This window comes from Manis javanica, chromosome 3 (genome assembly GCF_040802235.1).
Source record: "Manis javanica isolate MJ-LG chromosome 3, MJ_LKY, whole genome shotgun sequence".
Taxonomy (NCBI): Eukaryota; Metazoa; Chordata; class Mammalia; order Pholidota; family Manidae; genus Manis; species Manis javanica.
In genome coordinates, this window is record NC_133158.1 from 137897797 (window position 1) to 137969885 (window position 72089).

Consider the following 72089-nt stretch of genomic DNA (forward strand, 5'->3'; position numbering starts at 1 on the left):
AAGAAGTTAAACTGTCACTATATGCAGATGACATGATATTGTACTTAAAAAACCCTAAGACTCCACCCCAAAACTACGAGAACTGATATCAGAATACAGCAAAGTTACAGGATACAAAATTAACACACAGAAATCTGTGGCATTCCTATACACTAACAATGAACCAACAGAAAGAGAAATCAGGAAAACAACTCCATTCACAATTGCATCAAAAAGAATAAAATACCTAGGAATAAACATAACCAAAGAAGTGAAAGACTTATACTCTGAAAACTACAAGTCACTCTTAAGAGAAATTAAAGGGGACACTAACAAACGGAAACTCATCCCATGCTCGTGGCTAGGAAGATTTAATATCGTCAAAATGGCCATCCTGCCCAAAGCAATATACAGATTTGATGCAATTCCTATCAAACTACCAGCAACATTCTTCAATGAACTGGAACAAATAGTTCAAAAATTCATATGGAAACACCAAAGACCCCGAATAGCCAAAGCAATCCTGAGAAAGAAGAATGAAGTAGGGGAGATCTCACTCCCCAACTTCAAGCTCTACTACCAAGCCATAGTAATCAAGACAATTTGGTACTGGCACAAGAACAGAGCCACAGACCAGTGGAACAGATTAGAGACTCCAGACATTAACCCAAACATATATGGTCAATTAATATTTGATAAAGGAGCCATGGACATACAATGGGGAAATGACACTCTCTTCAACTGATGGTGCTGGCAAAACTGGACAGCTACATGTAGGAGAATGAAACTGGACCATTGTCTAACCCCATATACCAAAGTAGATTCAAAATGGATCAAAGACCTGAATGTAAGTCATGAAACCATTAAACTCATGGAAAAAAACATAGACAAAAACATCTTAGACATAAACATGAGTGACCTCTTCTTGAACATATCTCCCCAGGCAAGGAAAACAACAGCAAAAATGAACAAGTGGGAGTATGTTAAGCTGAAAAGCTTCTGTACAGCAGAAGACACCATCAATAGAAGAACAGGGAACCCTATAGCATGGGAGAATATATTTGTAAATCACAGATCTGATAAAGGCTTGATGTCCAAAATATATAAAGAGCTCACCCACCTCAACAAATAAAAAACAAATAAACCAATTAAAAAATGGGCAGAGGAACTGATTAGACAGTTCTCCAAAAAAGAAATACAGATGGCCAACAGACACATGAAAAGATGCTCCATATCACTAATTATCAGAGAAATGCAAATTAAAACTACAATGAGGTATCACCTCACACCAGTAAGGATAGCTGCCATCCAAAATACAAACAATGACAAATGTTGGCAAGGCTGCGGAGAAAGGGGAACCCTCCTACACTGCTGGTGGGAATGTAAATTAGTTCAACCATTGTGGAAAGCAGTATGGAGGTTCATCAAAATGCTCAAAACAGACTTACCATTTGACCCACGAATTGCACTCCTAGGAATTCCCCCTAAGAACACAGCAATCAAGTTTGAGAAAGACAGATGCACCCCTATGTTTATCGCAGCACTATTTACAATAGCCAAGAATTGGAAGCAACCTAAATGTCCACCAGTAGATGAATGGATAAAGAAGATGTGGTACATATACACAGTGGAATACTACTCAGCCATAAGAAGAGGGCAAATCCTACCATTTGCAGCAACATGGATGGAGCTGGAGTGTATTATGCTCAGTGATTTAAGCCAAGCAGAGAAGGAGAAATACCAAATGATTTCACTCATCTGTGGAGTATAAGAACAAAGGAAAAACTGAAGGAACAAAAGAGCAGCAGAATCACAGAACCCAAGAATGGACTAACAGGTTCCAAAGGGAAAGGAACTGGGGAGGATGGGTGAGTAGGGAGGGATAAGGGGGGGGGAAGAAGAGGGGAGTATTAAGATTAGCATGCATGGGGAGGTGGGAGAAAGGGGAGTGCTGTACAACACAGAGAAGACAAGTAGTGATTCTACAACATTTTGCTGTGCTGATGGACAGTGACTGTAAAGGGGTTTATAGGGGAGACCTGGTATAGGGGAGAGCCTAGTAAAGATAATATTCTTCATGTAATTGTAGATTAAAGATAACAAAAAAAAAAGAAAGAAAGAAATGGGGGTTACTCCCTGATAGGATAAAACTAACTGTAAATCAATGATTAATGCATGCTTTAAATATCCTTAATTTTGATCACTTAAAGGGTGTCAGATGATCAGCTAGGGAGGTACACTTTTCTGATAATATTCCTTTCTCCTAAAAAAAAAAAAGCAGTTCTTGTGTGGTGACCTCCAATGAGTTCTACACAATGGTATAAATAGCATATCAAAGTGTGGGCAAAGGGTCTGTTTGTGTTTATACAGAGGATCAAAGCCTAATTTGGCTACCCAGAAAATGAACTAAGATACGATATGAAGAAGAACTTCCAACATCAGCACTCTCTGGAAGAGACATACCAGAAGATGATCACCAAAAAACCTCAACAAAGATCCAGGTGATGCTGCAGTTGTAGCTGCATTCATCCCACCAGTTCCTGGACTTGCCATTGGAATGAAGGAGATATCTAAGCTGGCCTGTGCATACAATAAAACAACAAATTTGACTGGATCTATACTGTTGGAACTCAACCAAGAATTAGGAGAAGTGCAAGTTGTAGCGCTCCAAAATCTTACAACTACAGACTATCTACTGTTAAAAGAACATATGGGATGTGAAGAGTCCCCAAGAATGGGTTGTTTTAATTTGTCTGATTTCTCTCAGACTCTTCAAGTTCAATTGGACAATATCTACCATACCATAGATAAGTTTTCACAAATGCCTAAGGTGCCTAACTGGTTTTCTTGGTTTCACTGGAGTTGGCTGGTAATTATAGGTCTGCTTTGGTAATGTAACTGTATGCCTATTATGTTAATGTGTGTACACAATTTAGTAGTTTAAAACCTATACACACTTAAGTTACTCTACAAGAAGATATGTCAAAGAAATAATCAAACTTCCCATGTTTTCTTCTGCCTGCTACTTCTATAGCTTTGCTTCTTCCTTCCTAATTACAACCCTTAAATAGAATTCATGCCTCATATTGAATTTACTGAGTATCATAATTCCTCCAAGTGGTAAAGATACCTCAGACAAATGCTGGGCATAGAAGCCACAGGGCATAAATCTGCAAAGAAGTAAAAAGCTAACCTTTTCAAACAATATGGCCTCTCTCTCACTTACCAACTTTACATTTCCCTGTATGGCCCCGGAAGATGACTGGTTAGCCAGAGACGGATAAGATTCGTCAAGGGAGAAACAACCTACGACAGGCACAGTCGCAGGGGGGCCATCAGGTGAGAAATTGGGGATCAACAGAGGTGAGGCAAAGAACATCACCCCACCCTGTTATGAGAGAAATCTTCTGCATCTTGGATGTTTTATTTCCCTTGTCTAGCTTGGATTAACACTTAGTCTACAGGCACACACCTGATCATCTACATTTGCTCTCTTACAACACTAAACTATGTTTTCTACCTTTATCTTGCATCTACCTACCACCTCAGCATTTTATTAAAAAAAATAAAAATAAAAATAATAATAATAATAATAAAGAGAGAAATGTGGGATCCACACATAAATCAAGTATAAAAATCAAACATATATTCATATTTGACCTGATTGTTTATAGTTCATAATGCGTGATCAAAACCAGAAGTTTATGTGATGACTGCCCTTGTACTGTTTACCATGTATGAACTTATTCACTATGTAAGAATTTGTTCACCAGGTAAGAACTTGTTTGTTATGCTTCAGAAGATTGGAGACTGACGAGAATTAGGCTTGGGTTGGATTAATGATTGTGCACTGAGTCCCCTATACAGAATTTTATTGTTGTTAACAACCATTTGATCAATAAATATGACAGATGCCCTCTTAAAAAAAATAAATAAATAAACTACTCTCCCCAAATGCAAAATGGCGTCACTGATACTAAGCCCCACATCAGCAAACCAGGAATTTATACCTGACCTAATTTCAGTTTCAGCCCCTCCCAGAAATGTAATGTTAACCTGTCAGTCTGGAATTTCCTGGTGGGTAGTTGTGATGTAATTGCATGATGGACCCCTCCCATCCCCTCCAAAAAGTTGAAGTAATTCTCTCTCCTTGTCCCTCCACCTTCTGCCCATAAATGCCTTCCCTTTTTACAGCTCCTCAGATCTCCTTTCTGTCTGCTAGGTGGGATGCTACATGATTCATGATTCATTTGAATAAAGCCAATTAGATCTCTAAATGTAAAAAAAAAAAAAAAAAAGGAAATAATTCAATAACAATTCCTGAAATAAAGATATAATTAAAATTTTAAACAAAAATGGAAATATTAAGCAGCAGATTATATGCAGTGGAACAGAAAAATAGTAATCTGGCATATCTTTATCTCTCTATATAAATATCCAGATTACATTAATTAATTATTAAAGAATAATTTGATTCTGAATAAAGCAAAGAACCAGGGAAAAAGATAAAATATGGAAAAGAAGTTAGAGAGAATCTTTCTAGCAGGAGAAACTTTTTAACAGGAGAAAATAAAGAGTCAGAAGGATTTACGCCTTAAAGAGAGAAAGGCTGTTAATTTCCCAGAATTGGAGGAAGTCATCAATTTCTAGGCCTTCAGAACTGAATGGATTCCAAGCTGAGTAAAGAAACAACCACACCTAGATGCATGGTACTGAAACTTTACAATGTCAAATAACAAATCATAACAAAAAGAACAACTAAGGAGAGAAAAAGATAATGTATGTATGAGACAGAGGAATCAAGAGAGAAGAATGCTCTCCAGGGAGCAATTAGATTGACAACAAACTTTTTAACAGTAAAAGTTGAAGCTCTGAGACCTAAAATAATATCATTCATGTTTTCAGAAAATATAAACTATAATTCTATATGCAGAAGCATGTTATATAAGGAAGGAGGGTGAAATAACATTTTTAGTAAACAAAAACAGAACATTTACCCTTAATGTACCATATTTAAAGATCTAAAAGTCTTGGGAGAAATTATTCCAAACTGAAGATCAGAAGATACAGGAAGATAAGTTATGAAAGATACTTTTTTAAATGGTTAACTGATACAAACATCGACTATAAAATGCAATAATAATACTGAATTTACATACCTAACACTTCTATGAAAATATGTTAGACAAGGTTTTGCACACTTTATTTAAAGTTTAATTAAACTGAATCATTCCATTCAGTCTTTTGAAGAAGGTAATATTATTATCAACATTACAAAGAATAAATGGATAAATAAAGATGTTAATGAGTAGCACACTGTCCCACAGCAAATACACAGCAGGGCTAAGGTTTGAGCATAGCCATCTGTCTCTAGCATCTGCACTCTTAAGCACTATATTTGGGATTTTTCTATTTTATGGAAGCAAAACAATAATAATAATAACAACAACAATAATGTTAGTAATTAAACTCTTGACAAAACAATAGCCACAAGACAGTGTCCCTATGTTCAGAACTGTAAAGTCACACTGGAATTCTTTAAAGAAGCAAAGACATTACTACTTAATTTACATAAACCCTTTAAATTAAACATCACCACAGCGTAAGTATAACATGACCCATAATGGAATTTATCATCAAATATCAGCAGTGATTCCCAAATCTCTCTCGAAGCTTACTCAAGATGAGGAACAATAGGGTATGGTCATTTAAAATTTTAAAAACCCACTTTTTTTAAATATTACATGAAATCAATCCAGGGAGGCAACCCAGGATGCCTCCACTGATTACATATCAAATTTCTAAAGCCATTTACTGAGTTGCCGATTATATACAGATATAATATTTTCCTATAAAATTAAAACAGATAAGAGGTGGGGGAAAAGCAACATGAGAAGTGAGGCAGAAACCTCCTTCCAAAAGCACATATAACATGAAAATAAAGCAAAGACAACTAATCCTGAAAGAGTGACCTGAAGACTGCAGAAAAGACTGCCTGCATCTGGGAAAAAGAGAAGACCTCACAGAAAAGGGTAAAGTAACAAAGCCACTGTCAGGAGGGACACAAGCCCTCCCTCCATTCCCAGCCCACAGGTGGGATAAAGAGAAACAGAGCAGGGAGAGAGTAGATGCCCAGGACTGCTGAACACCCAGCCCTGTAGATCTGCTCCAGGAGCACAAACCCACATTGCATGGTGCTCTGGAGATTAGTAGAGTTGGAAAGCAAAGACAGGCAGGATACTCAGAGACACTGAGATTCCAGCTGCTTCTGGAGAATAGGTACACACAACCAGCCACTCTGGAACAAAAGAAAGGCAGGCACTTTGAAAGACTTCCCAACAGCGAGAGGGGTGACAAAGGGGGAAAGATTACACAGAGCTTGATGCTCAGGAAAATGGACAGGAGGACAAAATCATCCCGCACACTCAGCCCATCAGGTTGGGAACTTTCAGGAGCTTAGGCACTCCATCACCCTGGCTGATAACACAGCCCAAAGGTCCCCCACTGTGATACACATCCTACTACTCCTTCCTCCTGGGTGGCAGCAGCCCACAGACCTGCTACTCCCACCACCATGCCAGGCCAGCAAGAGGGTGGCCCCACCCATGGCAACTACAGGGCTATAATGCAGAGGCTCCTCCCTGTGTGCTCAGTCCACCAGTCCTGGTAGTGGAGGCAGGCACTGCAGCCAGGAAGCAGGAAAGAGATCTTTCTTCACAGTAGGTGTCTGTACTACATGCCTGAGACCTCACCATTGCTTCAGGTGCTGGGCAGCTTCAGAGAATACAGCTTCTGGGAACTAGAGGGAGTCACCTACACAAAGTTATTATTCCATAGGAATTACTAGAAAAAAAGTAGAAGAGGAGGGAATACTTTCAAACTCATTCTATGAAGCCAGCATCACTCTAAAACCAAAATCAGGCAAAGACACAACGAAAAAAGAAAATTACAGACCAATATCCCTCATGAACATAGATGCAAAAATACTCAATAAATTATTAGCAAGCAAAATTCAAAAAATACAAAAATACAAAAAATTCAAAAAGATCATACATGAGGACCAAGTGGAATTTATTCCATAGATGCAAGGATGGTACAATACTTGAAAATCCATCAACATCATCCACTACATCAACAAAAAGAAGGACAAAAATCACATGATCATCTCCATCGATGCTGAAAAAACATTTGACAAAATTCAACATCCACTCATGACAAAAACTCTCAACAAAATGGGTATAGAGGGCAAGTACCTCAACATAATAAAGGCCAAATATGACAAACCCACAGCCAACATCATACCTAACAGCAAAAAGCAGAAAGCCTTTCTTCTAAGATCAGGAACAATACAAGGACACCCACTCTCCCCACTTTTATTCAATATAGTACTGGAGGTCCTAGCCAGGGCAATCAAAAAACACTATTTGCAGATGACATGATATTATACACAAAAAACCCTAAAGAATCCACTCCAAAACTATGAGAATTGATACTTGAATTCAGCAAAGTTACAGGATACAAAATTAATACACAGAAATCTGTTACATTCCTATACACTAATGATGAACAAGCAGAAAGAGAAATCAGGAAAACGATTCCATTCACAACTGCATCAAAAAGAATAAAATACCTGGGAATAAACCTAACCAAGGAGGTAAAAGACCTATAACCTGAAAATTATAAGATACTCATGAGAGAAATTAAAGACATCAATACATGGAAATACATCCCATGCACATGGATAAGAAGAATTAATATTATCAACATGGCCATCCTGCTAAAAGCAATCTACAGATTCAATACAATCCCTATCAAAATACCAACAGCATCTTCAACAAACTGGAACAAATAGTTCTAAAATTCATATGGAACCACAAAAGACCCTGAAGAGATCAGAGAAAGAAGGAGAAAGCTGGGGCCCCCCAATTTCAAGCTCTACTACAAAACCACAGTAATCAAAACAATTTGGTACTGGCACAAGAACAGACCCATAGATCAATGGAATAGAGCCCAGATATAATAATAAATAGAATAATGGAATAAACCTACACATGTATGGCCAATTAATATAAAATGAAGGAGCCATGGATATATAATGGGGCAATGACAGCCTCTTCAACAACTGGTGTTGGCAAAACTGGAGAGCTACATGTAAGAGAATAAAACTGGATTATTGTCTAAGTCCATACACAAAAGTAAACTAGAAATGGATCAAAGACCTGAATGTAGGTCATGAAACCATAAAACTCATAGATGAAAACATAGGCAAAAATCTCGAGTACAAACATGAGCAACTTTTTCTTGAATGCATCTCCTTGGGCAAGGGAAACAAAAGCAAAAATGAACGAATGGGACTACATCAACCTAAAAAGCTTCTGTACAGCAAAGGAAACCATCAGCAGATCAAAAAAAGGCATACTACAGTGTGAGAGAATATATTTGTAAATGACTTATCCTATAAGGCGTTACCATCCATCATATACAAAGAGCTCGCACACCTTAACACCCAAAAAACATATAACCTGAGTAAAAAACTGAGCAGAGGATCTGAACAGACACTTCTCCAAAAAATAAATTCAGATGGCCAAGAGGCACATGAAAAGATGCTCCATATCGCTAATTATCAGGGAAATGCAAATTAAAACCACAATGAGATATCACCTTATACCAGTCAGGATGGCCAACATCCAAAAGATAAGAAACAACAAATGGTGGCAAGGATGTGGAGAAAGAGGAACCCTTCTACACTGCTGGTGGGAATGTAAATTAGTTCAACCATTGTGGAAAGCAGTATGGAGGTTCCTCAGAAAGCTAAAAATAGAAATACCATTTGACCTAGGAACTCTACTCCTAGGAATTTACCAGAAGAAAACAAGATCCCTGATTCAAAAAGACATATGTATCCCCCGTGTTTATCGCAGTGCTATTTCCAATAGCCAAAATATGGAAGCAACCTAAGTGTCCATCAGTAGATGAATGGATAAAGAAGAGGTGGTACCTATACACAACGGAATATTATTCAGGCATAAGAAGAAAACAAATCCTACCATTTGCAACAAGGATGGAGCTGGAGGGTATCATGTTCAGTGAAATAAGCCAGGTGGAGAAAGGTAAGTACCAAATGATTTCCCTCATTTGTGGTGCATAGCAAAGAAGCAAAACTGAAGGAACAAAACAGCAGACTCACAGACTTCAAGAAGAGTCTAGTGGCTACCAAAGGGGAGGAGTTTGGGAGGGTGGATGGCGAGGATTAAGGGACACTATAATTTAGCACACACAATATAGGTAGGTCACAGGGAAGGCAGTACAGCTTGGAGAAGACAAGTAATGACTCTACAGTATCTTACTACACTGGTGGACAGTGACTGCAATGGGGTGGGGGTGGGGAAACTTGATAATATGGGTGACTGCAGTAACCACAATGCTCATGTGAAACCTTTATAAGGTTATATTATCAAGATACCTTAATTTAAAAAAATAAAACAGATGACCATCATTCCTTTTTACAGGCAAAGAGAACTGCTATAGTTGATAAAAATTATTTGGCTTGAGAGCAAATGGTTTACAGCAGGAGAAAAATTTAATCCTATCTCTTTAGAAACCAGGACCAAAGAGTTCTCTGAATTTGCTTTTATACCATGAGTTTAGTTGGTGTCTTGTTTATTTCAAGATAAATTTTAGGGCAGAGGATACTGTGCCTGGAAGGTTATTCCACTTTTCAGTTAATCCTTTTGTGGCACTTAACAAAGTGGGTTTCCATTAATCACACAAAGAATAGAAGCCAAACACCAAGCACTAATGAAGTTTGTTCTTACTTTTGTGAAAGATGCCTTTGTTTGCTAGTGCCCAGTTAAAGAAAATTTTCTACAGCCCTTTCTGTTTTCAGTTAAGAGATTTCCATGTAAGTATGCTGGAGTTTTTAACAAGCAAATAACTGGCATATATGATCTAAATCTTTTGTTTTCCTTACCAAGATTTCACTATTATTTAGATTGTTGAAAGATGTTAATAGTTCTATCAGTCAATGATCCCCATTATTACAAAAAATGGTGATCTCTAATTTGCTTTGTTTTGAGCTCAATGTATGCATGCGTGTGTGTGTGTGTGTGTGTGTGTGTGTGTGTGTGTGTGTGTGTTTGGTTTAAATCTAATGGTGTTACACTGAACTATAGGAATCATAAGTTCTGATATGACCTTTTGGAATACTCTGCATTTCCTCCACCTAGCCTATAATTTCTTTGCTAATTGGCATGTGTTTTAGGCTTTGTAAAAGCTACCTGCTACAATGAAGAAGAAGATAGGTTCGAGATCTGTTTCAGAGAAGAAAAATTGCAGTTGCGGGGACAGGACAAGAGATACTGAAATGAAAAGGAAACCCAATGTGTTTTATAGCATAAGAAAGGTAAATGAAGTTAGTTCACAATTGAAATGATCAGAGACACCCATTGCTGGGTTTGAGAGAGAAGAGCAACTGTCATATGCAGAGAAGATGTACCCATGCTAAGAGAAGATTTCAGGGAGGAGGGACAGGTTGAAAGAATTATGTTCCTGAACCCCAGATAAGGCTGGTGGATTCCACATTGTCCAAGAAACTACAATAAAGGCTTTGAACTCAAGTTCTTGTTCTGGAGCTCTTGTACTGAGTTATTGTTCTGGAATCCCTTGGTAGTAAGTATATTTCCCTGGAAAGGAGGCAGGATTTCTCTAAGAAGAAATGTTTCCATGTGTTAGTGACATGTAGTTACAAAATCAAAAATTCAAAGTGACAATTAAGACTATTTTCTTGAGTGCTGAGTGTATTCTGGGTCACAGGGCAGAATAAATGTATCAAGGAAAGAAATCAAGTGTAAAGATCAGTAAATACAACTTTTCCCTTTCGTGCTTGTGTGTTTGTTATTCTACGATTATATTATCATTAACCTCACCAAGTTTAAAGACCTATGGTGGCGTTTCCTGAGCATGCTTACTCTCAAATAGAAAGACTGTTGAGTTATCGCCATATACCTAGAATCTATACTATTACTTATTACCTGTGTGTATTGTTTCAATATGTATAAATACTGAACAATAATATTTGAAAAATAAAGTCCAACTTTGATGTATCCTAACACTTATCAATGGATTACTTAAAGAACCTGATATTTGAGAGAGAGGAGAGGACTCTGCCTTTTCATTTTCCTAGATTCAAATTCTATCATATCAAGTTGGATTATCACAAAGTAAAGTAAATGGACTGTGTTATCTCTGCCCCCCACAGATAAGCCTTCACTGAATTATGATTTAATGTTATGCCCTGAGCTTGGATAACTCTGCCGAAGCTGCCTGAGCCTGATTAGATTGTGCTCCCCTACAGGTATTAAAATAGCAGGTGGGACATGATGCTTGTTCTCATGGAGGGAAAGTGCTGAGGCTGGATGCTGGGTGGATTTTTTTACATATTCAGGGATGCAACAGAAATCTGAACTGGATTCTGTAAACAAAATTGTGAATGCCGTGTGTGTGTGTGTGTGTGTGTTTGAAACATGTAGTTAAAAACACTGTCTCTTACTTTCCCCTGCGATAGTTATTAATACTAATGCCAATGGCAATAATAATGAAATATTATGTTCGTGATTTGCTGACTTAATTATGTATATTAAGTAAGGCAGATAATCACAACAGTAATGATGATAATTCTTATGACTTTGTTATATAAAATTCATTTCAGAATAAGTCAGTGGCTAAATGAGAAAAAAATCATCTGTGACTGGCACTCATTTCCAAGGAAAAGAGAGAAGGAATATATGTGAACATTTTCAGAGATCAGCATAAATATGCTTGAGGAAGAATTTCAGATGAACTGTTTGCCCACAAAATTAAAAAAGAGAAACACAGGAAAGAAGGAAAACAGAGGAACAGCCACTGAGTTCATAATAACAAGAAACAAATAGACAATCACCATGAAGTCAAAGCCAAAATATCGTTAACTTGATGGATTCTGATGCTATGGGATTGAATAGAGTTGTAAGACCTACAAAACCAGAAGCGCTGTGAGAGCACATAGGTCTGCTAAATGCTGTGTAGACACAGAGCAGTAGCATTTCTCCAAGGCCCTCTGTTAGACTGTCATTTACCAGTGGTGTGTCTTAAAGTGTGGCACTCATAAAAACATTTTCACAAGTACATACACTCCTCTTCCCCATCCCACTCCCACCCAAGGAAAAGAGAGGGATTTAGTATGTCTGGAGTAAAACCCAGTACTTGCACTTTAAATACCACACTCGGTCATTCTGTTGTGGACTACTGTTTGAGAAATGCTCATTTTCATTTTAGATTAGTAAGGAAAATAGATGTATTTTTAAAATTCAGGTGCTACTAAAAGAACACACAGATGCTATATTGCATGTAAAGAGATTAGAAAGACACTTTTTAACTAAGATGTTTTCTTAGGCAGCATGACATAGTATTCAGGGAGCAGGGATTAGAACTAAGGGGATCTACATGTGGGTTTTGTTTCTAGAATGTTGGCTGCATGATCCTGAAGGCATCACTTACATTCCTTGAGCCTTAGTTTCCATTTTATACGATGGGGTGAATAATGCTTAGCGCACAATGTAGTTTGACAATTAAAGGAGAAAAGAAATGGAAAACACTAAGCACAATCCTTGGCACATTGTTAGCGTTATTTTCTTCTGTATATTAAACCTAATTATTCTCTTTGGCATATCCATAACTTGTTAATCATTTCAAATACTTTTAAGTAGGTTATAAACTACTAGAAGTACATTAGAGAGGTATACAATCTTTTTTGAAAATTATTCAATAAGAATGCAGACAATTCAATTTAAAGATTAACAAAATCTGTGATGCAATTGAAATTATTCAAAACATAAGAGGCTTTATACTATCTTTTATATATCGATAAAATCATAAGATTGCAGATCCTAAAAATCACCAAAATAAAAATACTTGTAAAGTAATTAGACTGATAATATTCCTGGCAGCAGATGGGTTGCAAGACAGTTGGATTTTCCTGGAAGAAAACAAAATGGAATGCAAAACATGGTCTAGTGGAAATAGGCCGTTAATTGGAAAAAATAAATTCACTGTGCATGGACAGAGATAAGCATGGTCATGAAGTTGTATCATATTTGTAGAAATTATGCTCCACTGTCAGTACAATTAACACTTCGGAAAACAGCAAGAGGGACACACAAATAAAGATGTTGCTACATTTGGACATCACTGATACTTCAACCCACAATGACAGGGCTCTACCATTAAATCTGTGCATATTGGAATAGATTCCAAACGTTTTTCCACAGAAGTTGATAGCCTTAAGGTAACATCAAGAGTTTTGTTAAGTTGGCATTGTGATGTTTCATCAGAACTACTTTTTCACTCTTTATTAGTTTAGTGTACCCATGAGCATTACAGTATTAGCAGAAACTCAGGCGTACTGGTACAGAGAAAGGAAAGTTTGGGGGAAAATCTAAGAACTCTGTTAGTGCTTTTAGCATATATTTCATGTTAATTTACTTTCAACATCCAAACAACATTTGGTTTCAACCTCTTGTCTCTTCAACAAGGATGCTATGAAAAAGAAGGAGACTGTCTTTCTTTTCTCTGGTTAACTTGAAGAGACTAAGAGAGCATGTTCCCCACTGAGGGCCATTGATTAAGCCCGCAAGGTACATTTGTGAACATTAGAAAGAGATAACCCTTCCTGGAACAGATAGTGCCTCATATGCCAGCACTCGAGGTTTAGTTAGGTGGGTATACACTAGAGTGCATTCTTATCTTTGTGCATGGGTGGGGTGCCCTTGGCAGAGAACAGTCTGGAAGCCTCTGTGGAGAGTGTCACTATCACTGACCTGAGCTCCCGCTACAGAGTGAACAGCACAAGTCTGGGAACTGGTATCTCCTCCGGGTTTAGGGTAACCCAGGTGCACACTGGGCAGAGGAAAGTCACTGTTGGACCTGACTTTCTACAAGCTTCCCCTCTGCACAGCTGCCAGAGCTCCCAGCTGCCTTGGTTGTGCATCTGGCACATTTCTGCACTGGCGGATCAGAGCTATGGATCCATGCCAGGGGGAGCACCATTGTTGTAGGCTAAAAACTGCCCAAAGCTCATTAATATGGGCAGCTTTTAGCAGGCCAAAGAACATAGGTTTATGACTAGAAATTTTAGGTTCAATTTCCTTGCCACTATATAACCTTTAGTAGCTGAGATCACTTAACCTTTTGTATGTGTCTGTGTATAATATGAATTTGCTGTTTAATGCTGATACTTTGCACAAAAACGCTAGATTATGAAGGATGTCAATTAATTCTAGATAAATGTTTCAATATTAAAATTAAACTCCATAAAACTTTGCCATCTGTACAGGCCAAGGACCAATGTGGGTGGCTTGTGCAAGAAAGATTTGACTTAGTAAGTCTGGGCTGTTCAAACTGTGCACATTACAAACAAAAGATTGGCTCTACTCAGCTCCTGGAGATAATCTCTAAACCTTTAGAATATCCTGCCTGATAAAGTGTATTTGTAATCCTGGGGTCCTTAACCCATTTCCAATAGTCTGTATGAACAATGTGATTCATGAGGGTTCCTTGGGCCATGCTGTATCTCTGGAAGGGTCAGAGACAGATTAGCTGAACTAAGAAAATGAATGGTCATTGCCTTCCTGGCCACCTTCCAGTGACACCGCTGGGGATCCAGACCCACATGAGCTTCCCTGGCAGACAATACTCTGTAGATGTTGCTGCACATCACCACTAAAAAAAATTAAGTGCTACCTATATAACTCCACTAGGAGAGGGCAACTAGAAACTCGTGCCTCATTTCTCTGGAGCTGTGCCCTATGCACCTTTTACATTTACTTATTTTAGTCAGTATGGTTTTTCTGTGATAAGCCATAATCATGAGTATAGTAGTTTTCTTGAGTTCTTGTGAGCCCTTCTAGTGAGTCATTAAAACTGAGGTTGGTTTTTTGGCCCCAGACCTGGTAATGAGGAATTTTCCATCTGACTTGTATTTGAAAAAACACAAATTCAAACAAATAAAATACTATGTGTACTTGGCAAAAATAGAAATAGTGAGAAGGGTGGAGCCAAGATGGCAGTGTGAGTAGAGCAGTGGAAATCTCCTCCTAAAACCACATATATTTATGAAAATATAACAAAGACAACTCTTCCTAGAATAGAGACCAGAGGACACAGGACAACATCCAGACCACATCCACACCTTCAAGAACCCAGCGCCTCACAAAGGGGGTAAGATACAAGCTCCAGCCCAGTGGGAACCGAGCGCCTCTCACCCCAGCTCCAGGCGGGAGGAGAGGAGTCAGAACGGGGAGGGAGAGGGAGCCCAGGATGGCTAAACACCCAGGACTACCCATCATCCGCAACAGAGCACAGACACAGTGCATGTGTGGGGTCCTGGAAACCAGGGAAACAGGACAGCAAGACGTGTAAGAAGGTCCCCGAGGCTGGCACCCGGGGAAAAAGAGAAGTGAGTGGCTTTTTTTTCTTTTAATTAATTAATTATGTATTTTTTTGGCGAGTGCATTTTGGAAGTCTTAAAGGGACAGGGACCCCATAACCAGATGGAAGCATCCTGGGAAACTTAGTCAAGCAGCAGGGAGTTGGGGGAACTTTGGGCACTCTAACCCCATGGGCAGCAGGGAGCATGGAGGCCCCTCACGGAGATAAAAAAAACCTCCCGGCCTCTCCAAACCAACAAGAAGGAAAGCTCTTCCAGCAATCACTTGTGCCAGCTCTGCAAACCATCCCTATCACCATGAAAAGGCAAAATTACAGGCAGACAAAGATCACAGATTCAACACCTGAGAAAGAGACAGACCTAACCAGTCTTCCTGGAAAAGAATTCAAAATAAAAATCATAAACATGCTGATGGAGATGCAGAAAAATATCCAGAACCTAAAGGATGAAGTCCGGAGGGAGATTACAGACGTCCAGAAAGAGATTACAGAAGTGAAACAAACTCTGGAAGGATTTATGAGCAGAATGAATAAGATGCAAGAGCCTATTGATGGAATAGAAACCAGAGAACAGGAACACATAGAAGCTGACATGGAGAGAGAGAAAAGGATCTTCAGGAATGAAACAATATTAAGAGAACTGTGTGACCAACCCAAAAGGAACAATATATGTATAATAGGGGTACCAGAAGAGGAAGAGAGAGAAAAAGGGATAGAAAGTGTCTTTGAAGAAATAATTGCTGAAAACTTCCCAAATTAGGGGAGGAAATAATCGAACAGACCACAGAAATACACCGAACTCCCAACAAAAAGGACCCAAGGAGGACAACACCAAGACACATAATAATTAAAATGCCAAAGATCAAGGACAAGAAAAGACTTTTAAAGGCAGCTAGAGAGAAAAAGGTCACCTACAAAGGAAAACCCATCAGGCTATCATCAGACTTCTCAACAGAAACCCTACAGCCCAGAAGAGAATGGCATGATATACTTAATGCAATGAAACAGAAGGGCCTCGAACCAAGAATACTGTATCCAGCATGATTATCATTTAAATATGAAGGAGGAATTAAACAATTCCCAGACAAGCAAAAGCTGAGGGAATTTGCCTCCCACAAATAACCTCTACAGGGTATTTTAGAGGGACTCTTCTAGATGGGAACACTCCTAAAACTAAACAGATGTCACCAGAGAAAATAAAATCACAGCAAAGAAAGCAGACCAACCAAATACTAACTAAAGGCAAAAAAATAAAATTAGCTACCCACTAAAAGCAGTTAAAGGAAACACAAAAGGGGACAGAAAAAAACAACCAACATATAAAGAATGGAGGAGGAAGAATAAGAAGGGAGAGAAGAAAAGAATCTCCAGACAGTGTATATAACAGCTCAATAAGCGAGCTAAGTAAGCTGTAAGATACTAAAGAGGCTAACCTTGAACCTTTGGTAACCACGAATCTAAAGCCTGCAATGGCAATAAGTACATATCTTTCAATAGTCACACTAAATGTAAAAGGACAGAATGCACCAATCAAAAGATACAGAGTAATAGAATGGATAAAAAAGCAAGACCCATCTATATGCTGCTTACAAGAAACTCACCTCAAATCCAAAGACATGCACAGACTAAAAGTCAAGGGATGGAAAAACTTATTTCAGGCAAACAACAGTGAGAAGAAAGCAGGGGTTGCAGTACTAATATCAGACAAAATAGACTTCAAAACAAAGAAAGTAACAAGAGATAAAGAAGGACACTACATAATGATAAAGGGCTCAGTCCAACAAGAGGATATAACCATTCTAAATGTATATGCACTCAACACAGGAGCACCAGCATATGTGAAACAAACACTAACAGAACTAAAGGGGGAAATAGACTGAAATGCATTCATTTTAGGAGACTTCAACACGCCACTCACCCCAAAGGATAGATCCACTGGGCAGAAAATAAGTAAGGACACAGAGGCACTGAACAACACACTAGAACAGATGGACCTAATAGACATCTATAGAACTCTACATCCAAAAGCAATAGGATATACATTCTTCTCAAGTGCACATGGAACACTCTCCAGAATAGACCACATACTAGCTCACAAAAGGAGCCTCAGTAAATTCCAAAATATTGAAATTCTACCAACCAACTTTTCAGACCACAAAGGTATAAAACTAGAAATAAATTCTACAAAGTAAACAAAAAGTCTCACAAACACATGGAGGCTTTACAACATGTTCCTAAATAATCAATGGATCAACGAACAAATTAAAATAGAGATCAAGGAATATATGGAAACAAATGACAATAATAACACAAAGCCCCAACTTCTGTGGGACACGGCAAAAGCAGTCTTAAGAGAAAAGTATATAGCGATCCAGGAACACAAGAAGGAAGAACAATCCCAAATGAATAGTCTAGCATTATAATTATTGAAACTGGAAAAAGAAGAACAAATGAGGCCTAAAGTCAGCAGAAGGAGGGATATAATAAAGATCAGAGAAGAAATAAACAAAATTGAGAAGAATAAAACAATAGCAAAAATTAATTAAACCAAGAGGTGGTTCTTAGAGAAAATAAACAAAATAGATAAGACTCCAGCCAAACTTATTAAGAGAAAAAGAGAATCAGCACAAATCAACAGAATCAGAAATGAAAACAGAAAAATCATGACAGACTCCACAGAAATACAAAGAATTATTAAATACTACTATGAAAACCTATATGCTAACAAGCTGGAAAACCTAGAAGAAATGGACAACTTCCTAGAAAAATATGACCTTCCAAGACTGACCAAGGAAGAAACACAAAAGTTAAACAAACCAAATACGAGCAAAGAAATTGAAATGGTAATCAAAAACCTACCCAAGAACAAAACCCCCGGGCCAGACAGATTTACCTGACAATTTTATCAGACATACAGAGAAGACATAATATCCATTTTCCCTTAAGTTTTCCAAAAAATAGAAGAGGAGGGAATACTCCCAAACTCATTCTATGAAGCCAACATCACCCTAATACCAAAACCAGGCAAAGACCCCACCAAAAAAGAAAATTACAGACCAATATCCCTGATGAATGTAGATGCAAAAATACTTAATAAAATATTAGCAAACCAAATTCAAAAATATATCAAAAGGATCATACACCATGACCAAGTGGGATTCGTCCCAGGGATGCAAGGATGGTGCAACATTCGAAAATCCATCAACATCATCCACCACATCAACAAAAAGAAAGACAAAAACCACATGACCATCATCATAGATGCTGCTGAAAAAGCATTTGACAAAATTCAACATCCATTTATGATAAAAACTCTCAGCAAAATGGGTATAGAGGGCAAGTACCTCAACTTAATGAAGGCCATATATGACAAACCCACAGCCAACATTATACTGAACAGTGAGAAGCTGAAAACTTTTCCTCTGAGATTGGGAACTAGACAGGGATGCCCACTCTCCCCATTGCTATTTAACATAGTACTGGAGGTCCTAGCCACAGCAATCAGAAAAAAACAAAGAAATACAAGGAATCCAGACTGGTAAAGAAGAAGTTAAACTGTCACTATATGCAGATGACATGATATTGTACTTAAAAAACCCTAAGCCTCCACCCCAAAACTACTAGAACTGATATCAGAATACAGCAAAGTTACAGGATACAAAATTAACACACAGAAATCTGTGGCATTCCTATACACTAACAATGAACTAACAGAAAGAGAAATCAGGAAAACAACTCCATTCACAATTGCATCAAAAAGAATAAAATACCTAGGAATAAACCTAACCAAAGAAGTGAAAGACTTATACTCTGAAAACTACAAGCAACTCTTAAGAGAAATTAAAGGGGACACTAACAAACGGAAACTCATCCCATGCTCGTGGCTAGGAAGATTTAATATCGTCAAAATGGCCATCCTGCCCAAAGCAATATACAGATTTGATGCAATTCCTATCAAACTACCAGCAACATTCTTCAATGAACTGGAACAAATAGTTCAAAAATTCATATGGAAACACCAAAGACCCCGAATAGCCAAAGCAATCCTGAGAAAGAAGAATAAAGTAGGGGAGATCTCACTCCCCAACTTCAAGCTCTACTACCAAGCCATAGTAATCAAGACAATTTGGTACTGGCACAAGAACAGAGCCACAGACCAGTGGAACAGATTAGAGACTCCAGACATTAACCCAAACATACATGGTCAATTAATATTTGATAAAGGAGCCATGGACATACAATGGGGAAATGACAGTCTCTTCAACTGATGTTGCTGGCAAAACTGGACAGCTACATGTAGGAGAATGAAACTGGATCACTGTCTAACCCCATACACAAAAGTTAATTCAAAATGCATTAAAGATCTGATTGTAAGTCATGAAACCATAAAACTCTTAGAAAAAAACCTAGGCAAAAATCTCTTAGACATAAACATGAGTGACCTCTTCTTGAACATATCTCCCCAGGCAAGGAAAACAACAGCAATAATGAACAAGTGGGAGTATATTAAGCTGAAAAGCTTCTGTACAGCAAAAGACACCACCAATAGAATGTAAAAGTACCCTATAGTATGGGAGAATACATTTGTAAATGACAGATCTGATAAAGGCTTAACATCCAAAATATATAAAGAGCTCACCTACCTCAACAAACAAAAAAACAAATAATCCAATTAAAAAGTGGGCAGAGGAACTGAACAGACAGTTCTCCAAAAAAGAAATACATATGGCCAACAGACACATGAAAAGATGCTCCATATCACTAATTATCAGAGAAATGCAAATTAAAACCACAATGAGGTATCACCGCACACCAGTAAGGATGGCTGCCATCCAAAAGACAAACAACAACAAATGTTGGTGAGGTTGCGGAGAAAGGGGAATCCTCCTACACTGCTGGTGGGAATGTAAATTAGTTCAACCATTGTGGAAAGTAGTATTGAGGTTCCTCAAAATGCTCAAAATTGACTTACCATTTGACCCAGGAATTCCACTGCTAGGAATTTACCCTAAGAATGCAGCACTCAAGTTTGAAAAAGACAGATGCACCCCTATGTTTATCGCAGCACTATTTACAATAGCCAAGAATTGGAAGCAACCTAAGTGTCGATCAGTAGATGAATGGATAAAGAAGATGTGGTAGATATACACAATGGAATATTGTTCAGCCATAAAAGAAAACAAATCCTACCATTTGCAACAACATGGATGGAGCTAGAGGGTATTATGCTCAGTGAAATAAGCCAAGCAGAGAAGGAGAAATACCAAATGATTTCACTCATATGTGGAGTATAAGAACAAAGGAAAAACTGAAGGAACAAAAGAGCAGCAGAATCACAGAACCCAAGAATGGACTAACAGATACCAAAGGGAATGGGATTGGGGAGGATGGAGGGGTAGTGAGGCATAAGGGGGGAAAGAAGAAAGAGGGTATTATTATTAACATGCATAATTGGGGGGGGAGAAAGAGGAGGGCTGTACAACACAGAGAAGACAAGTAGTGATTCTACAACATTTTGCTATGCTGATGGACAGTGACTGTAAGGGGGCTTATGGGGGGGACCTGGTATAGGGGAGAGCCTAGTAAGCATAATGTTCTTCATGTAATTGTAGATTAATGATAACAAAAATAAAGAAAGAAAGGAAATGGGGAGTACTCCCTGATAGGATAAAACTAACTGCAAATCACCTTTAATGCATGCTTTAATTATCCTTAATCTTGATCGTTTAATGATTTTCAGATGATTAGCTATGGAAGTACATTTTTCTGATAATATTCCTTTCTCTTAAAAAAAAAAAAAGCAGTTCCTGTGTTGTGATCTCTAAAAAGTTCTTCACAATGGCATAAAGGGTATATTAAAGTGTGGGCAAAGTGTTTGTGTGTGTTTATACAGAGGATCAAAGCCTAATTTGGCTACCCAGAAAACGAATTAAGATATGATATGAAGAAGAACTTCCAACATCAACATCCTCTGGAAGAGTCATTCCAGAAGATGATCATCAAAAAACTTCAACAAAGACCCTGGTGCGTTTGCAGTTGTAGCTGCATTCATCCATCAGTTCCTGGACTTGCCATTGGAATGAAGAAGGAGATATCTAAGCTGGCCTGCGCATACAGTAAAACAACAAATTTGACTGGATCTGTACTGTTGGAACTCAACCAAGAATTAGGAGAAGTGCAAGTTGCAGCGCTCCAAAATCTTGCGACTATAGACTATCTACTGTTAAAAGAACATATGGGATGTGAACAGTCCAGAAATGTGTTGTTTTAATTCGTCTGATTTTTCTCAAAATATTCAAATTCAGTTAGACAATATCCATCATATCATTGATAGTTTTCACAAATGCCTAGGGTGCCTAACTGGTTTTCTTGGTTTCACTGGATATGTCTGGTAATTGTAGGTCTACTTTGGTTATGTAGCTGTATTCCTATCACGTTAATGTGTGCATGCAATTTAATTAGTAATTTAAAACCTATACACGCTTATGTTACACTACAAGAAGATATGTCAAAGAAATAATCAATCTTCCCATGTTTTCTTCCATCTGCTACTTCTATAGCTTTTCTTCTTCCTTCATAATTACAACCCCTAAGTAGAATTCGTCCCTCATATCGAAATTACCGAGTATCATATTTCTTCCAAGTGGTAAAGGTACCTCAAGACAAATGCTGGGCATAGAAGCCACAGGGCATAAATCTGCAAAGAAGTAAAAAGCTAACCTTTTCAAACAATATTGCTTCTCTCTCACTTACCAACTTTACATTTCCCTGTATGAACCCAGAAGATGACTGGTTAGCCAGAGACAGGTAAGGAAGGAACAACCTAAGACAGGCACAACCTAAGACAGTCACAGTTGCAGGGGGGCCATCAGGTGAGAAATTGGGGATCAACAGAGGTGAGGCTTAGAACCTCATCCCCCGTTTTGACAGAAATCTTCTGCATCCATGGATGTTTTGTTGCCCTTGTCTAGCTTGTGTTAATACTTAGTCTATAGGCACACACCTGATCATCTACATTTGCCCTCTTACAGCACTAAACTATGTTTTCTACCTTTATCTTGCATCTACCTACAACTTCAGCATTTTATCAAAAAAAATAATAATAATAATAATAAGGGAGAAATGTGTGATTCACATATAAATCAAGTATAAAAATCAAACAAATATTCATACTTGACCTGATTGTTTATAGTTCATAATGCGTGATCAAAACCGAAAGTTTCTGTGATGACTGCCCTTGCACTGTTCACCATGTAAGAACTTATTCACTATGTAAGAATTTGTTCACCATGTAAGAACTTGTTCGTTATGCTTCAGAAGATTGCAGATTGTTGAGAATTAGGCTTGGGGTTGATTAATGATTGTGCATTGAGTCCCCTATACAAAATTTTATTGTTGTTAACAACAATATGATCAATAAATACGAGAGATGCCCTCTCAAAAAAAAAAACAGTGATTAAAATATTGTCTCATGGAAAAAAAAGAAAAAAAATAGAAATAGTGATTATAGTCAGTGGTGTCCAGTATATGGACAAATACATAGCTTGATAATCCTTGGAGAGAATGTAATATATTTTTTCCTTTTTAGGTAGACTTTCTTTATTTTTCATATTTAATTATTTTTAGAGCAGTTTTTGGTTCACACACAAGTTGAGTGGAAGGTACAGAGTTTCCATATATCTCCTACATCCATACACACATAGCTTCCCCCATTACTAATAATCCCCACTAGAGTGATGCATTTGGTACAACTGATGAACCAACATTGACACATCATAACTACCTACAGTCTATAGTTCACATTAACAATTCATTCTTGGTGTTGAGCATTCTATGGTTTCAGACAAATATATAATCACATATATCTATCACCCTAAAAATCCTCTAAAAATCCTCTGTGCTCCACTTATTCATCCTTCCGCTCTCCAAATGCTTCTCCACAGTTTTGCTTTTTCTAGAATGTCATAGAGCTCGTGTCACACCATATGTGGTCATTTCAGATTGGCCTTTTTCTTACTTAGCAATATGCATTTAGATTCCTCCACAGCTTTTCATGACTTGATAACTCATTTCTTTTTAGGACAGAGATTGGGTTAGAGAATCTTACCTAAACCATTCAGCCTTAATTTTCTGGGATACTGTAATTTTCTGAGATTCTGTGATTTTTGCACTGGAACTAAGTGTGTGTGAAGCTAATTGATCAAAGTTAGATTCTACATGCAAGAGGAGACCATAATTCTCCCCTAACAGAGTTGGGACTTGAGACAGAGGTGGGGTCATGCAGTCTCTGGAGGCTGAAGCTGCATAAGCTGTTTGTATAAGATGTAAAACTAGGGGCTCTCCACTGTCAACTCTTCTACCAAGCGAACCACATGCCAGGTTTTCAGAGAAAGAATAATAAAGCAAATGACTAGAGAATAGCAGAGATGGAAGATAGCCAAATAATCTTGTCATTGAATCCCTTGTTGGAATTCTTCCTAAGGCCTAGTTATACTGTTGTCCTGATGGTGTGTGAGACACACTGCTGCCATTGTAATTCATTTCACTTTTTCTTCAGCTACTTCTGTTTTGACTTTTGTCACATGCAATGAAAAGAATCTTATCTCATGCATTCTTCTCTTTCCCTATCATTTCCACTTCCTTGTCTGGACTCTTTGCAGCTTCATATTGATCTAAGTCATTTTTCTAACAAAGTAATATGTTAATTTATGTCAAAATTCTGGTGACAATATAGTACACATTTCAGGAACATCTGCCATTTGTAATAGAGATGATTTTTCTTTTGTAAGAGGAATGGGTTCCTAAGGGCTTAATTTGAGATACCGTGAAACCTGGAACAGAATCTTATGCCTGTGGGGAGAGAGATTGAGTCTCTCACTGAAACTGTGTAGATGACTTATTTTGTGACCATGGAAAGGCTAAATTTGAGGGATTGGTCAAATGAGACTGAAGATTGCTCACTCTCCATATAATGTTTTGAGTTTGTTCTTTATTACCATTGCTCCAATAATTTTACTTTGTCTTCAGGGAAAGAAGCAGGCATTCTATTTTTGAATGCTTTTGTATTGGGAAATGCAATGATTGAATCTTACTAGCATTAAGAAGATGATAGCTGTATTTCTTTAAATTGAGATCATTAAAATAAAATTACACTGCTAGCTTTTATATTCCATTTGAGTTTCTATAATTAAAATAATGTTCTCATTTAAAACTTAGACTCATAATTCACAAGGAGACATTATTGCCTATCCAAATATTGCAAAATGTAAACAAATTTCCACTAGAATGCCCACACAATAAAAAATAAATTGCCTTTATTATTTTGTGTACTGATAAGTGGTTAATAATATGATTTAATTAGATAATTTAAAGTTGTTAACATAACAGATAACACAAACACTCTAGATAAATTATGAGAGTACTTTTACATATTATAAATTATTTGAGGTCTATTGAGTGTAATTTTAGGTCGAACCATATTAAAAAATCGATATCACTAGATGTGTGTATTTGCACACATTAGAAAATATGTCTGGGTAATGGACCTTATCTAAGCCATGTGTCTGGATTATGTCTTTATCTATACCTATAATCTATATCTCTGTATCTGATGTGTATATCAGAATATGTAAAATGATGTCCATAGGCATTGTTTTTGTTGCATATATATTTTGGCTCTGGTAGCCAGAAACTAGTTTTTCTACGAATGGAAACTTACCTGGGCTGCAATTTCCTCATTTCTATACAGGTAATAGCAATTTCCTCAAACCATCTGTGATAAAGGTTAACCTGAATCAGGAATACAAAGTGTCTGAGGCTATTATTTCACTCAATAGACATTATTTCTCTTCATTATTGTTGATCTCCTTGCTGCAAAGCTGCTTTTTTATCGTTTTTATTTTATTTTTTGCCCTGTAATTTTGCTAGACTATCTAGAATATTGAAGCTACAACTTTGGCAATCAAGGGAAGATGTGTGATTTATATGATAAATTATGTATGTAGTCCAGCAGTCAGCATTATCTCATGTAATCTCAAAGCTACTGAACCAAGTGTTCTGGGTGAAGATTTGTGCTAGAGCTCTCGATGACAGGAAAGCAGAAGGAGCAACCAGAAGCCACTTCACAAGAACATCATTGTGTGTTGCTACTGTGTGTTAAAATGGGTGGCCCAGTTCTCCTTGCTTCCTATGGAGAGGTGGAGCCTAGAAATCAGTGGAGCGTAGAAGAAGAGTTTTGCCTCATTAAACTGATATTTTAGGAACTGAAAATGGATTTCACCTTCTAGCCTGATTTGATCCCAGGAAAGATCTGTTATCAACCATTTTACACATTATATGAATTAAGCTGAATATAAATATTTAGTTTTTCTATACCAACGGATTTTCATGTGAATTTTTCTTGCTGTATGTACAATAAAATAGCACTTTCCCACTGAATAAATTTCAAGCATAAGTGAGCTGATGGTGAGATATTTAAGAGGATGTTTTCTTATCAAGTACTTATCAAGTCTACCCATGTATTTTATCACTTTGCAAATTCAGACTGCCAATACCCCAAAACAAATGTTTTCAGAACACAGTTTTTCTAAAGGGATAATTGCAAAAAACATTTTTCCTCAAGATGTAAGTGATAACTATTTACTACTTTGTCATATGTGCTAAAATATTATCTCCAAAGAATATGGGAATCTATCCCTCACATTTCCAGTTCTGTATATAATCCTACACTTGATATATATCTTGCCCTTCAGTTTAGCCCACATCCTATCATTAATTTTGAATTTCTTGGAAATTTAATCATTTGGTTATATATGTAAATATAAATATCTACATTAAAATGTAATCACGAATGGCTTACAGTGAACTAACAGTAATAATAGGCCCCTGACTTTCAGAACCTGGAACATACCTGGAACATACAAAGTCAGAAGCAAATGTGGAAACTCCTGGTAGTATTAAGGGTTGGTGTTTTTACTCTATGGAATGTTTGGAGATACCCTTAGACACTCAAGTGTTGTTTGATAACTAACAACTAAGTGTAGAAGGATTACTAATTAATAAGCTTACTTAAAAATTTGGAGCAGAAGGTAATATTGCTCCCCATAGACATGCTGATCCAAAGGAAAGGCAGTAAGAACTGTATAAACAAGTCAGGAAACTCTAAGAGCTTAGCTATTGGACATCTTTTAATTTAGGGAATAATTTGACTTTTGACTGTAAATCAATTTTTCATTATAAAACAAAGGTCTCAGGGCTTCACAATCCTGACACCATAAATGGTTCATGTACATGTACGTCTACATTTTACTAGCCTGATACCCACTCCCCCTGCACACACAGGATAGACAACCCCCTCTGAGCCACTTTCATCATTTCTTCCACTTAGGATATTTCTAGGAACCCCAGTGAGGGGACTCATCCGGCTTGACATTCCTCTTACGCCCCTGCCCGCTCCACTGTGCTGCTCTCCTCCAGGTCCACGTTCGTCGCCGCTCCGCCAGTCTGGTGTGGCGTCACTTCCTGCAGCGGGCCACGTGTCTGTGCTGTCTCAGATGTCCCCTCCCCTCCTGCTGCTCCTCTGCCGAACACAGCTCGGCTCCTCGCGGCAGCCCCTCCTCACGCCACCATGAGCGCTCGCACTGCCGCCCCAGGGACCACCGGATCTCTGCTTCCCATCACTTCCACTCTTCCCCAGAACTCTGCTACTTCTCTTTCTTCTCAAAAGTAGGTAAAGAAAAGAAACACCCTTGTCTGTGGTCTCTGACAGGCACCCCAGCTGCGTCATCTGGGTTCTGAGGTACGTCAGGGACCACCCTTAGCTTGTACCTACGGCCTTCCTCCGAGAGATCATAGAAAACTGCCACCCTGAAACGGGGGCCTTATCTGCCCACTTCAGCCCTCAGTCGGCTTACTCGGCTCACCATGAATGTCCGACTTCCAGTATTGTAATATCTTCTTCTTTGGACGTAGAGAGAACGAACAACCCTCTTCACTTTGCAGTCTGTGCCCTCATCATCACCAGCCATTTGAAGTTTATGAAGCATTCTTGTGCTTTAGTGAGACCTATGTATTGATGAATTATGAGATATTCACTACTCAGATAGTTTATAATACCAAATAAAATCAGATATTTATGGTGTTTAGTGTTTAGGGTGAGGGAAGAAGTCTACATAAGTAATGTTTCATATATTCAAATCTGAGTTGTGTGCCCAGTGAGGGTCCTCATTGATTATTTCATAAAACATGTACTTTGGAATATTAGATCCACAGGAAATTCAAAAGTATGTTGCTTAATAATTAACAATTTGTCTGTTCCATAGAAATTCTCAGGGTCTTTATGGTGCTAATGTGTATTTTGCTTCTCTAAGAGGTGATTGTAATGTGCTGTTTCTTGTACTTCAACATCTGTTGTTTGTTTTGCTTCTGTTACACTGATTTTTTTCTAAACTTTTAATTTTAGAAGATTTAGGTGTATAGAATTATTGCAGAGATAATTGCAAATAGTTACCATATATCCTTTACTCAATATCTTCTATTAATAACATCTTACATTATTATGATATATTTATAATAATTAATAAACAAATATTGGTATATTATTTACTAAAGTCCATACTTTATTCAGAGTCCCTCAGTTTTTACCTAATATCATTTTTCTCTTCTAGGAAGGATATCATCTAAGATATCATAATACACTTAGTTGTTATGTCTAATTGTGTTTCTCTTGGTTGCAACAGTTTCTGAGACTTTTCTTATTTCTCATAATCTTGGTAAATTTGAGGATTACTGGTCAAGTATTTTATAGAATATCCCTAAATTGGGATTTCTTCGATATTTTTCTTGTAATCAGAATGGTATTATGAGTTTTGGGGAAGAAGAACACAGAAATAAAGTACCATTCTTATCACATAGCAACATGTATTTAAAATTTACCCATATCTTTTCATAGCTTAAGAGCTAATTTATTTTTATTGTTGGATAATATTACACTCTGCAGATGTACCACAGTTTATTCACCTATCAAAAGACATCTTGGTTGTTTCCAGTTTTTAGTGATTGTGAAAAAATTTATAAATATTAACATATAGGTTTTTATGTGGTCATTCATTGCAATTCAATTGGGTAAATACCTAGTAGTCTGATTGCTAGATTGCATGGTAAGACTATATTTATTTTTATATGAAATAACCAAATGAACTTCCAAAGTGGCTGTGCTATTTTACATTCTCACCAACATGAATGAGAATTCCTGTTGTTCTGCATATTTGTTAGCAATTGCAATTGTCAGGTTTTGAATCTAACGAATGTATAGTGGTATCTCATTGTTGTTTTAATTTGCAATCCCCTCATGACAAATGATGTTGAATATCTTCTCATATTCGACTGTCCCATCTATATATTATTAACTCATTTCTGAAAAAAAAAAGAACATTTGCAGAGATTGGTATTTTCTGGAATACTCTTTGGAAAATGTTACCTTAGTTCATTCTGAAAATTTAGAAGTATTCATAGTACACATTGTTGTTAAAGTAGGAGATCATATAATGCTTCAAAAATAGTTCACAAAATATTAAAATAAAAAGTTCAATGGCTAATTATTACTTTATGTATTCCCTTTAATTTTGTTGATAATGTTTTGTAATAGATCTTTAAGAAAATGTATTTGAAATTAATAACTTATAATAATGTCATATTTATAAGATATTGTCATGGAGATAGCCTATTATGAGCATGAATATATATTTTTATTTTTAGGTCTTAAAATTATAGTGTTTTCAAGATTTTTACTAACTTTGGGAATATTCTCATTTCTGCTCACAGTCCTTAAGTTTATACATGTTTAGGTATATAATACAAAATGACATGTGTGCTACATGAATAATTATAGAATAATGATTGCATATACATATATATATGTTAAATAGGCAAAATATTTTAATATATTAAAATAATGTTTTAAAGTTTTATTAAAATATTTGTATATAGGTGAGTTTTCAGATTCATTCAATAATGAGTTGTGATGCTTATGGAAGCACTGAGGAAGACAAATGTAAAAAAGTATTATAATACAATGAAATGAGTGCTACAATCATTTTTTAAAAGACAGAGGGATCACGGTGTGATAAGTGAAACAAAGGAAAGTGTCTAAAACAGGCCTAGGGAGTTTCATACTATGTTTGGTTTTCATTCTATAAAAATAAAGAATGAGAAAAGTCCCTTGGTAACAAATGTAATGCCTGTGCATTACTCAAATATTGGTGAAATGCTATAGCACCATCTCTTACTGACAGTCATTAATGACTCTAATAAATATGAGACCTTAGTTCAAACAAATACATTATTCCAAATGACAAAAGTGTAAGCATGACTAATTAATGAATTTGCTAATATTTGTTCCCCATTTATGGGAACATTGCCTGGAGTTAGAACTAATTACTTGTACATATACCTCAGAAATATACCCATATCTCTAAAACCAGGTATTTCATGTCATAGTTAATAGAAGGATGACATTTCTGTGTATTGTAAAGCTCCAGTGCACAAATAAAAGTTCAGAATAATTGAATAAATCACAAACATGTTAATTTTTAAATTACATTGCAAGGACAGCTTTTTCTTTCAAATTTGAAATCAGGATTCAAAGAGCTCTTCTAATTTATGTACCTGCTACAGTCCTTTAGAGAATGAAAAATAGTTCACAAAATATTAAGTTTAGAACAGAATCCAAGCCCAGGCCCAGCACTCTGTTACCATGGCAGCCTTCAGTGCTGGGCTTTTTGTTCCATGGCACTTCATTTTTTGAATGTGTTTATAATGGAAGACCAGAACATGACCCAATTATTTCAGATTACTGCTTTAAATTGTGATTGGAAAACAGGATGACATCAGCACAAACCTACTAGTATCAGATAGATAGTGAAGAGGCAAATCATACTGAAGTTTAGAATGATAATACAAATAAAAAATTATTTAACCCCTGCTATAACTTTTTTTCTCTTCTCTTTTTCCTAAGAAATCACCCTTACTGTGGTGGTTAGCACAGCGCCCTATACTGGGTACAACTATGTACCAGCTACAGTTTTTAGTACTCCCTGTATCTCTGTTCCTCTCAACAGCCTGCTTAGAAGGGGATATTATTTCCATTTACAAATGAGGAAACTTCAATTTAGTGATTAGAAGCTAAGTAATTTGCCCAAATTTACTCAGGTGGTAAGAAGAGGGAGAATTTAATCTGGATGTTGACATTATAGCATCTGCTCTATCCTGATGTAAACTATTTTACCACAACACACAAACATGGCGTTGAATCCTAAGAATAAACATGTCCCCATATTCTCTAGACCAATCCTTTTTTAAAAAAATTTCATAGACATGGAAATTGATGTCCACAGGTCAACTCGTTCCTCAATGTTCTATAGCTAATTTATGAGAATATCTGCTTGGGAGGTGGCTTCTATAAATACAAAATGATCAAATTACTTCCTGTGAAAACCAATGAAGGTGCAATTACAGGGACAGGCTATGAAGCATAAACATATCTTCACCGAAGTATGATATCTGTAGAGCTTTTGACCTTAGCTCGTCCTTGGCTCAGCTTTGCCTCTAACCTTGAGAGGGATAATTTTTCAAGTACCTAATTTAAGTTCATTCTCAGTTTGTGTCTTTATTCTCTACCAATCTGCTCACGTTTTAGTTGTCCTTTTCTGCTGCAACCATTCCAAGAAAATGATACCATTCTGATTTGTCGAAAACAACACCAGGATCTTCAGTACTGTTGGAGAACACTGAGGGAGCTGTCTCTTACTTTTTTCATTTGTCTTTTATTTTACTCACTACTTTTATTTGGTATGTGCAGCATTATTCTTTATTTATTTTTAGAAAAGATGAAAAGACAATTTTACTTTTTACTCCCTCAATAACTTAGCACCCCCAAAGCTAATAACAAGTGTGAAAGGATATTTGCTTTATTATGTTAAATATTTTGCTATTTGTTTTAAGATATAATGGGATTTGCATTTCTAATGATATTTTTCATCTGTGCTATGGAAATGCCGAGTATGCTCTTGATACATATTTACAAACACACGCATTCATGCACCATCCCAAAGTAGCCATTGAGGATATGAGTAATTTGAATCATATAATAAGAAAATTTATGTATGTAAAGAAAGTTGATGGATATCTTATTGAATCTCATGGTAAATGTAGAAAACCTGAAAGCATTCTTGTCATTCAGACCTGAGTGGGGAGGAAAAATAAGTAGTATCTTAAAATTCAGGAATCCTAATAAAGCTTACAACAGTAGGGTTAAGCTATAATGTGGATTGTTTTTAGGAATCAAAAAGAAGCAGCACATGTAAATATATAATTCTTAGTAAAAAAAAAAACAGAATTTATTCACTTTCTTATACTCTCCCTCTATTTTTCCTTTTCCCTAAGCACCCATATACACAAATTTTACTGAAAGATAATCTAGCATCTGAGGTGTCCCTGAAAAATGAGAAAGGTCTTTGGCCTGCACCAATTGGCAATTATAGTAACAACAAGAGCAAAAATCAAAGTGAGATGTGGATGGGATCACTTAATGCTGGAGAGTAGCAAAGTTAGAAATTTCCCATTATGAGTCAAGTTTAAAATGCAGAGCAGTGTCACTTTCTGAGTTCAGAATTTCTTTCAGTGTTATGACATGCATTCATTTATTTTATCCTATGTGATCTCATTTGAACTCCACAACGGCTCTGTTAGGTGTGTGATATCATTGTCCCCTTGTGTTGTGCTCCAAGACCTGCAGGTGAGATCTTGATCCCAGAGATTATGCAGTGGGTGTTTAGGGAGGAACTTGTCCAAGGTTGCCGAGCCTGTGATGATGTGTGGATTCATCCACATCTGAAGGGATAAAATCAAGCACTTAGTTTGACTAAGCCAAAGGTTCTCAAACTTGGTGCATCAAAACCCTCTTCAGGGCTGGTTGAACAATTGCTTGGCTGCTATCCCCTGGCAGTTTTCATTCAGAAGGTTTGGGAAGGGGCTTTTGGCATTTCTAACAAGTTCCCAGTTGATGCTGACATCCTGGTCTTGGGGAGTCACACTTTGAGAAATCCTGAGCTAAGCTTTTAGGGTTGTTCAGTCAGCCCCAGTCCCACTACAGAGGGAGTGGTAGATACTCTTCCTCTGTGTAGACAGAGGTAGCACTCTTGCTTCTAGGCACATGAAAGCTGTATTCACCCCCCACACTTTGTACCACCCAATTAAGTTTTTATCCTTTTTTTGTGTGTGCGCCTTAAAGCAACTTTTTTCCCTTCGAGGTAAATACAGTTTGTTCAATATATTTGTCATTGTTGGGGGGAGAGAGGGACATGTTTCATTCACTGTTGGAATCCTAACCTGATGTTTTGAATCAAATCAATTACCCTTGGTTTGCCAAGTGTAGTATAAAGAATATGGATTTTGTAGTATTAAAAAATACTGGAGAATTTTTTAGAGAAGTATTAGGTTTACAGAAAAATCAACAAAAAGTACAGAGCTCCCATATGCTCTGTCCCCTTTCCCCTCAGTTTGCCCTGTCATTAACATCTTGCATTAGTATGGTACATGTTATAATCGATGGACCAATATTGATACATTAAGGAATGTGGATCTTCAGGTTGCACAAAGTGAAAGATAAGTGCTCATTCTGAAACTTATTACTTGATAAATGTGGTCCAGTTACTTATCCTATCTGAGCCTTGTTGATAAAATAGACATAATAACAATGGACTCATAAGACTGTTGTGAGTATAAAACATAATATTTAAAATTAACTCATACATATAATGCATTAACAAATATATGTTCAGCATCACAACTGCATATACAAAATAATGTCTCTTTTGGGGGGCAACCTGTAGGATTTTTAATGACAGTTTTGTTCATGAGTGACAGAATTTGTGGAAAATTTTATGAAAAATTTTACTTAAGGATTTCTAAGAAATTTTCCAGTTAATATTTTTATGCTATTTGTAAGTTTCATGTTTCAGGGAAAGTTTTACCAAATTCAGGGGGAAAGGCTCACCATCTTTCCAGGCCACAGAATAATTAATAGATAATTTTCAGGACAATAAATGAAATGTATGAAATTGTAATGATGACTATCAATAGAGACAGAATAGTCTATAAAGTTTTTCAAATTTTCTGAACATGAATTTTTTTCAAGAAATATTACTTACATTGGATTTTAGGGGCTTTGATGTTAAAGGTTTTGTGCTTGAGCTATTTCAAAAGTCTCAGCAAATCCTAAGACTCTTCTGTCTTTAAAGCGACAAAAATTGTCCACCAATCTAGTTGCATGGACAAAAACATGTCAATGGTTCCCGCCCTTAGGCTGAGCTGCCTCTGTTTTGCACTCAAAATGCTTGTCAGTGAAGAAATTATTATGTTTCCTTTTCCATTTGGGACCCTGAAAAGCAGAACTTCTATTCCCTAACATGCATATTACAGAACAATGGGCAAAATGAATTCTTGTAATAAAGTACAAGATGAAAAGACAAAAATATTTTGTATTTGTTTATTACTTTGCAATAAATCATCTTGTGGGAATAGAGTAGTTTAAGCCTTGCCATTTTGCTTTCCTAAAGTAACCAAGTCTGTATGTTCACAGATGAAAGAAACATCAATACATGATTAATTACCAGAAGGTCCCCGGTCTCCCTCAATAGACTGTTGAAGGATCCCTAAAAGAGTACATAAAGATAATGACTTTTCAGGATCACAGATTTAATACATAGCAGAGAAATGATCCTAAACTGAGCATGTAAGTCCAAAACAGGGTCTTTTCACTCTGCTTTGTGTCCCTTCCAGCTTGTTTTTTCTAGTGAAATAACTCATTGGCAGGAATCCTGACAGAGGCTGAGAAAGGAAATGATTAATCCTGAATGTGTGTAATTCTGTGATGGTGTAGACCTATGCCAACTGTAGTTTATTTAAATATTATGGCATGTGTTTTTTAGTTTCATTTGGTAATGTAATTACTAAGTGTGAAGTGAAATTTATTCTATTTAAGAATTAAGTCATTCAATATGAAATAATTTAAAATACTTACAAAGCAATATCTGTGTAAATTTTCTTGACTGAGACATGAGTCATAAGGTACCCAATGACAACTTTTTAATAAGTAAATATGTTGTGACAGGCAGTGTTTAACATTCTATATATTCTGTATCACTTTAAGGCACCACAGTATTCTCATGAAATAGATACACCTGTTTCTATTTTTCACATTAGAGAATAAAGAACAGAGAGTATAAAAAATTTGTCTATACTCACTCAGCAAAGAAATCTAAAGCTGAATTTCAAATCCTGTCTTAGAAAACTATAAAGTCAATCTTCTTCTCACTACAGAATGAAGTATAATATGTAATATGTAAAGTAAAATTAAGATAAATAATCTTAAATACTCAAATTTTTCTTACAATGAAATGATTTGTTTCACTAGCATATTATCAATGCAAAATCAAGTTCAAAATTACTCAAAATATCAACTTGGGTCAAAATGGTCAAAGCATGCAAGCTTTATGCCTTTATAAATGTCTCCTGAGTGCATATTGTCTTTCCGTATTTGATCCACTGTATTTTAGTTAGGACTAAGAAAGAGGTGCACTGTTGCATTTCAAAGTTTACAAAAGGACCCAGTCATGGACCTTGACAGGTAAGCCTTATGTGGTACAATCACTTGTGACCCAATGTCTGTCCTTCAGCCTTACGTGGAAAACCTGAGTTTTCTTCACTTCATTCTTGTTTTTTATTATTGAGTTACGTGCAATAAAATCCACAAATATTAATGTATAGCTTGATGCATTTTGACATAAGTATACATGTAACCATCACCCAGATCAAGATATTAAATATTCTCACTATTATTTTATTTGAACTACTCTTCTGTCTGAAACTACTTCAAGAAAAATGTTATCACAGTATTAGGAATTCTAGTTAAATTCAATATTACTTAAGCCATAGCCTTAAGGTAGCCATGGAAAATTGTATTTAGAGGCATTTCACAAAAGTAAAAATGTATCCACTGGATAAAACCAGTGTTCAGCAGAAAAGCAGAGCTTACTCTTCCTAAGATTTATTAATTAATAGTTTTCAGATATAATTAATAAAACTAAGTAAATTGTAAAAGTATTACAAAGATTCTCTCTGGCTGCAAATGGCTGCCTGAGAACGAAGAGAAATCCTTCAAAGTAAAATTCCACCAGGACCTGTAAACTGAAATTGCCATTCAATTAAGAAAAGTTGCTAGATTTCTTCTTCTTCACATCTTGTTCCACTTCTTCTCTCTCTTACTGTTCTTTTCCTGTTGAAGAACCTGTTCCAGCGGGCACATTGGAGAAAGGACAGCTGCCTTCTCTTGCACTTGCTCTATTTCAGTTTCACTGCCCAGAGTTGAGGAAATATTGACATGTTTCCAAGGTTTTCCATCTGGAATGGAAACTGCAGTAACTTTCCAATGTGTTGTAAGCAGCAAAAATTACTGAAAACCTGTTATCTATACAAGAGCCTTTGTGTTTTCATAGAATTCATCACATTGTTTAGAAATAATCAGTTAACTGTGTATATTTCAGTAGACTGTGAACAACTTTAAAAGGAAGGATGTGGTGATATGCCTATTTGTATTCCCAATATTTATCACAGTGTTTAGAATGTGTTAGATTCTTAGAAAAAAAAGCCCAGGAAACTAAATCTTGTCCTTGTCCCCATTTCCTGGGGATGACTGATTGGATCATGGGACCTCCAAACAGATAAAGGAGTCTGGACAGAGCAATGTAAAATAACCGTGTCTGTGGAGAGGCTGTCCCTTAAATTACTCTATGTAGACAAATGCCAGGATGGCACTAATTGAAGCACAAGGTAAGGTAAGCTAATGCACTGCCTTCTAAATTACATCAGCTTAGAGGAGATTAATGATACTTCTTCAAAGACTAAATCAAAAGACTGTAGTAAAGGCAATGTTTCCATTTAAGTATAAATTAAAAACATTTGTCCATTACAGAATGGAATGGCAGTTCTTTCAGTCTTAGTGAAAATTTAATCCAACAATTCAAGTAACATTTGGTTCAAATGTAGATGATAAAAATTTTTGTCTTAGTCAATATAGAACATGATAGTTTACATATTACTTTTCTAGGTTTGGACCTCTTTATTCTTTACAAAAACACTGAGTGATAGATATTGAGTTATTTTTTATTGTCTGATGAAAAAAATTGCATGTTATGTTCCGTTTAGGTGGTGTGTTCTCTCACACTCTGATACTTTAAAGTATGTGTTTACTGTCCTCTATTCTCTAAGCTCCACAAAGGCAAGGACCACCTCTGCCTTGCTCACTTCTCTGTTTATACCACATCGCACAATAACCAGCCCAGAACTGGTGCAAATAAATAAATATTTATAATGAGCTAGTGATTTGTTATTTTTATTATATTCAACCACTAAAACATTGTGACAGGTATACTGGGGATATATGAAAGTAAGACAAATGCTTGCATTTAATTCTTCAGTCTTGTAGAAAATTGCAATTGGAAAATAATACCAGAAGGAGGGAAGGAGGAAGGAGGAAGGAAGGAAGGAAGGAAGGAAGGAAGGAAGGAAGGAAGGAAGGAAGGAAGGAAGGAAGGAAGGAAGAAAGGAAGGAAAGGAAGGAAGGAAGGAAGGAAGGAAGGAAGGAAGGAAGGAAGGAAGGAAGGAAGGAAGGAAGGAAGGAAGGAAGGAAGGAAGGAGGGAGGGAGGGAGGGAGGGAGGGAGAAAGGAGGGAAAGAGGGAGGGAGGGAGGGAGAGAGGAAGGAAGGAGGGAGAGAGAGAGAGGTCAGAAGGCTAATAAGAAGGAAGAAATTATACCCTTCTGTGGTAGGCAGAATAATGGCTCCTGAAAGTTGTCCACTCCCTGGAACCTGGGACCTATGAGTGAATATGTTACCTTCCACAGCCTAGGAGACTTTACCATTATGATTGACATCCAGGACCTTGAGGGGAGATTATTCTGGACTACTATAGTGGGTTCATTGTAAACACATGAATCCTTAAAAGCAGAGAAACTTTCACAGCTGTGTAGAGAGAGAGACAGAGAGAGAGGGGAAAAGAAAGAGGGGTCAGAGTGCTGTGATGTGAAAAAGAGTCAGCCAGCAGTTGTCATCTTTAAGGATGGAGCAAAAAGATCATCGGCTGGAAATAAGGGGCCTCTAGCAGCTGGAAAAGGCAAAACATCATATTTTCCCTTAGAGCTTCTAGATAGCAACACAGCTCTGCCGACACCTTAACTTTGACTTAAATTTATTATACAAAATAATAAATTTGTATCATGTATGCAGCTAAATGTGTGGTAATTTACTACAGGAGCAATAGAAAATGTATGCACCTTCTTTTCACATGAATGGCACAGGAAATGTAAAACAGAAAAACTCTGCATTAGAATTGAAAGCTCGAAAAAGTACCACCTTAACTCAGAATTCTAAGTTTTTTACTACATATAGTACGGATGGATTGAAATTAAAGGAGAACCTACAAGCTTATATCTGAAATCTCTCCTTTTAAAGAACATGTCTTTCCCCCTAAATAAACCAGAAAGGAATCTGTATCTCATGAAATCCTCGAGGCTTGAAAGGGGAATGACTGAGACGATGGCCGACTGTAAGATACTCGAGAACTTATTTCAGCTAGAGAACTGGAGTGCCTTTTGTTGCCGTGGGTCAGCAGCTGCCATGGTAATGGCAGTGTCATGGCCCAAGAGCTCCTAACAGAAAGCCAAAACTAGTGGCACCTGGGGTCATGCAGGGAGCAGTTTTATAAGATTCTTCTTTGATGCAGGAGACACTTAATTTCCATACTTGCACCTGAACACTCAGATGACTGTCAAGTTATACTTAACATGGTCAGCTTTTGGTGAGGTCATAACACCCTAAGAGAAACAGTTTCGTTTAGCAGTAAAGTTCTTCATTATCTCAATGATTATTTAGGTAGACAAAATTGTCTTAAGAATAAAATCTATTCCTGCTCTGGAAGAGGCACAGTAACACTGAATTTAAAATTTAAATCCGTACCTTTGTCCCAAACAGCACCATCTATGCAAAAATGAATTTCTCCCATCAGGGTTGCCCATGGTGCTGGATCATAAAAACTCATATTCCAACTATTTATTAATTAACTGACTTTTATCTTTTAGCTCCTATCCTGCTTCTCCATGCTTTCCTCTGTCTTCCTAAGAGATTAAAATCCTGCAAATATTTTTGTAAATTCCCAGGGACAAGATGTTCAGACCAGGGTCCCAGGAGACAGCTCCCATGATGCGAGCACTGGCAAGAAGAAGGAAAAAGACATTTTCTCTGCTTCTTGCATCGCTGACACAGTGACTGTAACAGTGGCTTCAGCAGTGGCAGCGGCGGTCTCAACAGTCTCACTGGGAGGGAGTGCGCCTGAGTCCCCACAGAGCAGCAAAGGCGACAGGAGGGTCAGGGGCACAGGTCAGCAGGCTGAGGCACTTAGGATCTCACAGGCTCCAGCATGTGACCACAGCGCCTTCCCCGCGCAGCCTACCTCTCCTTCACCTTTGGTTTGTTCTCCATGCTCCCCCTGGTTAGCTCTCGGGTCCTTCCAGTGTCTCTGTCAACAATTCCTCGCTTTATATTCCTGTCTGCTTGATATCAGTAAAGTGCCTCCTATTGAACAACTAGACTTTGACTCATTTGGTATTTGTAAAAGAAGTGGGCTCAGAAATAGGCTTTCAAGAATTGGAATCAGGACATTTTGATCTAGTTGTTATCTGAAAGGTGTGACTTCGTTGCCGGTGAATAACAAGCTACACCTATTCCGTGACAAGAAAGGAAAGAAGTTAGGATGAAGTTAGAAACAAATGTATGAGGTAGAAAATGGTTGTTTAATTTATTAGTGTGGCAATGGTTATCACATGGAGTATGGAATGGGTGGACTATTCTGATTACACTAGAAAGCACCACCACTGATCAGTCAGGGAATGAAGCCACCTGAGATATTTCAATGGTTATCACATGGAGTATGGAATGGGTGGACTATTCTGATTACACTAGAAAGCACCACCACTGATCAGTCAGGGAATGAAGCCACCTGAGATATTTCAATCTCCTGCTGACCTGTCCAGAGTCACCACAAATAGAGGAAAAAAAGGCTTCTTTCTTACACCCACCTTTTAGTCCCTCATTATTGTTTCTTTCTGGCACAGCCTCAATAATCAAGATGGCAGAGGATTAATGGGAAACAAGTTTGCAGGCTTCTAGGTCCCCGAAATGTGAAATCACAGAAGGATGAGAGCAACAGCCAATAAAGAAATAGTCAACTCAGTGGCCAAATTATTAATGTGTTCTATGGTTGTTTCCAAAGATAATCTGTAATACATTCTGGTTCAGAAGGAGGACATTCAAAAAACAAACAAATAAGAACAATGATCTTATTTCTGGGTGAAATTTCGGACTTAAAGAGGACTCTCATTCTTTAAGGATAAAGAGAGTACTATTGGAGCAAAAAAATTAAAAATAAAAAAAAAGGACCAAGACATTTTTTATGGTATGCAAAAGTAAAACATGCTAAAGGTGAGAAATACAATATGTCTAAATGATATGTACTATAGAAAACAGAAGTAAGTTCCAAATAGCATCTATAAAAGTCAAAGAAACAGAAGTAAATTTCAAATAGTGTCTATAAAAGTCAAGGAAATATGGCTCTGATATAAAGGCAAAATAATAGATTTAAGATTAGTTGAAAGGGCAAAGCAAAGAGATCAAAAGGTAGGAGGCTAGAAGGCCGTCCAAAACAAAAGTGGAGCTTGCGGGGATTACCACAACTGTTCAGATACTAGGTAATAAAGCAAGTTTAAATGTCTAACACCAGTGAATATCAGAAGCCATACTGTTGAATGCTAAGTTCATGTTGTGGTTGAGATGGACAGGTTTGCAAACTAAGAGAAAATAGGAAAAGCACAAAGAAATGAAAAGGACTAAACCCCAAGGTGAACAATACATCGTTGAAGTAGCAGGCTTAAATAAAAGTTTTGATTCTCAGTTATGTAAGAACTGTTCTGCAAAATAGTTATTAAAGGACACTCAACAAATGAAAAGGGTCAGAAGAGAAGGTGACTTTTCATCTGTCTTCTCTCATGTTTACAGAAGGCACTAACATACATGTCAATATTGTCTAGGCAATAGTAAAGATGAAAACTATGTTATTGCTATAGGTATCTTCCACATGCAATGTGAAAATGGCATTAAAATGTCTTATGGTAAATTGTAAACAGTTTCTCATATTTTTAAAAAGAAAAACTTTACAACAGTTGCATTATACTAAACTTACCTAAATGATGGCATTAAATAACACAAATTTACTTGAATCTGTAATGTTTGTTTATTTATTTATTTTTAGGATGTATACTTCTGAAAACAGAGAATCAGGAAATAGATTAACAATAGTAATAGAGAAAATCCAAGTGGAACTTTTTATGTGCCAATTTGCCTTTTATTATTTTACATGTGCTAACTTAGTACATGCTTATAATAATGCTCCCAGAGGTTTTATTATCTTCCTTTTCACAGAGGAAAGAGACTAAAACACAGAAAGGCTAAATAACTTTACCAGAGATACAGCAAAAGCTGTTGATCTGGGATTTGATTGCCAACAACGTTTACCAGATGTCTGTGTACTCATCTCCTATGCAGGACTGTGCCTCACATTTTGACCCTTGTACACTGGTTATAAATTCTTAAGTTATCTATACTATAGATTTATCACTCAAGATATTTGAATTATTTCATAATGTCTTATTTACCAGTTCAAAAGTTAGTATATAACAGGTTAAGTATTCTGATGGCTATTAAAAGAAAAATGAATCCAACAACATTTATTGGTTTATTGCTCTAGTCTAGACTCAACACTGAATATTCATGATAAAAATAGAAAAGCGAAATAGCAGTCATAAGCCTCTAGAGGTTTATATTCTAAAAGCAGGAATCTGGTGAATGGACAAGTTTGTTTACACAGAATTACTGTAGACCAAATACAGTGGGAATGATTAAATATGGCCTCTTTTACTAAGGTGGCTGAAATGAGGATAAAGAGATGACTGATAGGAGATATTTTAAAGATATAAAGGGTAAAGTAACTAACATTTATTGAATGTTTTTCATGTAGCAGTTACTCTCATAATTGTTTCATATGGATGTTTTTACTTAATTCTAATTATAAAAACTGTTAACAGGCTACATTAATTTTATTAGTAAGGGGAACTGAGTGTTAGAGGCTACATAAGCAACTGATAAAAAGTGACAGAAGTGACATTTTGTGACTTCTTAAAACACATGGTAAACTTATTGCTTCCATCCTCTTCGAATGTTACACTTTAAACACCACGTCAGGAAATAAGTTTAGCCTCTGGTGCCTGAGGGGCCGTGTGGGCCAGAGCCACGGTACCTCGGCCAGTAGCCAGCACAACAGCCAGACGTTGACGAAGCCATCTCCAATCTTCCACTCCACCGCCTAACACATGAAATGCTGTTAAGCGTTTAACAGCCAGCTTTAGGGGAATGAAGAAACCTGGTTTTTAGCCTCGGCATTTTCTGCATAAGGACACGCGCCATGGTCAATTTCAAGTCATAAATATGACACTACCACTCACAGAAATTCCACCACCATCAGTTGCCATCAGCTGCTGGTAACACCTCCAGCCCACCAGCTCCTGGTGAAATGCAGCGGTGTGAGCAAAGCCAGTTGGAACCACAGGAGGAATGGCTGAGCAACCCACGGAATCATGAGGAATAAGCAATCATTGCTTTATGCTATTACATTTTGGTGTATGCAACAAAGACTAACCAAAGCAACAAACAACAGAAAGACAGAAATACAAGTATGATATTTAGAGCAGCAGAAATGTTCAGTAGTCTCAATCACTGGACTAATGATATCAAGAGCTAAAGAAAACATATCTTCCTGTATAATTTGTCCCAATAATAGATAAATAAAATGTTAATAATTTACTCACCCTCTCTTAAATGTTAACCTCTGTATAATTTTAATTGACAAACCAATGGTAGGGAAGGGAAAACAACTAGGAGACATGTACATATATTTCACAGCTAATAGAAAAGTATCATTATATGTAAGTATGTATAAGGAGTACAGTGTATCCTCACTGTAATTTTTAGAGCTATTTCTATATGAGAGAGAAATGTATGATACCCATGTGTCTCTGGAGCTTATAGTGTCATGCAAGATTTTTTAAATGCTTGGGAGGATTATGGATCTGTTATCTCATTTGACACCCACACATTTGGTACCTAGATAATGACAGGGCTTCCTTTTTGTAAGTGAAATAAAAGGCTGAGAATATATATGTAATTTTCTAACTTGGGTATTTAAGTTAGGAAAAAAGAATTAAAACTTTATTCCTCACATCATATTTTCTCCATTCTAGCATGTTGTCTACTAATGTGTTTAAAACATTTTAATAAGACATATAAATGTGGATTTAAAAAAATTTTTAACTTAGAACTTATTAATGACTAATATGAGGAATCCTCTATGCCTCTGTACAAATGAAGTTCTGTGAGATCAGTCCATGAGAGCCACTGACAAAAATTTTTATTATTAATTTATTAATAAGAAGAGATATACTGCATAGTTCACAATTAGTTACAGCCTGTGGGAGTTTATCAGGCAATTATATCTATCAGGTATTCATTTTAGAAGGCTCTGCATATTGATAAAGACTGCCATAGGCATTTTTCAGAAGTAGAGAACAGAGCTCAGCTGATAATGATAGCTGATAGGAATATCCCAAATGAAGAAGGTGGAATACAGTGATTTTTCTACAGTGGGGCTGCTATTGTCATTAAAGCTCTTAGCAGTAGGACAGGTCTGTTTGAGTAACCATAATTACTCCTCTATTATGAACTTCTTTCCCTAATGAGGATGAAGAGCTTTTAAAAACAACATGCAAAAAATATCTAGTACCAGTGCAAATGAAAGTTAATAAATGCACTTGTCTGTCACATTAAATTAACTAGATTAACTAGCTAATAACTAGAAGTGTCAGTGCAGGAGATGAAAAATCACTTGATAGGCATGTGGTGGAAAGAAACCTAGCAGAGGGGGTGGTTGTGTTAAATTACCTCTAATATCTTTTCCAATCTGGATATTCTTTGCTTCTTTAATTCAGTGACATAACATGGTGTTTATATATCCCACCTTGATAAAATTATTCCCAACAGTATCTCTGGTCTACAGAATTTGAGTTCTTATGCTAGAAACTTGGTGTGAAGGTAAGACAGTTTGAAGTCTTTCTGAGTCTTAGAGAAAGAAAGAGCTAACTGTACAGGTAGTGTTGACAGTGGTAGGGGGCACTTCAGTAAGATCTTGAAATAGGGACTTTTTTCTGGGCAGAATTACACAGAAGAGGAAGTTTATGGGAGAAAGGTTCAGACTTGGAAAAAGCAAGGAAAAAGGTATTGAAGATATAGAGTGTATTAAGGTTTGAAAATATTTGGTACTCAAGAATTCTAGACTGTAATGGGGATGAGTATGTGTCAGGGTAATGGGGGTGCAGCGGCAGCTATGGCAGGGGGCACTTCTGGAACAGATCCTTACTTTTATGAATAAAACTAGAAGACATACACTATAAATGGTGTAGTAAATTGTACATTTAATAAAAAGATTTGCATATGTACTTAAATTAAATCAGTAATAAGTCATGAATGACTTCCAGGTTTCAGTTTTGAATGATGGGATGACTGATACTACCATTTATTATGAAAGAAAAATTAGAAATTGAAGCAAATGTAAAGGAAAAGATGGTTTGTTTAATTTACATAGATATATGCATACACAAATGCACACACACACACACACACACACACACACACACACACACACACATATAATTTAAAGGAGTCTCAGACAGTTAAGGAAAAATACAGAAGTCTGAATAGCAAGAGAAAGTTGTGTGTAAACTTGGGAAAATAGAAGAATATTGAGAAGGACATCTTTAAAGTAATGGGAAGGTTGGGAAAAGTAAGTGCTGGTAGAGAATACTATTTATGTAGGTTTTAAAGTTTAATTTCAGATGTCAGCAAGATATTCAAGTGAAAATATTTTAGACAACAGAAGAGAATGTGGAAAGTCAATGTTAGAGTGTACATGTGGGTGTCTTTTGCTCATGTTATATTAAATAATTACTTTGTGAGGGCTGAGAATAAATATAGAGAAGATGGCTCAGTAAACTAAAAACATTCTTGGTTTGGGGAAGATAACTATGATGAATGATGATCCAGGAAAAAGATGATGCAGAGCAAAGTGGTGAACCATGAAGAAAAAAAGCACAAAGATTTTTGGGAGAAGGAATAATCATCATGATCCCATATACTCCTTAGTGATTAAACATAAAAATTGAGGGAAGCCTGCAGAGTTTGGTTAAGAAGAATCCAAAGTTCCATTAGTGATATAATCTTCTAATAAATATAACAGAAATGAAACAGATAACTTAATATATTAAATAATTTAATGATATTAGCAACAATATTAAAATTACATAACTTTCATAACAATGCAAATGAAATGTTGAATTTAAGAAAATAAGAATTTCACACAAGGGAATAACATGGTTAAGTAAACAGATATTTATAGTAATGCTCACTGTAAGGTTATAACACTATTTAAGACATCTTAAATTATCAATAAAAAAGCATAAGAGATAAGTTACAATATGTCCACTAGATGGAATATGATGCAATCATTTAAAGAAGTGGTTATGAGTACATATGAAAATTGTTTATTTATAATATATTAGGTAAGAAAATGTATAAATTTAGGTTAAAAATGTACTATGCAAGGAAAGATGTGTGCCAAAATTCCAGTATTGGAATTATGGATAAATGTTTTACTCTCCTGAATTTTTGTCTATTTCCAACATCTTTTAGTGTGAAAAAGTAATTTATATTGCAATTATATGTAACTAAAGACCAATTTATTTTTCACAAAAAGGTTTTTGTTCATAAAAAAATGCTTCTGAAACTAGAAATCAACTGATGAAACGTCAAAGCTTATATTAATGGTACTTACTGTTGGCATAGTAATTAGTATAGACTAACTTTGTAGTAAATAGAACTCAAAATGCATAATGCCTAATAGATACTTGAACCTTATTTCTTGCTCAAGAATCTACACTTGCCTGGTGAATACGTCAACAACCAGTCATTCAGGAACTGGGCTCTAAGGGTTGTTGGGAATCTTCTCTAGCTACTGAGGAAAGGAAATGAGCATGCTCACTGAGGAGGGCTCACAAAAGGGTTTTATGGATCAGGCCTAGAAGGGGTACAGGCACTTTTGTAAGTATTACTTCTTGTATCTATTATATATTTCTGCATAAAATAGCACCTCAAAACTCATGTCCGAAAACACCAATAGTTTATTCTTTCTCACAATTGCATGGGTGGACTAAGCAGCTCCTCTACTGGCCTCCTTTTGTCTTACTCATGGGATTGCAGTCAGCTGGCAGGTCAGTTGATAGCCAGGCTCAGCTGGGGCAACTGAACCTCTGTCTCTGGGTGGTCTTTCATTCCAGGCTTCTTCAAGGCATGGGCACGTCATAGTGGTATAGGAATTGTGTTAAGACTTTAATGGAAGTTGATGAGTAACATTGAAGGTTACCATTAAATTCTGTTACCACATTCAAGCTTTCACTTGTAGCAAAACCTCTTGTTATAATTCTGTCCAAGAGACTGTGCTATGCTTGCCATTTTGTTTGCCAACCCAGCTTTGAGCTTCATAGCTTTCAGCTCCAGCTGCACCTGGCATGCCACGATAGTGAACGGAAGTCCCAGGCCAGCACACCAACAAGATATGAGGTGCCAAAACCTGGCTGATAATAACATGACCTGCTGCTGCCTATGGGTGAAGAAATAGAGACCAAGGAGGGTGCAGTCAGCCTGAAGTCACTGTTTCGGTAAATACTTTAAAACCTTTCCCACGTCATGCTAAGATATTTGCAGCTTATCCTCTAATGTGGACTCTTGGCTCACATTTTTAAGGAGAAGAGAAAGTAAGCAGTTATATTTCAGAAAGGCAAATATGGTTGCAATAAAGAAAATGCTTTTCTGGGCTAAGTGGCTAAGGTAAGGTGATGGATTAGATTACAGGTGCTTAGTGTCTGAATGAGTGTAGCTGAAAAGAGGAAATGGATTAAAGATAATATCTGAATTAGAATTGACATGACTTGACAGCTTATGGTAAACTAGAGAGTGGAAAGGTGTAAGCTGCCCTTAATGCTGTGTATGCCATTTAAAGGCTCCTGGCCACAGGGAGAGCAGGGACAGGAATGCAGCTCATCTTGGATTTGCCGAGCCTTGAGTCCTGTTACAACTATATAATCCTACAGAGGGAGTGCTGTCTCCTAAAATACCTAGGTGGGGCACCTATTCTAATTCATCTACCTGTGGACTGCTTTTCTCAAGTTCCAACATCTAGAGAGAGCACCTTTCCTAAATACAGAAAAGTGCTACTTCAGCTAGAAGTAGTTCTTGGTGGAGAAGTGGAGGATATCCGGGCTTATGAGATGAGTCACCTGGTCAAGTTTCAAAACTTTGATTCTTAAAATGTGGTCCTCAGAATGAAAGCAGTGGCATTGCCAGGGAGCTTATTAGAAATATAGGCCATTCAATCTGAATACTAATCAGAATCCACATTTTAACAAGACCACCAGGAGATTCACATACAAGTTCAAGTTTGGGAAGCACTGCTGTAGAGTACAGACAGTGAAGGAATTTAGTTATTAGGGAGTGTTTCTCCACGTGCCTCGCCAGAAATACCTCAGTGACTGCCATGCCCACCTCCTATGATAGCTTCTTGCTGAAACAAGGTGCAGAGAAAGCAAATACATTTTCAAAGATGTGAAACAGGTAAGGGAAGAGAAGGAAGCAGAATATGGGGAGAAGATTTAAAAAAATGTATGCATTTTCCATTTTCTATTTTCTATTTTTATGGTGGTATAGTTCAGTGAAGAGAGAACATGCAAGATTTAATAAGTTGTATTAGTTTCCGAGGGCTGCTGTTGTAAAGTTTCAAAAACTAGATGGCTCAGAAAAACAGAAATGTATTCTCTCACATTTCTGGAAACCAGAAGTCCAACACGAAGGTGTCAGAAGAGCCGTGCTCTTTCTGAAGCTCTGTATGGGGATCTTTCTGGAACATTTCTAGCTGCTGGTGTTAGCAGCAGTCCGTGGCATTCCACTGCTTCTACGTGCAACAGTCCAGTCACACGGCCTTCTTCTCCCTGTATGTGTTCACATAGTCTTCCTACTGTGTGTATCTGTCTGTGTCCTGAATTTATCTTTGTAATAAAGACAACAGCCATATTAGTTAAGGCCTACCCTAATGGCCTTGCATTGACTAATTAATTACATTAACAATAACCCTATTTCCAAATAATGTCCCATACTGAGGGATTGGGGATTAGAACTTTAAAAGATCTTTTTGAGGGACACAATTCAACCCGTAACAGAGGATAAAAATAATTATCACAAATTTGTTTTAATGACCTTTTATAAATGATAATTTATCAGAGAGTTTCCACAATTATATAATAAGCTTTGGTAACTGAATAAAAAAAGAATAAATACCATATTAATTGAAAGTAATATAAAGGTAGAAAAACAGGAAAGATATTAAATGAATTAATTAAAACAAAGTCTAAAAAGGCTAAGTAAACATACTTTGAACATAAAGGAGATTAAAAATATTGAGCTCCATTTACATTTAGACTCCTGGGCTGTAGGCCCTCACCAGTTTTTATATTGTACACCTCCTCATTTCTTGCCAATTTCTGTTCAAATTAGAATCTACTACTGAGGTTTTTTCCACCCACCCCATGTAAAAGAGCAATCCTTCCTCCACACTGAGGATTTCCTATTACATTTACCTTGCTTTATTGTCCTCCAAGTATCTTATTGCCCTCTGAAGTACAACTTAATTACTTGCTTATTTCTTTATACATCTCTTCTCAGTATAATATAAAAAGCTTTGGTACTGGGATATTATCTGTGCTGTTCACTATTGTATCCAATATTACTCTTCTATCCCTACCTAGGCACAAAAGATGAACTCAGTAAATGTTTGTCTATTACACAACCCTCCTGAATACATAGTTCAGAATATTTAATATGGCACCAATTAATCTATGTTCTATCATTCTGAGGACAGAAAAGAAATATTTGCAATTGATCTAAAGACTTTGAAAATAAACTTTTCACAAAATCTAAAAGTTTAATGAAGCTGTTTTGAAAAGTACAGCCAGCAAGCATGAGTTCTGTCTTTTTCCACTGTCAATTCATAGCACGGATAGAAGGGCAGATAGTTATAAAATAGCCAATGTTCTACTATAATGGAACTGCTTCTGAAGGGAGCAACAACCTTAACAACTAGAAAAAACTACTTTCTTTAGGAAATATGGTTGGATCTACATATATGTTATGAGAACAAAAGTGAATCAAATTATAAACAAAGAACATTCACTAGGAAATGTTTTGCCAGGGAGAAAAGGGAAACCAAGCCAAGATATTTTTCCATAAATTAAAAAAATGGCATAATGGTACCTGAGAAATAATTCCACAATGTAGAAATGCACAAAGTCAGAAGAGAGGATCAAAGACATGAGGAGGCACTGAAATCTGGGGCACAGAGAACACAGGAGAAAAGTTTAAGTTGAAGCATCACAGAAACTAAGGCAAATAGGAATCCAAGAAAAGATGAATACAATAGAAGAAAAATGCCCAAATACCATACAGGTCTTCACTGGAAAGCACAATGTGACAATTTGAGAACAGAAAATTCAACAGAGAACAGAATCTACACTAAAGTTTTTGGGTGAGTTCCAGGTATCCTGAATAATGTCTGCAGATTTGGGAGCAATTGGGCTTCATGACCCTGAAAATTAACCAGATGACGCAGGAAAGAGCCTAACACTATGGAGGAACTGTTGGAAATACAATCCTGTTTAAGCGGGGCAGGTACAATAATGGCAAAGAAAGAAATTCACGTGAGAGTGGGGATAGGAAACAGGACCAGAGATACCAGAAAATAGGAGTCCATATTTTTTAACACTTCAGAAAAACAACAGAAGAGGGGTTTCTAGAGAAGTGAAATGGTTGGGAAAGACAAAGCTAACTTAGCAATAAGCAATAGAAAAATGATTTTGATCAAGAATTACATTCAGAAGTATTTTAATAGCAAAAGAGAATAAGAAGTGGGACAACATCCTTAGAGATGACGGAAGTGTTGGGGGCTGAGTTTGTTCTCGGTTCATGTCCCGCAGCAACAAAGGACCGGATGGCAGAGACCCAGTAGTGAAGCAGAGTGAAAGTTTATTCCAATACACTCCAAAGGAGGAGAGGGCTAGAGTAGAGGTAAAGGCAGGTTTATTTGATTATACTCCAAGGGAGGAGTAGGCCAGAGTCAGAGTAGACAAAGGAAGGTTTATTCAAGGGAAAAAAAATACACACTCAGAGAATGGGGAGTGTGGACAGCCTTAGAGAAGAGACACACTTAAGGGCTTAGGATTCTGTCTTGTAAGGCTTTCATTTGAAGAATGGGATAAAGGTAAAAGATGAGGGGGCTGTAGGCTTGACACGTGGTCTCATGATGTCTGTCTCCGGTGAGAAACACTGTATCATTATCCATGTCAGTCCTCTAGATAATTCTGTAAGATACACTTAACACAATAAATGTATTGATCTTGTTCTTCTCCAACATACTGGTTACTCTTAAGCACTGGGAACGCATCAGTTAAGACTGCTTGCCCTACCTTAAGATACGTTGTTGGCTGATCACCAAATAATATGTTAGGAATCTAACTTCTCAACTCTCTGCTTTTAGAATGGAATCTTAGCCTCCTGTCCTCGGCATGTTTAGGAAAATTAATCGTGATGGTTGTCCATGTCTCTCTCACATGCATTCCAAGTCTCAAGGTCAGCTCAAATTCAAAGCACGTGGAATGAGTTCGCATTGCAAAGGGCAGTAACTCTGAGTCCTTTCTGGCCCTCTGGCTTTATCTGATTAGCTCCCTGAGTTCTTGGTGGGCCCTACCTTCTTTTCAACCCATTCATATCTGTCTTTCTGCCTAGCAAGAGTGAGATAGGAAGGCGGAACTCCTGCCCAGTTAGAGTACAGCGTGGCCCCTGGAAAAGGACAGTCTTGCAAAACACGGTGCTTGAGATTGAAACAATGTAACAATTTATTCACCACCTGGACCCAGTGGTATAGACAGCTCTTTGCTAATAGTCGCCTGTAGCCCCATTAGTTGACAATAGGGTATCCAGGAAACCTTCCCAGAGATAGGTTAAAATATAACTAGCTAAATCTGTAGAAACTCCCACTCTAGCAAGCATAAAACCCTAGACACAGAGACCCCAAGTGGTAACCTTGCCCCTCCCTGCACCTGCGGGGAGTTACGTACTTTCTCTTATCCTGAATAAAGCTCTCTCTCTATATCTGAATAAAAACTCTCTGTAAATCTCCTGCCTTGTTTGTTCACGAAGTTTATTCTTCGACTCAGTGAACAAGAACCCCGGCATCAAGAGGACATAAGAAAAGTGTACCCACAGCTTCAGTTAAAATTATATTCAAAGAAAATGAAAATAGAATATATAAAAACACAACAAAATCAGAAACAAAAAAAAATAAAAATAAACAAGGATTCAAAAAATATTTGGAAAAAAAGAAAAAGAAGAATTTCAAAATTGGAATAAATGAGAAAAAATATTTTAATAAGCAAAAAATGACCTACAAGACTAAAAAGTAAAAGAAGGAAAACTGAAAAATAAAAGTAATGAAAAAAGATTTTAAAATATGACAAATAATGTGAGGAATAGAGAAATTGGCCAAGGTAGATCCAGTACATGTATACTGAGTCCCTGAATAAGATAATAACAATTCAAACATCTCAAATGCAAAAAAATCTATACTTGAAGACAAATTCTTATTTTTTAAAAAAGAATTAAAAGCATTTGAAAGTTTGTTGAAAGAGCATCTGACATACTGGGAAAGTCAACATGAAACAAACAAAAATTAGTTATATCCTAGTGAAATTGCTACAAATTAAAAAGAAAAATGAGCAAGCAAACAAAAAAGACCAAATCATTCACAAGGAGAACAGTAAATTATCATCGTTGTTCTTGACAATGCTTTATGCAGGAGTCAGTTGAATAGCATATTTAAAAGTGCAAGGAAATAAAAGGTGAGCCAACAACTTTACATCCAGCTTTTTATATGAAACAAATGTTCAGCTTCAGTCAGAATAATAAAAATATAAATCAAAACCATATTGACATATTCCATTTCACATATAATATTTTCAAAGTCCCCAAAATTTGGTAACACAGTTTGTGTACATCATTCTGTATGCATGTATGTGCATGTTTGTGTGTGAGATAATAAGAATTCTCATAAATTTCTAGATAGTATAAATTAATAATATCCCATAGGAAAGGACATTTGGCAATATCTATCAAAAATGTGAGTGCTAAAATCCTTTGATGCAGCAATTCTCCTTTCAAGAATTTGTTCTGCAGATACACTTTCAAAGTAGGAAATGGCATATATAAAAGTTATGTAGTATAACATATTTTTAGTAGCAAAATACTGGATATAAAATTTATCACTAAGAAGTGGCTAAATAAATTTTGATGTATTCATATGCAATTTAAAAATCAATGAGAAAGCTATTTATTATTATGAAAAACAGCTAATCTAAATAGTTATTTGGGGTTCTGGGACCTAATTCAAATATATGTGGGAGGTAGATTCCCCACACTACAAAGCAGTGCTCCAACAATCCTCCAGACACCCGCTGGATGTCTTGCAATTCAGCACAATTCTGACACTACCCCGAGATAACATTAGATCCCAAAGGTAAAGGGCTCAGTCTTACAAGATTGCCCTCCTTCAGCCGTACTTCGGAAACCAATTATAGCCCAGGTTGGTTATGAACCACAGGTTCCCACACCCTCCTTGGGTTTCACTAATTTCCTAGAACCTCTCTCACAACTCAGAGAAACATTTTACTTACTAGATTACTATAAAAGAATGTTAAGTCAGGAAAGGGTACTTTCTAAGGGAAGAAAAGCATAAGGCAAGGTATGGCAAAGAAGCACAGAGCTACAACGCCTACCCAGAACATGTCATTCTACCCCGACTTCCACATGTTCACCAATCTGGAAGCTCTCTGAACCTGGTCCTTTTAGGTTTTTATGGCGGTTTTATTACACAGGCATGATTGATTAAATCATTTACTGTTGATTGATAGATTCAACCTCCAGCTCCTTCTCACCAGAAATTAAGGGTTGGGACTTAAAGATCCCCTCTCTCTTCAAGATTGGTTCACCTGGCAAACAGCCCCCATCCATAGGTACTTTTGAAAAGTCATCAACATAACCCCCTGCTGTGGTTGAAAGGTGTTTGTTTTGAATAACAAGACACCCATTTCACCTTTGTGGCTCTATAGTGTTTTCAGGACTTGAGAACAAGAAACCAAACATTATAACAAAAGATGCTCCCATTGCTCTTATCATTCAGGAAATTCCAAGGGTTTTGCTAGCTATGAGCCCAGAATTGTCAACTAAGACCAAATACATATTACCTATAGATCGCAATAATTTATTATGAAACAATGTGCATAGCAGTGTATATTGTATTTTGTTGCCATTTATGAACAAAAGATGAAGAGATATGAATGTATGTGTATAGGTGTTTATTTCACATGCAACGAATACCCCTGGGAAGATTAGAAAATAGTATTAGTGTCCATCTCTGTGTAAACTGCTAAATAAACAAAATTGAACTGATTAAATTTGAAGAACTAATTAAGCAATTCATGAATAGGACAGCATATCCCATCTAGCAATAAAGGAATGCTCAAACCAGTCATACAGAATGGGAGTGTTATGTAGAAAGACAGACATGAGCAGTGGGGTAAGGGGAGATAAGGCTCAAGGAAGCAAAACTGCCCCAACTGCCCAGGTATGGGGTCCCACATGAAGACAGCAAAGGCTTTGCAGGGAGATAACTTCTTGCCTATCAGGACCAGCCCAAACTGGTCCCAACCAGGTCCCAAGAAGGTGCAATGGCACAAACATAAGAACCATCCAAACTACACCTCATTAAAATAAAATTGTAGTTTTGCTCCCCCATCCGTGGGCTTTTCTGTGGGCATTTTGGGAAAAGACATGTGCACGAAGAAGAATGGGTGTATAACTATAGCTGTCAATCAAATGACCTCACCCTGTCAATCAAAAGAATTGCCTCCCAGCTAGGTGGTGATAAATAGATGCATGCCTCAAAGTTCAGAGCCTCTGTCTACCTTGACTCCACCGTGCCCCTGCCTTGGAGTATATGCAAATAAAATTTTCACTCTGCTTTGCTGTTGTCTCTCTGCCTTTCAGTTCTTTGTTACTGTGGGGACAAGGATCTAGGGGAACAAATTCAACCCCGTAACAGAAGGGTTTTTTTAGGAACTAGTGAGGACCAGAAGTTCTTTGCCAAAGTAAAGGGGAATTGTTTCAGACAAGGTCACCTTCCTTTAGGGGGGAAGAGCAGAGGTTCTTACCAAGCAGATTACTTCACCTTATTTTGGGAGGGTAGTTGGAGAAGGGCATGGGACAGATTACTTCATGGGTGCTGACCAGAAAATTCCCGATTAGCTATTAGAAGTTCACAGTCCAGGAAGAGGTTGAAACTGTAATTATGTATTGGTTTGCTGTCCCTGGGGGGCAAATAACTCTATTTTGAGCTGTTGTTTCTTTTTTAACAAAATGAATTAGAGGATTGGAAGATAGGGTATAAAGAAGCTTTTCTGCTTGGGCTACCATACCAAAATATCACAGACTGGATGGCTTAAAGAACAGAAATTTATTTTCTCACGGTTCTGGAAGCTGGAGGCTGGAGTCCGAGCTCAAGATGCCAGCAGGATTGGGTTCTGGTGAGACCTCTCTTCTTGACTTGTAGAAGCCTGCCCTCTCCCTGTGTCCTCGGATGACCTTTGGGCATGTGTACAGAAAGAGAGAGATGTCTCTGGCATCTTTTCCCCTTATAAGGACACTAGTCCTATCAAAATAGAACTGAAATGTACAACCTCATTTAATCTTAATTACCTTCTTAAAGGCTCTGTTTCCAAATATAGTCACATTGGAGGTTAGAGCTTCATCATACAAATTTTGGGAGGACATTATTCCTTCCATTGTCATAAACCTCAAATGTTGCTTTTTGAAACAGGTGAACGAATGAATGATTGAGCAAATGAAAACCTAAAACCAATAAACTAATAACCTCCTTAGAAAAAGACATATGAGTTGAGACAGAAGAAAACTCAATGATATAAAGGACTGACTTGAGTTGCCTTATTTCAGTAAGCAACTGAAACAATAAACATTAAATTGATGGAGAAAGGTCTTAGTTATGAAGTAGAGAAGAAAAAAGATTCAAAATAAGAAAAACTGGAGTTCCTAAAATATATACCCAAATGAATATAATGAAAATTTTGCAATTAGGATGAACCAAATTAGCTCATGACATTTAAAGCAAACATGTTTGAATGTTATAACTTTCGTTATACATACAAATCTATAAGAAGTAATGAGTACATCAGCCCAGTTACTATAAAATTAATCAAAATATTAAAAATTAATAAAAATAGTATGACTCATTGATGGAAAAAGTTTAATACATGGATTTATTCTCATTTTATACCAGTGGGATTGCATTTGTATATGCCTAAAGTCAATCTGTATAGACTTTTGACAATTTGTTCATAAATCTTAATATAGTCATAACTTTAAAAAGCACATTTCTAGGAATTCTGTCCAAAAGAAATAATGCACAATACTAAGTTTATAAATATATTATGATGTATTTATATGCATAAAACATCCACATATACATTTATATATGTAAATATACATTCATAAATATAAAATGATGTATGTAATATTAGAACTTGGAAATGAGCTAAATATTTGCAAAGTTGTAGAATAAATTATGATACATTTATAAATTTATATGAGTGTCATATGAACTGAGTCATTTGATTATGGAAATTTTAGCTTGAAATGTTATCTTTTAAAACACACATGTATAGACATATATGTATATTTTATTCCCTGAAGTATGTAAATTTATATAATTAAGGAACTACCTCCATTACATTTAAGGTAAACACTCTAATGGATCTATCTTGAACTTATTATCTGGAATTTACCAACTTCAGATATCCCATTGAAAAGAACAATTTGTTCCTCCATGACCATTGCTCAGTAATCCAACAATTTAGTTTTAATATCTTAGATTATTATTTCATACATTCTCTTTATTTATTAAATCTTAAATTTCCAAATTTAGAATAAAATGTCCTTGCCTCACTGTGTATGGTTAGGTGTTAAAAAAATCCCATGTTGTTTAAATCAACCCATTTTCTATTCCCACCATCTCTTCTCTATGACTCTCTCTTGTGCTCTTACTCACTTGGTCTCTCTCTCTATGTATCTAGATAGATAGATATGAAAATGCATTTATGAGTTAATACATAACTTTTGAAACCTCTTTTAATTGTAGAAACTTTTAAGCCCTCATCGTATAGAAAAAATAAAAGCTGAATAAGGTTAACTTGTTCAATGGAATAGTTCCTTAGTGGTAAAATACTATCCAGGGCAGCCTGAAGCTAAAAATCATGCTTTCAAATGTATATTCCCTGTGCCTCCATTAGTTCTGTACTGTCAGCTGCCTCCAAATGTCAGTGTGGAGGAAGATACAGGATATCGTAGTAGGATGCATTGGAAGAGCATCCCACCCAGTGTCACACAGAAAGAATGGTATTTAGAAATGGTAATGCCTGAGATTAAGTTTAGAAGTTAGTCAGTTGCAGAAGCTAGGAAATGCTTTCAAAGGAAGATGAAGGAACTCATAAAAGTAAAAGAAAACATGGCCTTTTGAGAAATAAACACACTGGAGTGGCTTGTGCTCAGGGCTTCTGTAGGGAAATAACTAGAAATGAGTTTGGAACATTGAACCAATAACTTATCATGAGGGTCTGTAAGATGATATTCTAAGAATTGTTAATGTTATCTTGAATAGCCAATTGCAGGACCCCTAAGCATTCTTGGTGCAAACAATGGTGTGGTAAAAGAGGAAGATCAGTCTTGTCTACTGTAATTTCTCAAAGTCTAGGCAAACTCAACCAAGACATCAGAAAAAGTTCTCATCTTTTCCTGTCCTGAGGTCCTGAAGGATATGTGCTTACTTGTTTATTGATTACACTGCTTTAATAAGATTCCACTGAAGAATTAACAGGACCATAGTACTCTGAAACTGGTCCTTGCTGACTCTGGTACCATAAAGAGGACTTACTTTTCCCTTCAATGGTGGGCTGATGATCTGTATGGATTTATGAAGTGCCTGTATTACTATGAAGATTGTCATCTTCCCCAAATTATCTCTGTAAATCTTAACTTAATCTACCCAAATATAAGAACTTTTTAATGAATAATTACTCCTATTTTGGTTGATCTGGTACATAACATGCTTTTAGTCTAAGAGAAGTCGAGGTCACAACACTCTAAATATTTATTTTATGTCATCTTTTGAAATGAAGTAATAAAACTGAGTTAAAATCTGAAATTGCAATTAAGTTCATAATGTTTCTAAATCAAAATAAATAAGAATTATGAATGAGACTTGGACTCATGATGAAACTGCATATTTTTTTAGGAAAGAGACAACAACAAAAAATAATTTCACAGCAGATATTGTGTCATTTCTAATCTGTTGCCAATGTCATCTTCCACTATTTTATCTGTTCTTCTCACTCTAGATTATATTTTCTCATTGAAGATCTCAATGTTAGGAATTCTGTTAAAAGGGTCACATAGAGGTTAAATAAGCCTTCAATGATAGAAATTCTACAAAGAATTTGTTCTCACAAATTGTCAGTGGGTGATTTTTAACTGGCACTAATTTGACAGGCTGAAAATTGAATGAAAATGTGAGAAGATTAAAACTTTCAGCCACATGTATCATTTTCAACAGTGATTTGCTACACATACAAGACTATTCTTTAGTTTCAAACACTGAAAGAAGTGAAAATGAAATGTTAATTGTTTTTCATGTATATTGGTGTATAATTTAATACATACAACATATCCTATGTATATTTACTTACATATGTATATAATATAGATATTCAAATAACACTTTTTTCAGAAAATATTTTTAAACATTTATTCACAGCATATAACATTCTAAATAAAGAGTTGGGGCTTAAGTAATTTGAATAAGAAGGAGGCCTCTGAAAAAGCATTAATTTTATATAGTTGAAAAAACTGATTTATTAAACACAGTTATTTTAATTTTGCCTATTTTTTATTGATATTCAGCCATATATATAATCATTTACACTTAAGGATTAGGTAGAACATCTAAGGTTTAGAATCTATTCTCAGGATATAATTCCTAGGATGCTACTTATGACCCTTCAGAACTTGCCCTGTTTAACCAGTGACCCACTACGTTACTTTTATTCTGTTCTATAGATTACTTTTTTTTCTTAGCATTTATCACAGATTTTGTAACTACAGATTTTACTTTTTCTTTTTTAATTGTCTCACACAAGAATATATGTTCTGTGCTAGCAGAGTCCTTTCTGTGTTTCTTTCTGTTTGCTCATGACTACAATAACTTAAGTATCCAGAAAATATCTGGAACCTAATGAACACTCAATAAATATTTATTGAATAAATATGATACAGTTTATATTTTGTATGAAGAAACTATGATCCAGAGGAATTGAGTTGTCTAAGGGTAAATGGAAAGTCTTTGGAGGTTTCAGAAGCACGACCATGTTTTCCAGCATCTAGAACAACACATTTCCTACTTCCTAAATTCTCCAATATGTAATCCTTGGGCAATACATATGCACATGTTTACACACAGTATATTATCTAGGAGGAAAACTTCATTGAAGAAAGACTTTTTCTGAATTTATATTATTCCAAATATTTTTTAAGAAATTTTCTAATGGCACCACCATATAAAACCACTAGAAAGGATGTGATACAGCAAAAAGTAAAAGTCATTTGTTTAAAGAACTTACAATGAACCAAACCTGCCATCATATATTATGAGTTTATTATAATTCTAGGAGTCTATTGAATCAAAACGATCATAGTAATCATCTAATTTGTTGTGCATATATATATATATATATATATATACACAATAGATACATGTACTACATATATATGCATATACTTCATGTACACATATTTTATATACATACTATACACAGTTTATACATACATAGATAGTATACATAATATGTAGACACATAGTACCAAAATTATTCTAATGTTAATTTGAATAGAAAAATTAATAAATTTTGTAATTACAGAAGGACTTAATTTTTACAACTTCTTCATGTACATTTTTCTTTTTCATTGCTGGCTAGCTTTTGCTATGACTAAGAAAAAGTAAAACTAATACAACACACAAAAAAACCCTCAACATCTTAGTGAAATAATGATTACACTTAATTTTTTTTTTCTAAAATTTAACTTGTGTGCTTTCCTTAGTTCTGAGTTAATAAAGTTGACAGGAGAAAACAATCTTCTTTGGAAATCAGGTGCAAACCAACTCACTGCCTGGCCTGTGTAGTCAGTCCGTACAGTACCGACTTGGCTGGCTGACATCATTCATCTGGCCTTCAGCAAGGTTTTGATTCTTATCTTCAGATTCAGTCATCTCAAACTCTTAGTCTTGGTTGTGCTATTGAGTTTCCACCCCCATGACCACAGCACTGTGTATCTTTTGTGGAGGATAACTGCTCTCAGTTGTCTCATCAAAAAATACCTTGGGCCTGTGAAGGGACTGAAAAAGAAACTTATTTTCTGTTGGATGGGAATGTGGAAAGAAAAATCTCGAGGAACACTGGCAGCCACCTTTTGACCATGAGGTTAGAAAAAATCCAGTAAGAGAGGAAAACTAAATGGAACAATGAGATGCAGAAAATCTGGGTCCTGTTAATGAATCTTTTGTATCCCGGAATTCACACTTTAGATCTGTTCTTGAATTTGTCAATAAACTGAATGATTATAATACCATTTTGTTTAACTTACTTTGGGTGAGTTTTATGTCACTCACAATTAAAGGACCCCTCATGGACTCTAATATTCTTGTTATTAAAGTTAAGTTACATGCAGAGTTACAGGAAAAAGTACTGCATTTAGCTTCAGAATAACTAATGAACTACATTTTCCAGATGATATGTTGTTTTTCTTTGTTCTAGGGTTGCTATTGTTTTATCACTAATGTTCTTTATGAGCAGGTTTGTAAATTTCCTATTACAACACTAAATATGTATCCAAGAGAGCTGGTAATGGTGGTAGTAGCAATGCTGTCCACCCATGCCACTTACCACTTGAGCCATTATTTCTTGGTGAGCAAACAGAGGTCCCAGAGAACATTTAAATCAGGTTTCTGGGGATAAACTGAGAGAAAATTAGCATGTGTTAGAGTGGCTGCAAAAGCAGTATTGTTCCCCTAGTTTAATTAACACAGCCATCTTACACTTTTTAAGAGCTCTAGAATCTTACTGACATGACCTTCTAGATGTTCACTGAAGGATGTTCACTAAATTGCAAGATAATGTCCTACAAGTGTTCTCTGTCACTTAAACTATCAGATTCTCTATGTTCCCATGGTCCCTCTGGACCCTACAACTCAAATTCTCCTACTGAAGTCCAGCATTTGGGAAGTCTCTGGATAGGTTCTTATATTTGCAAATTTTCATGGGCATCAGCATTGACTGAGGATGTAGTCATCTTATCCTCCACCCATTCCAGTAGACAGAGGAGCAGCTGGAGAACTTCCTAAGCAAAACAGGTGTGTGTGAGTAGTGGGGGGGAGTACTGAGAGCAATGTGGTGGTTAGAAAGGACCTCAGTACAATCATCTAGGGCAGTGGTTTGCTTCCTTCTTTCGGTTGTGCTAAAGATTCAAAGAAAAAGAAAATATTGCCTTGGTTAATTTCTTCACAATATCCTTTGTTAAACCTGCAGACAACATTCATGTAATCCCTTTTAGTTGTGCTCTTACTGTGATAAAGGACTATTAGCCACCATTGTATTCTTTCTACATAATACAAAAATATGATCAAATTCTCTTTAATAGTCCTTGGGTTTCTGAGAGTCACAGTGGATAAAAAAAAAGTTTCACAACTAAATTTGCAAGGCATTTCAGTACATAAGAAAAAATATTTCTAGAATATTTCTTCTTACATCTCAGATAACATACAGTAGACATAAGTTGAAGAGATGAACTTATTTTTTATATCTATAAACAAATACAAACACACTTATGATGGCGGGTCAGTTGGGATTTTGCTTATATTTTATTACAGTGCCAGTGTGACTGTTCAGCTTAGAATATGGAATAATATAATTGATTGCCTAGAAGCCATGTCTCCCAGACCAACCTAAAAAAACTTAGAAAGTCAGAAGCCAAAAAATTGGTGATAATTTTAATGCCAAGTTGTTGGAATGCAAAAACCTGAGTTTTGTTGTTGTTAGATTTTTAGCAAAGAATATCAACTACACTATTTTAAAATTAGGTAATAAGTTAATCAAAACTTTGAACTTAAACTTCCTTCTTTTTGTACTATTCAGTCAGTTCTGAAGCAAGAAACAACTACTAGCACAACTAATCTCAAGCCTGAATTCATCACACTACTGTAACGATTATAAATCCAATCAGTGGATTTGTGAATGTACTTCAAACTCTATAATAATCTACATGAGATGCTTAATTACTTAGTTCCAGGACCCCATAATACTTGCAGGCTTAAACTTACTTTGTGCCCAGAGGGGGTAATTACTAAATCATATGTTATCAATATTTAAGGATATAAAATTAAAATGCATATTCATTTGCTTCCAGACTATTATTATTGCCCTCATGTGTAGAGACAGTTAGATCACTATAACATTACAACAAGACTAGTGAGATGGATGAACCAGAACAGTTTTCTAGGGACCAGATAACTGCCTCATGACAGAAAGGGAGGGGAGATTTTTCTGATGCCAGGATCTTTCTGAAAATCTGATAATGGACCTTTTTACAACTATTGCTGAAAGTTGGAAAAGAAAATTATACGACTGACTTCTTAAATTTAAGCACATTTTAAGACCTTATATCTTCCCCCAAAATTAAAATTGGTAATATGAGTATTTCTTTCATTAAAAGTGGTAAAGATATAAATTGTGATAAAGAGATATATGTGTATGTATATATATAAATATACATATATGTGTGTGTGCATGTGTGTATGTGTGTGTGTTATATATATCACATGTCTGGAGATATATATGTATGTGTACACAAGTATATATATGTGTGTAATATTTATATGCCTGTGTGTGTCTTTGTGTGTATTCATGTCAAATGTAAATCCAGGGTTTTCAATGTCAGGATGCTACCTGATTTCTCTATTTTTAAAATATTATAGAACAGCAGCTCTGAAAAACTCATTTTTAAAAAATTACTGGAAATAATAAGGATTCTGGACTTGTGTCTATTGCAAAGACTAAGATTCCTGGATTCTTTTACACGATTTCCCAAAAATAAATTTAAAAATATATCTTCCATGCTATATCTCCTAATGGCTCAAAACCACAACCCAAAATACACTCAGAATATTCTGAGTTAGAATTGAATGTAATCACACAGGCTCTCCTAACAAAATGACACTTCATATTTGGAGCTTTCTTATTCTAAGAAAATGATACTCAGAAAGAACTGAGGGAAAATATCCAATACTAGGAGAAAGGTTCAGCAAATTATGTTACAGTCATATAATTAGATAAATTGTAGGGATTAAAATGTATGCTTTTGGAAAAGAGAGTAACTGAAAAATTCTTATAGATTCTGTGAATAATAAAACAATGTAATTAGAAAAATTAGCAAATTCTCCATAATATTAGGACTAAATATGTTTTAGGTTGTTGAATTTTGTTGATCTACTATTATCTATATGGTAGTGAACTTCTAAGTATTCTATACTTAGATAATTTTGTTTTTACTAACATAAAAGTAATTGTACAACATCAGTGAAGAAATAACATTATAAAAGATGGGAGAGAACCCATGGGAAAGTAGAGGCTAGAGTGGGTTCATGCGGACATGCTGTGTCTGGGGATCATGACTGATTTCATGTGGTCAAAGATGTGGTCAGAGAGAACCACTCCTGAGATCATGGGGAGGCAGTGCCTGGACCCCCGTTACCCTTGGCAAAGCTGAGGAGATAGACTGAGGCAAACTTTCTTGATTAAATCTGTCTTATTCACATGTGTATGTGATGTATAAATAACCCAGAGAAATATTTTTTTTCAGTAAAAATTTGTAAGAAATGGTGATTTCATACCTTCTTCATTTGGACTTGGTATGGTGAAGGTTTGGAAGACATATTTTGACCAGAGGGAGAGAACTGAGTGTAAGAGTTGCTGAGAGCTCATTGGACCTTGCAAATGGGATGGAATGGCACCAGTAAAATTGGCTGTGTTCTATATTTTCCAGCTGAACTCAATTATTCAGAAAAGTGATTGCAGTAGTGATCCAAGGCGAGGTCATGAGGGCCTTAACGGAGGTAGTGTGCAGTGGTTAGAACAGGTAGTGTGCAGTGGTTAGAACAATGATGGCAAGAAGATCAACCCAAATATTAGGTCCAAGTGCAGGGCTTATTAAAGGCAGTTCCTGCAGCTTAATTAACCAATTATTCTAGAGTTTTAGAGGGATGTGAATGGAAATTAAGCAGGTTTGGTAAACTCCACCACATTCTCTCTGCAATGTGACAAGATTTTTGCCAGCATTATCATCACCATAACTCTATTTGAGGTCTCCTGTGAGGACCAAATAGAACTGAAAAGCTGAACTCCATTGAAATAGCTCCCCAACCCCCACAAATGTCCCCAGTAAATGTTGCACAGACATTTCTTGGCAGTTGTTACTGAGACTATATTCTGATAAAATAAAGCCATATATAATATCATATATAAGATTTGTATGTCAGAGTGCCCATTTTTGCTAACCTTCCAACTCAGCCCTTTTGTGGGATTACTTTACCCAGGAGCATGTCTGGAATCTACAGTGGGGGAAACCACCATGTTATAGATACTACAACTCAAGTTTCATTAAAATAAAACATTTTGCCTATAATTTTCTCTCCTTTTTCCCAGTGTATTTGTGTTGATGTAATGCTGTTGATACTTGTTGATATTGTTGATATCATGTTCCCCCAAAGAAAATTTTGCATGTTAACAGATCCACATTATCAAAGAGCAGATTTCCATTTATAAAATCCATAGCAAAGCTGTTAGAAGACATTTTCTTTTCTAAGGATAGATGTACAGCCTCTCATTTTCCCTCCTGGATCCACCCATACTTCTGTAAGATAAACAGTGTGTTAAAATGACTTTGTACTAAAGTGCTTACTACTTTATAATCTCATGCTAATACGCAAACTGTGGGAGCTGGGTTGGTTTCCAGGTTGCATATGAATTATTAATAGACTATTTTTTAGAGCAGATTCAGACTTACAGAAAAGTTTTACAGAAAGTACATGGAATTCCTGTATGCCATCTCTTGCATGTATGCCACGTCTTGCATGTACACTGTTTCCCCTATTAATAACATGCTGCATTAGTGTGGTACATTTGTTACAGTTGATGAGCCAATATTAACACATTATTATTAACCAAAGTTCATAGTTTAATGAGAGTTCACTCTTAATGTTGTACAATTCTTTGACAAAGGCATAATGTCATGTATCTGTCATTACAGTATCATACAGAATAGTTTCACTGCCCTAAAAATGCTGTGTGCTTTATCTATTCATGTTTCCCTTCTACCTTTAACTGCTCTGAACCCTGGCGACCACAGATTTTTTTACTCCTTCTATAGATTTGCCTTTACCAGCATATCATGTAGTTTGAACATTACAATTTGCAGTCTTTCCAGACTGGCTTCTTTCACTTACTAAAATGCGTTTAAGATCTCTCTGCATTGTGTGTGTGTGTGTCTTATTAACTTGTTTCTTTTTTTATCAGGTAATAACAATTATTGCATTGATGTTCCATACCTTATCCATTCATCTATTGACAGTCATCTGGGTTGCTTCCACGTTTTGTGATTATGAAGAAAGCTGCTATAAATATTCATATGAATGTTTTTGTGTGGATACTTGTTTCTACCTCATTTTGGTAAATGTTTGGGAGCACAATTGCTGGGTCATATGGTAAGCTTATGTAAATATATGGTAAGTTTTGTAAGAAACTACCAAACAGCCTTCCAAAGCAGCATCATTACACATTCCCAACAGCAGCAAATGAGAGTTCCTGTGCCTCCAAATCCTTCCCTGCATCTGGTGTTGTCAGTGATTTTCATTTTTGCCATCCTAATGGTATATAGTGGCCCATGTTATATATTGTGCCTCTTTTCTATATTCAAAATGCTTTTTCTCTATAATACCATCATCTTAAGTATCACACAACTCCCAGCCATAATATTTGTTAGACTTCTATATCTGACTTCTAATTATAGTTCTTATCTGTATACTTCTTTACTTTGTTGATCAAACCTTCTCTGAATTTCTAAGTACCATCTTTTTCTCTTTTCCTAATTTAGGACTTCAAAATTCACCCTCCCCATTACTGCTGGCACAGAGACCCACCCCCTGGTCCCTGGGGGTAATCGTTATCCTTTTAATGTGTATTCTCTCTTATGTTTCCCATCAACTAGGTTTCCTTTTCTCATGTAGGAAATAAACAGGTAACCTTTACCATCTATCCTCCTATTATCCTGTAGGGAAATACTCATCTCCAAAAAAGGAATCATGAATTTTTAATTTAAGTACAGCACATAATCTTCCTTGTCTTCACATCAGGTATCCTCACCTTGGACCATTAGATGGCTTTTGTGTGATGAAGCCAGGATTGGTAGATGGTTCTTTTGACCCTTTAAATGTTCACTTTGCCATTATTCACCAATAATATAGAGATTTTATGAGCAATCCATTCTAACACCCAGAATGAACTGGGAATTATTAAAAGAGCAAGGGAGATAAAAAACCAACATATACATCAATTTATCACATTTTTCTCAGGGATGCAAATATTATATCTATTGTTATGGACAAGTTAAATTGTATTCCTCCGAAAGTTATATTGGCACCCAGCACCTCAGAATGTGACCTAATATGGTATTTTAGGGTTCCCAGACCCAATTTCAATGTTAGGGAGGACTCCTCACACACAACACCAAGAAATTCTCAGACACCAGTAGGTTGTCCAAGAATTCAACTATATTTTAAAACTTTGTACCCAGAGATAGTATCATATTCTTCAGGTTAAGGGTCCAGTCTTACAACACTATCCTTTCCCCCAACTTCAGATGTCAGTTTCAAGACTCAGGCTTGTTACCTGTGCTTCTGACCAATTGGAGGTTCCAAATCTACAGACTGGAGATTCCAAAGACCTTCTCTTTAGGTTGCATTCATTTGATAAAGTAGCTCACAAAACTCAAAGAAACATTTAATTGACTGTATTAGTTTGTTAAAGGATATGATAAAGGACACAAAAGCCAGATGAATAGATACATAGGGCAAGGTTGGGAGCAAAATTATAGAGAATGTTTGGTATCTTCATCAGGATGAGGATTATGTGAGTGTATACACATGTCAAAATTCACCAAGCTGTATTCTAGGACTTGTGCATTTTATTGCATGTACCTCAATAAAAAAATGAAAAAAATGAAAAAAAAAGAAATAGACTGCCTCACACTTCCCACTTCAGATGTAGAGCTTCTATCCTCCTGGAGTTTAGAGCCTGCCTTGGTGGCACATGGAAGCATTCTGGTTCCCCAAGTGTAGAAGCTCTCTGAAAAAAAAGGAACAAAGGCTGTTCTCTTGAGTTTTTATGGAAGCTTCATTACATAGTGAGGACTGACTAAGTCATTGACCATTGGTGGATTCAACTCCAGCTCCTCATCCTTTGATGATCTGAGGTGTGACTGAAATTTCCAACCCTTTAATCATGTGGTTGGTCCTCTGGGCAACAGCTCCTGTCCTTGGGTGGGGTCCAAAGTTCCCTTTTTAATAATAAAGAGCCATTTCACCTTTATGGCTCTAATTGGTTTTCTTGCAGTACTAGGTGCCTGTGAGATTGCAATATCTATTCAGAGGGGATTGTTTTATGGGTATAAAATCTTGATAACCTCCACATCAAAAAGCCTCAAGACACATGTAATTAAAAGATGAGATGATATGCTACCAAATATTAACTGAAACATATTCAGAGGTCAAGGGTTAGCTGACAACACCATTGTGAGTCACAGTTGATATCTTCATGTGATTATTGATGTCTTCATTTGATCATTGTTGATTATTTACTTTTTATGAATAAATTTGTTATCTGCAGCCTACATAGATCCTAATGAATCTATGAGATCAAATAGTCACTATACACCTCAATTATCTAATTCTTTTTAATTTTTTTGCAGAACTGGAAGTGTTTGATTAAAGGTTTTATAGGTAGAAGCCCCCCACCAACATAATGCCTTGACTTTGGCAGTTGACTGTGAATTCCCTTAATGATGATTCTGAGAACAGGAAGACTTGAGAAAGCAAGAAAAGTATGTTAGCAACTGCCATCGGATGGGATGATGGAAACGGAGGATGGCAAATTGTGACACAGCAGAGAGAAAATAATGACTTACATCACTGACCTATAAACCTTAATTTTCTAGTAAGCAAAGCAAAATCTCTCAACCATGAGAAATAATGTCCCTTGAGTCAAAAAAAATTATAAGCATTTAAAAAATTGTTTATCTTTAATAAGCTGCCTTCTAGAAAAGGAAGGAACAGGTTTGAATAGCATTAGATATAATGACAAAGGCAAACACACACAAAAAACAAAATTGTACTTTTGTTTTTGATTTTTGAGGAAACTGTTACATTATTTCTGTTTCTTTCTTTGTTTATTTTCTTTGGCTTTATTTCCATTCAGGAGGGTGTTTAAGCAATTTTCTCTGGTCCTCCATAGCATAGCTAACAAATAAACCTTTTCCTTTCCCTGGTCCCCCAATGACAATGATAATATTCTTACTTAGGCTGGCAAAGGTTCTAGTGTCTGTGGCTGTGGCGGTTTCAGGAGGGATTTCTGCTGGAATAGTCTTATGAGGTGACTAGACACTTCTCCTGGTTACATCTCTTCTGATTGACTATATAGCTTTCTATGCATTAAGAAATTACATTATCCCACTAGCACTTTCAACAAAATCTGTTTCTGCTTTAATTATCTAAATTAAATCTACCTGCAAATAAATTTCAATTAATGCAAAAATATCTTATAAAATATGATTCTTTTCTCAGGTAAGATGAAAATATGTATTCTGTTAAAAGAGGCAAGCAGCAGAGCTATTGTTTTTTCCTAAAATTCATTCCTCTTGATTCTTACATAATAGAAGCTCCAGTTTTTAGCTACATGGTGGTTTTTCTAGAATAAAATATTATCATAAAATTTCTTAATTCCCCTTGCAGTTAGGAATGACTTTATGAACATAAGTGGAGGTCCCCTTAGAAACTTTCAGTAACTAAGTAAAGGGAGGATGCACACTCTTCTTTATCCCTTTTTCTTCCTGCTGGCCTGGACCACAAGAAGGAGAAAGCAGGTGTTGAGGATGAAGGAGCAAGAAAATGGGAAGAATCTCAGCTACTGATACTTACGCTTGTATATTTGCCTTAATTGCCATGAATTGCTTCCTTCTGTATCTCACACACTCTGAAGAGAAAGAAACCTCAATTAGGAAAGACTAAAGATCATTTAAAGTGTTTGAAATTTCTCCCCTTGAAAGGGAAGGGTTATCTTCCCTTTCTTTGTATCTGCGAAGGCTCTGTGGACTGATTTGACTAACACCATGGAAGGGATTGTGTGTTCCCTACCAGAACAAGGTCGACAGGACAGGCAGCATCTACTTCCTGTCTTTTAGTAAAGTTATTCTTAAAACATAGCTTCCAAACATAGCTGTGGAAGTCCATTAAACTCCACAGAGTGATCCACAGTGAAAGAATCTAAGACCACAGAAAAACCTTCTCAATTTAGTCAGTTCCAGCATGGCTGTGTAGAAAAAAAAACCTTGGAAGTAGATCCTACAGCCCTGTGGATTGTCCCAGATGATCCTGATTAGCACAGACAGGGTGTCCCTGCTGTTACCTGCCCATGAGAAAGAAGGCCTAAGCAGCAATCAAGGAAATTGTCACATGTTTTAGGTGAATTGTCAGTAAGGTATCCACACTGACCTTGTCTGAAGATCCCACAAAAGTACCCAACATCTGTCAGTTTGAAGTACTATCCACCATGCAAGGACTCCAGTATTGCTAGAAATTTCCTGCACCCACAGTTTCTCTCCCTTCCCTATTTTGAGCCTGAGTGAAGGTGAGGTGCCAAAATATGTTAGGTAACCATAAAATGCTTTGTGAGTGTCTTGCCAATGGGTTTCAGGCCCCGGCAAGTTCACTATGGATTCAATGTGACCAAAGACTGACAGCAAAATGTTCTTGGGGTGAAAGGGTTATACCCAACTTTATTTCCAGGTGGTAGGTCAGTCACTAGAATCCCATTCACTCAGAGTGAGTCTGGATGCAGCAAGCCGGTCTCTGCCTCTGGGCCTCTGTCCTTGGTACTGCCACAACTCCAGCCTCTGCTCTGCTCTCCTGCAATCTTGCAGCTGTGCACCATGTCGCTCCCAGTACATTGGGCGGAGCTCTATATATCGAGTCAAATTGCCCACAGGTGTTCAGTGAGCTAGTCAACCAGGCCAGGTGAGAATCCTGGCCACAGGAACTCTCATTTTATGCACAGTGGGGAAGAAAGGTCAACATTCCTACTTTCCCCCAAATAGGCTTTCTTTCCAATTTAGGAGAGGCAGAAGTACTGGCATTAAAAACATGCTCAAAATTATTATTTCTTTCATTTAATGTAATAAGCTATACTAAAAAATTTATCAATATGTAATTCCTAATTATTTTGCCAAGATGGATTGTTTATCAAATTTGAACATTGATTTAGGATACATCTTCTGAAAGTGATCTTATTTATTTTGTTTTTCATATTCCTTTTCACATTTCTAAATCTTAAAAATGAAGTGCTCTTCCTTTTTACTACTAATGATTATCTGTTTAAATAGATATTTCAAATAAACAATATAAGGAACTCTGAAACATTAAAAATCATTTAAGAAACCTTGAAATATACCTGTTTTCTAACAATAACGTAAGTTCATTAATGTGTTGTTTGATTTTGTGTTTTGTTTTTTGCCTAAGTTCATAAACTGGAAAACTAGACCCATAAGCTAGTCCCTGCTAACATTCAAAAAAGGAAAACACTGAGCCTTCGAATTTTCCTTTGATGATAAGCTTAGATACATTCATTCTCTAAGTTATATCATTTAAGTGACTCATTTTTTCATTTATCATTTAGTTGTCAAATAAAGATTTAATTTTCTATTTCTCCTAATGGTGATAAAAACAGTTCTTTTTTCATTCCAAACTACTGTTTATTTTAGCATAACCAAAAAAGACGGCTCCATTATAATGCACTTATATGAGTACTACTTTACAAGGGTTTTTTCCCTCCATTTTCCATGTAAATAGTCACATTTTCTTATGCCCCAATATTTTTTCTAGGGTACTAGATATTTTGTAACTTAACAATAGCAGTGAGTGTAGTCCTTGCTATGTCCCTCTTGTTTGGATCCCAGGTGGTCCCCAACCAAGAGGGTCCGTCTAGGGGTGCTCCAAAAGCATGACAAAGGAAAGGCAGTGGAGATTAGGGTTTAAGGCCCTTTACTTTTCCACATTTCTCCTATGGCCTGTAGAGATATTTATGGAGATGTATTTTTTTAAGATTTACAAAAAAAAATTCTTATTTCAGAAGCAAATTTAGAATATTTCAATAAAATAAGACATTACAAAATCCTCATTTGGGCACATATGAAGGTCCTGTATTATATTAAGTTCATTTGATAAATGACTGAAAGAAATTCAGGTATATAATTTATGCAATATGAAACAAGGTGGAAAAGATAAATCAATAGTAATCATTTTGTTATTGCAAGACTATAACAATAAAGAAAAAAACAAATTCATAAAAAGGGAGAGGTAAATGTTTCATAGAAAATTTATTAAACTTAAATCTTGAATAGATAATTCATTTAAAAGATACTTTTTGAAAAATTATAATTAATTAAAGAGGAACATTTTGAAGAGATAATTGTTTAAAAAATCTTACTAAGAAAATGAATTACCTATAGGAAGACTTTGGAAAAATATATTTCTTGCTAATATGAGGCTAAATATTAACACTAACAAAGATAACATAAAACACATAATATAAACCAAGACAGCAGGACATTAACAAGAAACTGGTTGATTACTGTTTTCAGTTCAGAGTATTTCTGATTACTCATTGCTCCCATTAACTTGAAACACCCTAAAAGCTAACAGCAGATATATAAAATAGACTAATAATTACATTTGAAATATGTTTGTGAAACCTTATATAACATCACCCATAACAAGTTATTAGATGACACTAACTTTTTGTATTAGTAATGATATAAAATGGTTTGATCAATCATAGAGGAAGGTAGAATTATCTTTCTTTTCAGTGTATAGAAAGTTAATATTACCAAACTGCCTTCACATGAAGAAAATATCAAGGAGCTTATAGCCAAAAATACAAATGGAAGAGTTTTAATATCTGTATCAGTAGTTAAGTAATAAACATAATTATGTTTTCTTTTTGGATAACGAGGTGTTTGTGATACTTGTCAACATTTTAATATTAGTAATTTGTTGTGATTTGATTTTTTTCTCATTCGAAATGATGTCATTTTTAGCAAATGTGTTTTAACTTCTATATTAAAGAAGTCCCTTTCACTTGTTATTTATAGCTGTACAACATATTACCGCAAAAACATATATTTATTACGTTACAGTTCTTTGATCAGGATCCAGGGTACAGCCGAGCTGAATCCTCTGCTCAGAGTCTGACAAGACGACAATTGAGATGTCAGCCCAACTGCATTGGCTCCTAGAGGCTTGAATGGGGAAGAATCCCTTCCAAGTTCACTCAGGTTCTGCCTCAAGAATTTGGCCTTAAGAGGAAGGAAAACCAGATCTAATTACAGTCAACCAGAAGGTAAACAGACATAATTTTGCATCACACAAGTTTGCTTTCATCCCTGATACCTATTAACTAAGGTTTGACAAATCTCCTTTGCATAATTATTCTGTATAGCAGATCACTTTGCACAGATCTTCATACATTTTTCATTGTTGAAAAGATATTTAGGTAGTCTCTTTAATACTTCACCCTGCTTTTTGAATCTCTGAACTGATGTAGTATATCCAAATTATTATTGGAATATGTACTCTCATTAGCATTCTTGTGAGTCTATTGCAACTAACATAAGCTTGATTTTGAGCATTACAATGTGAGGATGAAATAT